The following is a 72,089-nucleotide window of genomic DNA, read 5'->3' as shown; positions in this document are numbered from 1 at the left end:
AGTCACAGAGGAGAGCGCAGCAACAGGGGTACAGAGGGCAAAGCAGAGAGATTCCCGCACAGAGGATTGGTACCGAACAGCACTCACCAGCCTGAGAGGCTTGTCTGCTCACCTGCCAGGGCGGGTGGGGGCTGGGAGCTGAGGCTTGGGCTTCGGAGGTCAGATCCCAGGGAGAGGACTGTGGTTGGCTGTGTGAACACAGCCTGAAGGGGGCCAGTACGCCACAGTTAACCAGAAGGGAGTCCAAGAAAAAGTCTGGAACTACCTAAGAATCAAGAGACCATTGTTTCGCAGTGCATGAGGAGAGGCGATTCAGAACACCGCCTAAACGAGCTTCAGAGATGGGCATCAGCTGTGGCTATCAGCGTGGACACCAGAGATGGGCATGGAACTCTAAGGCTGCTGCTGCAGCCACCAAAAATCTTGTGTGCAAGCACAGGTCACTATCCACAACTCCCCACCCGGGAGCCTGTACAGCCCACCACTGCAAGGGTCCCGTGATCCAGGGACAACTTCCCTGGGAGAACACATGGCACGCCTCAGGTTGTTGCAACGTCACACTGGCCTCTGCCGCTGCAGGCTTGCCCTGCATTCCTTACCCCTCCTTCCCTGCTGCCTGAGTGAGCCAGAGCCCCTTAACCAGCCACTCCTTTAACCCCCTCCTATCTGGGCAAGGAACAGATGCCAGAGGGCGACCTACATGCAGAGGCAGGGCCAAATCCAAAGCTGAACCCCAGGAGCTGTGCGAGCAAAGAAGTGAAAGGGAAATTTCTCCGTGCAGCCTTAGGAGCAGTGGATTAAATCTCCACAAGCAACTTGATGTTCCCTGCATCTCTGGAATACCTGAATAGACAACGAATTATCCCAAAATTGCAGCGGTGGACTTTGGGAGCAACTGTAGACTTGGAGTTTGCTGTATGCGACTCATTTGTTTCTGATTTTTATATTTATCTTAGAATAGTTTTTAGCGCTTGTTATCATTGGTGGATTTGTTTATTGGTTTGGCTGCTCTCTTCTTTTTTTTATTACTTTTTAATTATTTTATTCTAATAATATTTTTTTTATAAGATTACTGGAGCAATTCTTATTTTTATTTATTTATTTATTTATTTATTTATGGCTGCGTTGGGTCTTCGTTTCTGTGCGAGGGCTTTCTCTTGTTGCGGCAAGTGGGGGCCACTCTTCATCGCGGTGCGCGGGCCTCTCACTATTGTGGCCTCTGTTGCGGAGAACAGGCTCCAGACGCGCAGGCTCAGTAATTGTGGCTCACGGGCCTAGTTGCTCCGCGGCATGTGGGATCTTCCCAGACCAGGGCTCGAACCCGTGTCCCCCGCATTGACAGGCAGATTCCCAACCACTGCGCCACCAGGGAAGCCCAATATTTTTTTATTTTTTTATTTAAAAAACTTTATTTTATTTTATTTTTTTCTTTCTTCCTATTTTTTCTCCCTTTTCTTCTGAGCCATGTGGCTGACAGGGTCTTGGTGCTCCAGCCAGGTGTCAGGTCTGAGCCTCTGAGGTGGGAGAGCCGAGTTCAGGACATTGGACCACCAGAGATAGCCTGGCCCCACGTAATATCAATCAGCAAGAGCTCCCCCACACATCTCCGTCTCAATGTTAAGACCCAGTTCCACTCAATGACCAGCAAGCTCCAGTGCCAGAAACCACATGACAAACAACTAGCAAGACAAGAACACAACCCCACCCACTAGCAGAGCGGTTGCCTAAAATCATAATAAATTCAGAGACACCCCAAAACACACCACCAGATGCGGTCCTGCCCACCAGAAAGAAAAGATCCAGCCTCACCCACCAGAACACAGGCACCAGTCCCCTCCACTAGGAAGCCTACACAACCCACTGGACCAGGCCAACCTTACCCACTTGGAGCAGACACCAAAAACAATGGGAACTATGAACCTGCAGCCTGCAAAAAGAACACCCCGAACACAGTAAGTTAAGCAAAATAAGAAGACAGAGATATACGCAGCAGATGAAGGAGCAAAGTAAAAACCCAACAGACCAAACAAATGAAGAGGAAATAGGCAGTCTACCTGAAAAAGAATTCAGAGTAATGATAGTAAAGATGATAAAAAATCTTGGAAATAGAATGGAGAAAATGCAAGAAACGTTTAACAAGGACGTAGAAGAACTAAAGAGCAAACAAGCAATGATGAAGAACACAATAAATGAAGTTAAAAATTCTCTAGAAGGAATCAATAGCAGAATAACTGAGGCAGAAAAACGGATAATGATCTGGAAGATAAAACAGTGGAAATAACTACCAGAGAGCAGAATAAAGAAAAAAGAATGAAAAGAATTGAGGACCGTCTCAGAGACCTCTGGGACAACATTAAATGAACTCACATTCGAATTATAGGGGTCCCAGAAGAAGAGAAAAAGAAAGGGACTGAGAAAATATTTGAAAAGATGATGGTTGAAAACTTCCCCTAATATGGGAAAGGATAGTCAATCAAGTCTGGGAAGCACAGAGAGTCCCATATAGGATAAATCCAAGGAGAAACAAATCAAGAAACATATTAATCAAACTAACAAAAGGTAAATACAATGAAAAAATATTAAAAGCAGCAAGGGAAAAGCAACAAATAACACACAAGGGAATCCCCATAAGTTTAACAGCTGATCCTTCAGCAGAAACTCTACAAGCCAGAAGGGAGTGGCAAGACATATTTAAAGTGATGAAAGGGAAAAACCTACAACCAAGATTACTCTACTCAGTAAGGATCTCATTCAGATCTGACGGAGAAATTAAAACCTTTACAGACCAGCAAAAGCTAAGAGAATTCAGCACCACCAAACCAGCTTTACACCAAATGCTAAAGGAACTTCTCTAGGCAGGAAACACAAGAGAAGGAAAACACCTACAATAACAAACCCAAAACAACTAAGAAAATGGTAATAGGAACGTACATATCAATAATTACATTAAATGAAAATGGATTAAATGCTCCAACCAAAAGACACAGACTGGTTGAATGGATACAAAAACAAGACCCGTATGTATGCTGCCTACAACAGACCCATTTCAGACCTAGGGACACATACAGACTGAAAGTGAGGGGATGGAAAAAGTTATTCCACGCAAATGGAAATCAAAAGAGAGCTGGAGTAGCAATTCTCATATCAGACAAAATAGGCTTTAAAATAAAGACTATTACAAAAGACAAAGAAGGACACTACATAATGATCAAAGTGTCAATCCAAGAAGAGGGTATAAGAATTGTAAATATTTATGCACCCAACATAGGAGCACCTCAATACATAAGGCAAATGCTAACAGCCATAAAAGGGGAAATCGACAGTAACACAATCATAGTAGGGGACTTTAACACCCCACTTTCACCAATGGACAGATCCCTCAAAATGAAAATAAATAAGGAAACACAAGCTTTAAATGACACATTAGGGCTTCCCTGGTGGCACAGTGGTTGAGAGTCTGCCTGACAATGCAGGGGACATGGGTTCGAGCCCTGGTCTGGGAGGATCCCACATGCCGCGGAGCAACTAGGCCCGTGAGCCACAACTACTGAGCCTGCGCATCTGGAGTCTGTGCTCCGCAACAAGAGAGGCCGCGACAGTGAGAGGCCCGCGCACCGCGATGAAGAGTGGTCCCCGCTCGCCGCAACTAGAGAGGGTCCTTGCACAGAAACGAAGACCCAACACAGCCATAAAAATAAATTAATTAATTAATTAAAAAAAAATTAATGCAAGAAATCTCTTGCATTCCTATACACTAATGATGAAAATCGGAAAGAGAAATTAAGGAAACCCTCCCATTTACCACTGCAACCAAAAGAGTAAAATACCTAGGAATAAACCTACCTAAGGAGACAAAAGACTTGTATGCAGAAAACTATGACACTGATGAAAAAAATTAAAGATGATACAAACAGATGGAGAGATACACCATGTGCTTGGATTGGAAGAATCAATACTGTGAAAATGACTATACTACCCAAAGCAATCTACAGATTCAATGCAATCCCTATCAAATTACCAATGGCATTTTTTACAGAACTAGAACAAAAAAATCTTAAAATTTGTATGGAAACACAAAAGACCCCGAATAGCTAAAGCAATCTTTAGAAAGAAAAATGGAGCTGGAGGAATCGGGTCCCTGACTTCAGACTATACTACAAAGCTTCAGTCATCAAGACAGTATGGTGCTGGCACCAAAACAGAAATATAGACAATGGAACAGGATAGAAAGCCCAGAGATAAACCTACGCACCTATGGTCACCTTTTTTTGGATAAAGGAGGCAAGAATATACAATGGAGAAAAGACAGCCTCTTCAATAAGTGGTGCTGGGAAAACTGGACAGCTACATGTAAAAGAATGAAATTAGAACATGCCCTAAACCATACACAAAAATAAACTCAAAATGGAATAAAGACCCAAATGTAAGGCCAGACATGATAAAACTCTTAGAGGAAAACATAAGCAGGACACTCTATGACATAAATCACAGTGAGATCCTTTTTGACCCACCTCCTAGAGAAATGGGAATAATAACAAAAATAAACAAAAGGGACCTAAGGAAACTTAAAAGCTTTTGCACAACAAAGGAAACCATAAACAAAACAAAAAGACAACCCTCAGAATGGGAGAAAATATTTGCAAACGAAGCAACTGACAAAGGACTAATCTCCAAAATATACAAACAGCTCATGCAGCTCAATATCAAAAAAACAAACAACCCAATCCAGAAATGGGCAGAAGACCTAAATAGACATTTCTCCAAAGAAGATATACAGATTGCCAACAAACACATGAAAGAATGCTCAACATCATTAATCATTAGAGAAATGCAAGTCAAAACTACAATGAGATATCATCTCACACCAGCTTCAAGGAATTTATAGTTCTTCACTAATGTTGATCATGCATCTCCCTTCCTCCTCCTCTCCCTCCCTTCCATCCTTCCCTCCTCCTTACTTCCCACAGTCCTGAGGAATCCAGCTACGTCTGATTTGGCCTTAGTACTCCTCCCACCATCTCCACATACTTTTCTCAGCTTCTTCCTCCAATGTTTGGTTGCAAAATTAGGCCACCACCTCCCTAGATTTCTACTTCATAGTCTCCAGTTTCCCAAGAATCTCTTCAAAGAAATAGGATAGATATGTGGGGAGGAAAAAAGTCATACAGGAGAAGGATGAGAGCAGATAAAATTTTAGAGCCATTACTATGTGCTAGGCTTTGGTGTAAGTGCTTATCACATTTTAACTCTTTTAAACCTTACTACAACTTTATGCAATAATAATAGTATTATCCAATTTTATAGATGAGGAAGTAGAAACTGAGAAAGGTTGTCTTGTCAAAGGTTACCAGCTAGAAAGTTTTTGTAAAGGCAGGATGTGGGACCAGATAGTCACTCAAGAGCTCAGAATTTTAACCGCTTTCCTCTGAATTTGGTGATTTTTATAAAAGTTCTCCTTGGTGAATTCCTCTCTACAGCTGTTTGCTCAGTTCTTTACATTTTCCTTGAAAGCTCTCTAAAATGTCCCAGAAAGGACACTAGCCTTATTGTTAAATTTGCTGCTTTTACTTCTGAAAGGAGAACTCATGAATGTCCGAACATATGTCAAACTTCTCCATTCTGAAACCATAGCAAGGTCTCTAGTTTTACAAAAAAAAAGTAATTCCCAAACATGGTACAGAGGAAGTTTTATATATATAAATATATATATTTTTTTTTAATTAATTTTTTGTCTGCCTTGGGTCTTTGTTGCTGTGCATGGGCTTTCTCTAGCTGCAGTGAGCGGGGGCTTCTCTTCCTTGCACTGCGCGGGCTTCTCATTGTGGTAGCTTCTCTTTGTTGTGGAGCAGAGGCTCTAGGTGCGCAGGCTTCAGTAGTTGTGGCACGCAGGCTCAGTAGTTGTGGCTCACGGGCTCTAGAGCGCAGGCTCAGTAGTTGTGGTGCAGGGGCTTAGTTGCTTCACGGCATGTGGGATCTTCCCGGACCAGGGCTTGAACCCGTGTCCCCTGCATTGGCAGCCGGATTCTTAACCACTGTGCCACCAGGGAAGTCCCTATATTTATATAACTTAACATAGAGCCTTTTTGTTTAAAATATAAAAGTCAAGAGCTAAGAAGGTATGAATACCATATTATTCTATATCATAATTTGATTCATGATCCAAGACAGGTATACTTATATGTGGAATCCGAAAAATAAAACAAAGGGATATAACAAAACAGAAAGAGACTCACAAATATAGAGAACAAATGAGTGGTAACCAGTGGGGAGGGGGCTGGAGGGTTAGGAAAAGATGGGTGAAGGGGCTTAAGAGGTACAAACTACTAGGTATAAAATAGTTAAGATACAAAGATGTAATGTATAGCACAGGAATATTGTCAATATTTTATAATAACTTTATATGAAGTATAAACTATAAAAATATCAAGTCACTATGTTGTACACTTGAAACAAATATAATATTGTAAGTCAACTACACTTGAATAATAAAAAAAAGACAGATAGAATCCCTGTGAATACAAATCAGAGTCCCTGACTCACTGCATTGCTAGAAAATCAAGTATATAAGGAAGAGGTCACATTTTGACTAGTTATATTTTAAAAATAAATATAAACAATACAACAAATGAACAAATTTTACGTTTATCTCCTATCTGAGAGAAAGGCTGGTAAACTGGGATCACCGTGACTTCTGGAATTAGGAGGGATTGCAAAGAATACCTGGCCACTACTGAGCTGTGGGACATAACATTACCCAGTCTCAGTTCCTTGACTATAAATGGAGTTAAGGGTCTTAGAGGGACTTGAGAAGAATTAACTGCATAGAAGTTACATTTAGTACTTTCATGCAGAAGGGATTCAGTGCTACCTCACCCCAATTTCTTTCTTTTTCCTTCACTTCCATGGCCAGGTCCTCTAGAGTCCACATGCCTAAACCCCTTCAAGGCTCAAACCAAAGACTACAAAGTCCTCAAAGCATTTAACTTTTCCTGTGACAGATGTTCCTTCTTCAAATTTGAAAATTCCTATGGCAACTTCCTTTTGTCAGATCCTTATTCCACGAATCCTGAATCCAGAAACTTAGGTACCACTTACAGCACAGTTCATCAAAACACTCCAGTCCTTCATTAGGAAGTTCAGAACTATTAAAGAAGATTAAACTCTTAAAATCCAGCAATACTGTATGTTTCCTCTTTCCACATACACTCTCTGAGGTCTTTCATTCCCTTATATTGTCCCTCTGTTTGTCCATTTCTTCCTCTCTCTCCCATTCCCCGGTCTGTGTTATATAGTTCAGTTCAGCTGCATTTTCGTTTTTATCCCATCCTGTAAATAACCTACAGTCGTCCCTTGGTATCCAAGAGGGATTGGTTCTAGGATCCGCCATGGATACGAAAATCTGAGGATGCTCAATTCCCATAGTCCTCTGTATCTGCGAGTTCCTTATCTGTGAATTCAACCAGCCTCAAATGTAAAACATAGTACACGGAACCCATGGATACTGAGGATTGACTGTAATTTCTTTCCTTCATTTGCCTTCATTCCCCTATTCTCCTTTCTCATTCACTCCTCAGAAATTCATCTGGGTAAATAAAGGCAATTGTGAAGGCAGTGACCATATTGTCTTAAAGAAGTATTGAGAAATGTGAATGAGAATTTACAGACTGATAGGTTTCTTGAGCTGCAAATATGCCAGTTACTTACACCTTTGCCTCATGCTAACCTGCCCTTCTTTCTATGAGCTCTTGAGGGCCTTATCTTAACCATACCTCTATGCCTGACAATATCTGGCCTAGAAAAGCTAATCATTTCTGCCCCCATCCTTCACTTTCATTGTAGAGGCCTGCACTGCCTTCTCACTTCACCATCACAACCTCAGCCAAGATGATGGAGAGTCACATGACCCTGTCCACCGCTGACTGGACCAGAGGCAAACCCCCCTCTCAAAGAGGGCCCATAATGTTCTTTCTTGTAGGAATTTGGAATCCAGTCTCACCTTGTTCAGTCAAGCACTGTTTTGAAATTAGAGGTGAGGAGTAGCCAGGTATGAGGAAGCTTTATTTGGACACGTGTTTGCAGAAGCAGAAAAAGCAAAGGTAGTTGATTGTGGAGATAGAGAGATAATTAGAGATAAGAGATTAAGGTGGCCTGAGAAGAGCACAGCTACCTGCAATACAATACCATTTTGCCCCTTGGTTACTGGCTCAAGGGAGGCCTAACTGACTTTCCTGTACTTGGGCCCCATGATAAACCTTTGTATTTTGTGTAAGCTGTTCTGTAAGGATTACGTCCCTTATTCCAAGCAATTTCTGAAAGAAATGGCATTAGACACTGAGATGACAAAACTATAGATTTGGTTCACATAAATTTCTATCGCTGAAGAATCATGTTAGAAAAATAGGATACCATTTTATAAAAGGCTGCTTTGATGCATTGGCAGTAGGCTTTGTGAAATATTTAGACACATATGTCAGCAATTCTCAAACTAAAACTAAATTGGACTCCTCAGTAGTTCAGTAACCAAAGTTTGATATCTCCATCTATAAAGTGACAAAATTGGATAAATGGGCCAGAATTTGAGAGGGGAGGAAATATTTTTGAATGTGTGATTTGTTTGGACACAGACCAAGCTAGGTACAAGTTTCAGCTCTCACTTACTGAAATTTTGGGCAAGTTGTTTAATGGTAATAAGTCAATGTTTCCTTTTCTGTAAAACTTACATAACAGTGTCCATCTTTCAGGTGAGGATTATGAAGGAAAAGAAGCAAAAAGAAAGAGAAAGAAAGGGAAGAAAAAAAAAGAGCACAAGGAAAAAGGCTGAAGTGGAAGCAAGAAATGAGAAAAGTTCCATTTGAGTTGTTATGCACCAACTTAGTCTAACGCACTTACAGAGTGATGTGTATATGTAAAGACATTTAATCCATACACTTGAAGAAGTAAGTATGATTCATAACCTCACCATCATTCTTTCCACATAGTTCTTTCTAAGTATGATTTTTATTCCTGCACTAGTTATTTTATTTTGTTCATATATTTTCTTTTTAGCCTTTGATGGTATAGATAGATCATTCACACTCATGGCTGGTTAAGTCTCACTGACCCTATTTGGATATTTTGGATACTCTGGGTTTTATTTCAAACAGAGAGAATATGTAATTCATTGATATATTCTAGAGAGACTGCATGGGTTCAGTTATTCAATCATTCAACCACTTTGTTAAATACCTACTAACTGGTTTGCAATTTCATCTCCTATTTATTATATTTCCTCTAGGTAACAGAACTCCCTAGAATCTCCAGATTTTGTATATTCCTTACCTGAATATGTGTTTTCCACAATGGAAATATCAATGCCACACTAGGAGATGAAGACCTCTGGGAAAAGATTATGTATTAGTATAACATTGTAAGGATTCAGACCTGATGCCTGGTGTTCCTATGTGAGGTATCCGCAGCCCTGTTGTTACATTGGCTCTAATTGTGGCTATATCCCCTCTGTCACCTTATACCAACTTCTTCCATTTTATTTTTCTGATCCTTACATTCGGGAAAAATAATTTAATCTTCAATTCTTATTTATATAAAAATTTGACTTTTTCTGAATTGAGAATCTAAATCTCAGTTCATACTCTAATTCTAAAATTCATTTACAAGATTTTACATCAGATTTTAAACCTGAGGTGATGTGAAGCCAGGTCTGGGAAAGCCATATTTGGCCAGGTGTTAGCAGAAGCAGAAAAAGCAGAGGTAACTGATTGTGGAGAGAGATGAGAGAAAGAGAGAGAATTTTAAATGAAGAAAAAAGAAAGACGTAATCTGGACTGTACAATCGTTATGACTAGAAATCTCTTTAACCCTACTGTTTCTCAGGGGTTTTTTTCCCCTTAAATCCATAAAATGGCACTTATAACAGCTATTTCATTGCATTTATCTTGGATGACACCATGTGTGTGCAACATAAGATAAAAGGTTTGTATTATTAAAATAAAAATGCTAATGTAAAGTTTCATTTTATTCTCATTATTATAATAGTTGATTGCTAATGATAGATTGTTCAGCTTATTTATCCTGTTTCATTTTTATGTCCCTTATTCCACACTGAGTTAAAAAAAAAAAAAAAAACTATTAAAAGAGTTACATGACCTTTAAAATGTTCCAAGGAATTTCCATTGCCTTTTTCCTCCTCCTCCTTCCTCCTCCTCCTCATTGTAAGAGGAGTGTGATAATAATTTTTACAGTGTGACTTCTAAAGGAAATTATAAATGCAGAAAAGATTGAGTTGTTAGGTAATGGGGAAAGTCAGAATTTTGCCTTTTCTACACCTGCATACCATTGCCAAAGTCCCCTATCACTTTAGACTCTGTGTTTGAGTAGTGTGATATTGATTGCCATGTTGCAGAAGCCAGCCCAGCAGCCTGCATCCTCGGGAGAATCGCTGGTTGTGGAGGCACAGGATGGATGACTGACAGCAAGCACCTAGTTCTTTTTTCTGACAAAGCTTTCACTTGTCATTAATTCTCCATCTTCTCTCCCGTTAGCGGCTGCCAGTTTCCACCTAATGCCCAACTGCCAATAGCTACCAGTTGTTTTTAATTAAGACCACTCACAAATTTCCTTCACGTAACATGCATGGAAAGAAGGGGAATCCTTTTATTCATAATCGAATTTCACGTGTAAATTGCCTTAATCACACTTGTCTGGCAGTCCTGTAACGTGCCACAGGAAAGCAGCACTTTTTCCTGTTCAGTCATGCATGGACTCCACACCTTACCTCTCAGATCCACAGCCACAATTATCTGTTTTTATTTGTGTCTCATTAAATCTGCAATTTATTTCAGAAGCTGGATATTGACTGCCCCAACCCTGGAACTCCACTGCCCATGAACAGATGGCATTGGCTTCACTTGGGTCAAAATCTGAGACGGTCTTTCAGGAATCACTCACAAGGAATATTGTGAGTTTGGCAATAATGACTCTCTGACAATGAATAAACTCTGTCACGTTATGATCTGATAAGTATCAGAACACATATGGAGGTTCACATTCAAGGCTCACCTGAATGGCATCAAAATAACTTCAATATGTTATTGATAAGAAATAACATAAGAAACTTCTCTTATTTTCTAAAAACATTCTTACAAATACTTGAAGGCTACCCATAAAATGGAGGGAAATTGTCCTTTTTAAAAATTATTATTGTACTATGGGGAAACTGTCCTTTTTAAAAATTATTATTGTACTATGGAATAGTCAGGACCTTGTGTGAAGTTTTGAGTTTAAAACAATGATGTAATACACTCATGATTAGAAATTGTTGCCAAATTTTTCTGAGCTTGAAATCCAAAACATACTTTGAGGCTGTTATATCCACCTGGATAATGACAAAGTGTGGGAGATCTTTTCAATCTCTGAAACACAAAATGTTTGAAAACTCATGGCTATAGAAAGTTTTATATAATAGAAAGGAAAAACTCTGCCAAGCATTTGGTCACACCAAACAAAGACCACTAGAACTCCCTTATTCACATCTGTAGTACCTGGTTGAGGAGTTCTGCCTGTGCATGAGTTTCATCTGTTCCGATTTTTTTTCCTAAATCAAAGTCTTGACCATGGCACTCTGTGCTAAAAATCTTTCAATGGCACCTATCACTTAGCATGTTAAAGTTCATATTTTCTATGTATAGCCTAAAAGGACTTCAAAAACCATCCCTTCCCCTCTCTTTCCCCTTCTCTTTCCCCTTCTGATTTTGACTGACATCTGAGTATTCAGTATGCATGGCACTCCTCCATGTTCTTTATGTGTATTATGTCATTTAATTCTCACAACATATGTGTTTGCAAATGCATAAAACTGAGAATTAGAGAGATGATATAATTTGCCTAATGTCATAATAACTGGCAGAACTACTACTGGACCCCACAAATTCTGCTTTCATAGCCTGTGCTCTTGAGGATTATGCTGTACGGTTACCCTAAGGTTCAACAATAAGGGGTTACTAGCAAACACACTACCTAACATACATCATCACTGTACATATTTAGTGATTCAGCACCTTATTCCATTCTACCTTTCTGGCTTGCACATGACCCCAGTGGCTCATTCACTGTATGATTTTTTCATTGTTCCTGCCTCTTTCCCTCATAATTTCCTAAAAGAAGAAAGTATATTTTATTTTTGCACATCTAGTGCCTAGTGAAGGATACATAGTACATAACTGAATATATAATCATGTTTTTCTATAAATAAAGACATATTTTTCATTGAAGTGAAGAAAATGCAGAATCATAATGAAGGGACAGGAATTCAACATGAAGAATACTATAATGGATAATTTTATAGAAGACAGCAAATATTTCCTGTGCACCAGTCACTTTCACACGGTACATTACATTTGAGCTTTAAATCATATGTAATATGATTAAATTTTCTCTTTTTTTGGGTCAAATAAACCAATTCAACTCCTCTATATTTTTAACCATCTTTCTTTTTCTAGATACACATGAAGAGAAATACATCTAAAACTATAGATGCCAAAACCTTCGAAAGTAGTTTGTTTTTGTTTCTTTTTTTTTCAAATAAAGCTATAGGAGCTTTTATATTCTGCTCTATTTATTGCTCTATTTCTTGAATTGCATAATCAAACTAAAGGACAAAAAAAAATTCGCATGATATGAGTTGGGTACTGGACATGTAGAGTTTGAAGAGCTTTTGTACAATTAATTACATGCCATCCTGGAGTTAAAAAGTTAAGTCATAACAGAAAGAGAGATTCTGCAGCCACAGCATAAAAATAATCATTTATACCAAGGGGATAGATAATATCAACTATCAACAAGGTAAAATATAGAATAAGAAGAGATGCATAAGATACCTTTCCCTGCTAATTTATTCAAGCCACCAAAAGGTTTATTTAATTCACCCATATTTAATCACCCTTCTCCCACCAAACACTTAGCTATTGCCAGTGTGGCCCTTAATTTGAGAATTGGCAAATTAATCCAGCAAATTCTCATGGAGTTTCTTCTACGTGTTCAACAGTAGTAGTCATTTTATATAACTTATGTCATCTATACAACAACCTAATGAGGTAAATACTGGTATTAACACCATTACACAGATGAAGAAATTGAAAATCAGGATGATTAATGTAACTTCTTAAGATTATTAATAAGTGGCTAAGTGAAACTTCTGAGTGACACATAGTTTCTAGATCATCTAAAGGGAGACTAAGAAAAAATTGCAGTTGTAATGCATATACAAATGAGGTTGTAGGAGCAGAAATGAGAGCCCAAAAAAGTCAACTAGAGGAACCCAAATCACAGATGTTGAGTTTAAAATAAAAGTAAAAAATTTTGACGACATTAGGTCTCATATAGGCAGTCTTTATTTTTTTACGTTGACTGTTCTCTTTTTATATCTCACTTCATCTTTTCCTATCTCCTTATCCAGTCCTGTGAAATACTGATGCTCCCAACAGAGTGTTTAGAACACACTTTCAACATTTTTACAGAAGAATTAACTTAGATTGTGGCAAATTAAAAATGGTCATACAAATTTTGACACATCTCCCATTGACAGATGGGGTATATCTCACCTCCCTTTGAATCTGAGAAGGCCTGTGACTGCACTGATAAATAGTGTACAGCAGAAGTGATATTCTGTCAGTTCCATGACTAGCTTTGAAAAAGACAGGCAGCTTTTGTCTTGTTCTCCTGGAGCCCTAAGCCACAGTGGAAGAAGTCTGATTACTCTAAGGCTGCCATGTTCTGAGAAAGCCCAAGTTAGCCATATGGAGAGTTGGTATGGGGGAGGGAGAGGAGAGAAAGAGACAGAGAGACAGAGAGATGCCACAAGGTATTTTGGTCATTCCAGCTTCCACAAGACCCCAGACATCATGGAACAAAGACAAATGGTCCCTGATGTGTCCTGACCCACAGAATATTAAGACCTATTTATAATAAACTGATGGTTTGCATAGGTTGTTACACCAGAACAGAGAATCAATGTCTTCTCACTTCTAAGGTTGGAAGAATTAAGGAACTGTCAGCAGGTCTTTCTTCCTGTCCTCTCTTCCTTATCTCCTTCCCAAACTGCACTTTTTGATCTGGCAATGCAAGGCCATTCATTCCAAGATGACCTTCTGTTAGTATAAGGAGATTCAAGCTGTGAATTGGGATCACGGTTATTATACTGTTGGAAGGATAAAGGGGAGCATGGTACTAAAATTTGAAACTGAAAGGAAAGTAAATCGCCCACACAAATATCTCCTTTCAATCATTCAGCAAACCATCCCCATGTCTCTGAGTCTGTCTTTATCAGTGGCACACACTGCTAGAGTCTCACGTAAATGGCCTTTCACTGAGACTAGTAATTTTGAATCTGCAGAAAGAGACGTCCTAAAGAACTTTAGATTCTATTTGGTATATCTTTTTAATTCTGTTGCAGTCTTTCTCTACGAAGGAGAATCTCAAAGATTAATACAGAGGGCTGCTGAAGATCAACCCCAGATATCTGCAAAAAATTCCTGCATAACCTATTTTATATCAACTACATGTTTCAAAGCAAATGACTCAAGTCTTTGCCATGTGTTTTTACTTACTCTAATTGTTGCTTTCTATTTTATAATGTCTTCATGCTTCTATCCCATATTAGGATTAGGACTTATATAACACCATATATCAAAGAAAATTCAACAACCATCTAGTCCAACCTCTTTCTTTCACAAATGAGTTAAATGAGGTCCTGAAATTATAAGTGAATTTTAAGGTCACAGGATCAATTAATGCCACTGACTACAGAGCTGTATTTCTTAACCTTGGCACTATTGACATTTGGGGCTGGATTATTCTTTGGTTAGGGGGATGGGTTATCCTGTACACTGTATGATGTTTAGCAGCAGCTCTGGCCTCTACCCACTAGATGCCACTAGTACATGCCTCATGATAAATAAAAGTGTTTCTTGACTTTACCAAATATCCCGTTGAGCAAAATCACCCCTGGCTGAGAATCACTGCTCTAGAGGGTTTAATGTATGAATTTCTCTTTCTCTTCACTTTGTTTTTTTTTTTTTTTTCCCTCCCCCACAACCCAACCTGGAACTAGCATGCTCCCAGCTAGGACAAGTCAAAGCATGCCTTCTTTTTCACAGAAGTCAGATTGTAGTAGATTAAAGATGGCTGAAATTTATGTGTATAGGCACAACAAACATAAGACACCTTTGAATCTTTGAATGATACTGACTAAATGGTAAGGTTAAGTCAGAACCCAGAGCTTTCTTTCCTTCTGTTCCCCTCCAGAACTTTCTGGTTGTGGCTCTGTGGTTATAACTGCTTACTGAATGATCAATGAAGTCTGATACTTCAAGGCCTGTTTTTCAGATAGGCTGAGAATGTCAATCCTTGTTCTCATCACACTGACTGGAAAGAAACAGCCTTTTAAGCACAAAGACATGCTGCTCGTTGATTTTGGATACATTCTTCTCAATTTAACTTGTTCTCTCAAATGAGGATTTGATGTTTAAGTGAGGTTGTAATTTCTCTGTTGTACAGACATATGTGTCATTCATTTTAAAGTTTTCAGAATCATGAAAGAAAGTGGTTCCTGAAAGACACTTTTGTCCACTGACAACTCATGCCCTCATTCATTCAAGAACTCACTCTGTACCAAATGCCCTGCTAATGTGTGTAGGGGGTTAGAAGATATAATAATGCAATAATGAAGGGGAAATTCCTGGACTCAAAAGAATCATGGCCATGAAAGAAAAACAGCTATCACTAGAATCCACTGTGCTGACTAATCTGATAGATGTAGCCCCCCAGTGCTGAATCTAATATATAATATGGGACCTGAAGTATGACAAGAAGAATGACTGGCACACAAAGAAGCAGGTTGCAGTCTAGGCTGAATGCACATCATGTGCAAAGGCAGAGAAGTATCCTCTATTCTTCTTGATTGAAATACCTAGAAAATATTTAATATAAAATAAATATAATCAATAAAATAATACAATGATATATTTTAAAATAGAGGATGGTTAGAGGAAAGGTCAAGAAAAATATGCTGGTACCAGATAGATAAGGGTTTTCTATGTCAATAAGAACCTGCACTTTCTCTTGTGACCATGAGAAATCACTAGAGGTTTACGCAGGGATGTGACATGATAGATTTGGGATTCATAAAAATCATTCTGAGGCTGTAAAAAGGAATATTAAACAAAAACCTAAAGTAGAGAGGAAGCAGCAGATATGAAGAGAAGACTAAGAGACAACAGGACAGGGAGGTGGGAAATATATACAGGAAAAAATATAAAGATGAACTGATGAACTTTGGTTACTAATTAGACATAAGGATGAAGTAGAAAGGGGTCAGAGATTATAGGACATGGTGAAGGACTGAAAGAGAAAGTAAAGGCTTTCATTTTAGTCACAGTCACTTTGATATACCTGTGAGATGCATAGTTTGAGGTGTTCAATGGACAAACTGGCTCTAAAATCTGAATCTCACAGGAGACATCTAAGTTGGAGATGTAGGTATCAGCAGTGGATAGACAGGAATGAAAAAGATAGCCAGAAGGAACAAAGCAGGCAGAATGGAGAGCCATAGATTAGCACCGGAAAACTGAACAACCTCCCACGTAAAGAAGGTTTTCTTCCTCCCTGAAGATGTGAAATTCCTATTTCTGCCTGGAAACTCCTCTTCTCCCCTTGTCAAAAATTTGATTCTCTTCCTGAGCTTAGAGTTTTAAATGCTATCCCATATATAAGTAGGTCCCTCTTGTTATTCTGTCACTGCACCTTCTTTGAATCCTCCATAGAATGTAACACAATGAGGAATCATATAATGAATTATTTCTTTACTTGATCAGTGTCTATCTCTTCTAGCAGATTGCAAGCTCCTTGAGATCATGGATCATGCCTATTTAATTTATTAAAACATTCCCTTTGTTTTCCATTGTGACTAAATAGAGTAGTAACTCAAATATTTGGTGAATGAATAAGTGAATATTAAGTACATGGATCATAAAAAGGCTTAACCCAGTTTGGAGTTTGGTGAAAAAAGGATTGATATTTATAGTTTGATAACAAGAGCTGACCTGAGACTGTGGCTGCCAAATTTGATTTCTGAATCCCAAAATTGACACTCTGATTTCCTTTCTTCTCCTCAGAAACTCTTACATTTTATTCCAGGAACCCACAAACATGAGGCTGTACATTTGGAAAAGACATTTGTTTTACTCTTACAATTATGCCATAAATCCCTCTCTAAGATGAGGAAAGGATCCCAAGCACCAAGCATTATCAATGAATAGGAAATATGTGTTGCTGGAAGAGGAGTTGTTCATTTTAGTGAAATTATGCAGCTGTAATCAAGTGACACAAAACTCAATTTCTAAGCAATACCATATGTGAGAAAGATCAGGCATTTTAGAATAAAATATCATCCATCTCAGGACTTCCCTGGTGGTCCAGTGGTTAAGAATCCACCTTCCAATGCAGGGGATGTGGCTTCGATCTCTGGTTGGGGAACTAAGATTCCCACATGCCACAGGGCAACTAAGCCTGTGCTTTCTAGAGCCCATGCGTCACAACTAGAGAGCACCACACGCTGCAACTACTGAGCCCATGTGCTCTAGAGCCCGCGTGCCACAACTAGAGAGAAGCCCACGCACCACAACTAGAGAGAAGCCTGCGCGTTGCAACCAAGAGCCCGCACGCCACAACAAAACATCCCGCCTGCTGCAACGAAGATCCCATGTGCCACAACTAAGACCCGACGCAGCCAAATAAATAAATAAATATTTTTAAAAAATATATCATCCGTCTTTCTAAAAGACATTGGAGGTGTTAGATGATCCAAAGGAAAAAAGATCTTTCTGCCCTAGGCCATAGTCAGGAGAATCTATTCACTAGATGCTTGTCCAAGACTTCCTGAGCTTCAAAACTTCATGAAATGGATACCCCAGACCTTGTGGACCCATCTCTTTTATCCCAAGGGAAATCCTGATGACCACCACTCAGTTCACTCTTCTCTGGCTTCATTATATAACTGTTTACTATAGTGCCTCAATCAATTACTTTATCAACCTCTTTGTCCTAGTAATGACACTGATTTATTTAGGCACATAAAAACCACCACAACTCATGAATAAAATCTTTGTACACAAACTGAGTTCTAAATACCGTTCCTTCATTTTCCTTATCTGTTAAATGGAAACAATATTACTTATTCCTCATAGATAGTCACATGGGTTAAAGAAAATGCTCCAAGAAAGGGTCTACCTCAGTGGCTGGTATTGTAGAGAACTGATACATGCAGTCTCCTCTCCCCATAATGATTCATTAAGTATGAGTTAGTGTGTAACCTGTCCAATTTGTAACAACATTTTAAGCATAAGTTTTAAGTGTAGCCTATAATATACTCTTGGATACTTATTAAATACCCAAAAGTTATGAGATTCAATTAGCAACATTTAGGCAACTAGGATAGCTTTCTAGAATCCAATAAATTGCCTCACATCTTCCTTATTGTTTGCTTTCTCTTATTTACCTAGGACATCAGGGACACGGATGGTTTAACCAAGCTCTTCCTAGCCATAGTTCAGATCAGCTTTCACAGGCCTCCACAATCTAACCTATGCCATAATCCTCAAAACTACATCCATGTGATGAACATTTTCTAAATTCCTATTATGCTCCCTACCTGGGCTAAATGATTAGGATAAACGATAAACCAGATGTAATTCTGTATACCAGGGCTAGACAGATGCAAGGAAGTCCTTGTCAAAACCACCACCTCTTCTTTATAATCTCCTTTCGAGATGCAGTAAATCGATACCTATTTCATATATAAGAAAAGAATGGCAACAGAGAAGTTAAAAGACACCAAGAACAAGATTACACAGCCAAGCTGCCAATGTAGGCTTCTTGATCCTAAATAAGACTTTTCTTCTACTTCCATGGAGCACTATCCACTCATAGGTTTATACTGAAGACAGGGGAAGGAGCTGAAGTTTTCTTAGCAAGAAAGCAATAAAGTGAATGACATCTTTTTGATTACTCCAAGTTCAGAAAATCTCTAACTCCAAGTTCACCAGAAAAGGTAAAAAAAAGTTTATAGGAAATGTGTTTTTTAAATTTATTCATATTTTAATTAGTCTATTAGCATGTGGAGGTAATGCACTTTAACGGGACCTTGGCAGGAAAAGCACATTTTAAACAATAAGAAGCCAGGGAAAACATTGAACATAGCTATTATTTTCTGCAGGAGTCTTTTCTTACAACCTCTTTTTTTTCTTTTTGTTTCTCCTCTCTGGTAACAAAAGGGGAAAAAAGTTTAAATGGAAGAAGATTGCATAGAGTTGGGGATTAACATATTTAATTTACATAATGTCAGTGTGTTAAAGACTATGAAGATGCAGTAGTATAAAATATTCTTAGTTAAAAAGCAGCTCAAAATAGGAACCTCTTTTATTGTGCACATTTCACCAAGTTCATTGTGCGGCTAAGTTAAAAAAGAACACCATTTCTCAGCAAAGGCAGCACGAGATATGCAGAGAGGTATAATTATTTAGGAAGAAGAGTAGTTCTTCATTTGATTAACTCCCCAGGTGATGTAATGAAGACATCATTGATGATATAATTTGACCCTCCTGGCTCATCAAAATGGTGATGTCCACATAGAAACATAACAACAGACTTAAAATTTTAACAGTACAAAGTCAATGATGTTGGAAAGTCTTGTGTGTTTTTTTTAAGTGGAATCATCAAAATCTCCCTCTATGAAGGCACAACAGGCTGCAGAGTAGCTCTCCCTCTTGGATACCACTAATGCTCACTGGCAGCTTTCACTCAGAAAGAGTTTTGCAGAAGAACCACAGTGCCTTTCTCTCTGTGCAGCACGCTTAGCCTAATGCCTACACTGGAACACCATTTCAGGAGTCTTATCTCCTAAGTGCAGAAACTTAAAAAACTACTCTATTTCCAAAACTCAGCTGTCCTCTAGCCTGAAGCCTTTGGCTTGCTTTTTATCTCAAGGCTGTTTGGGAGTGAGGGAGGAGGAAAATGAGAATCAATGACCTAGAGTTAAGATCAGTCAGTATAATGAAAACATCATGGGTCCAGAGTGACTAACTGGGTTCAAAGACTGCTGGAGTGGGGAAAATGCTTCATCCCCCACCTTGCATCTTGTTTTCTTTCGGGTATAGGGAACTCCACCTTTGTGACCTTTGTGGGTACTCTCCATTCCTTTGTACTCTTTATCTTAGGGAATCTGGAATGACAATCACAAAGATAAATTTGAAAGAATTGCAATGTTCAGCTCTGCATCATATTTCTTCCTCTTGGGGCTTAAGCCTACATGTGTCCAGTGATCCTTCAAGTCATCTTACCTAGGCAGACCCACTCCAAGTGATTAGCCCTGCTGCCCTGGTCCAAACAAACCCATTTGGGACTGAGTGAGTCCACATTGAATTCTGGGATAAAGAAGTAGCAAGTTCATCTGACTAATTAATCTAATGCCACATCCTCTGATCTCATCCATCCTTAATGATAACCAAAAAGATATTTTGGCCTCCATATGTATTCTTCGTTCTATTCTCAGGTTGTTCAGAATCCTTGTTTGAAAATGAGCATTATCTAAACTGTAGACCCACAATATAGAGGTTTATCATGCATGTGACCTTGGGGTACATACTGAAACTTTGAATTCCAGTTTCCTCATCTGTTAAGTAGAAATAGTGATGATCTCTGTTTAATAGTTTTATTACAAAGTTAGATAAAATGAAAACACACAAAGCTTCCTTGTTTTATTAAGTATAATTGATTTACAGTGTTGTGTTAGTTTCTGGTGTATAGCAAAGTGATTCAGTTACATGTATATTATATATATACTATATATATGTATGTAATATATATTATTTTTCACATTGTTTTCCATTATGGTTTATTAAAGGATATTGAATATAGTTCCCTGTGCTATACAGTAGGACCTTGTTGTTATATCCATTCCATATATAAAAGTTTGCATCTGCTAGTCCCAAACTCTCAATCCAACCCTTCCTCATCCCCCACCCTTGGCAACCACAAGTCTTTTCTCTATGTCTGTGAGTCTGTTTCTCTTTCACAGATAAGTTCATTTATGTCATATTTTAGATTCCACATGTAAGTGATATCATATGGTATTTGTCTTTCTATTTCTGACTTACTTCACTTAGTATGACAATCTCTAGGTCCATCCATGTAGCTGCAAATGGCATTATTTCATTCCTTTTTATGGCTGAGTAATATTCCATTATGTGTGTGTGTATATATGTGTGTATATATATATGTGTATATATATATATATATATATTCCACATATATTCCATATATTCCATTGTATGCATGTGTGTGTATGTGTGTATGTGTGTATATACCACATCTTCTGTATCCATTCATCTGTCGATGGACATTTAGATTGTTTCCATGTCTTGCCTATTGTAAATAGTGCTGTTATGAACATAGGGGTTAGTGTATCTTTTAGAGTTATAGTTTTGTCCAGATACATGCTCAGGAGTGGGATTAGTGGATCATATGGCAACTCTGTTTTTAGTTTTTTGAGGAACCTCCATACTGTTCTCCAGAGTGCTGCACCAATTTACATTCCCACCAACAGTGTAAGAGGATTCCCTTTTCTCTACACTCTCTCCAGCATTTGTTATTTGTAGACTTTTTAATGATGGCCATTCTGACCGGTGTGAGGGGGTACCTCATTGTAGCTTTGATTTGTATTTCTCTAATAATTACTGATGTTGAGCATCTTTTCATGTGTTTGTTGGCCATCTGTATGTCTTCCTTGGAGAAATGTCTATTTAGGTCTTCTTCCCATGTTTTGATTGGGTCGTTTGTGTTTTTGTTGTTGAGTTGTATGAGCTGTTTGTATGTTTTGGAAATTAAACGCTTGTTGGTCACATCATTTGCAAATATTTTCTCACATTCTGTAGGTTATCTTTTCGTTTTGTTTATAGTTTCCTCGTAAGTTTGATTAGGTCCCATTTGTTTATTTTGGCTTTTATTTCTATTGCCTTGGTAGACTGACCTAAGAAAACACTGGTATGATTTATGCCAGAAAATGTTTTGCCTATGTTTTCTTCTAGGAGTTTTATGGTGTCATGTCTTATATTTAACTCTTTAAGCCATTTTTAGTTTATTTTTGTGTATGGTGTGAGGTTGTGTTCTGACTTCATTGATTTACATGCGGCTGTCCAGATTTCCCAACACCACCTGCTAAAGAGACTTTTCTCCATTGCACTGGGTTGGCCAAAAGGTTCTTTTGGTTTTTTTCCATAAGATGGCTCTAGTAGCACTTAGTTATCTTTAACTTCATCCAAAACAACTGTTAGGTCGCATGTGACAGCTGTCATATCAGAGTGCATTTAAAAAAAAAGACATCAAAATTGGTGAATTTTTGTGTAGCCATTTTAATATTGAAGGTGGAAGGAAAAAGCAACATTTTTAGCATATTATGCTTTATTATTTCAAGAAAGGTAAAAACGCAACTGAAATGCAAAAAAAGATTTGTACAGTGTATGGAGAAGGTACTGTGACTGATTGAACATGTCAAAAGTGATTTGTGAAGTCTCGTGCTCGAGATTTCTTGCTGGACGATGCTCCACGGTCAGGTAGACCAGTTGAAGTCAATAGCGATCAAATCGAGACATTAATTGAGAACAATCAGTGTTATACCACACGGGAGAGAGCCGACATACTCAGAATATCCAAATCAATCGCTGAAAATCATTTGCACCAGCTTGGTTATGTTCATTGCTTTGATGTTTGGGTTCCATATAAGTTAAGTGAAAAAAACCTTCTTGACAATATTTCTGCATGTGATTCTCTATCTAAAGGTAAAAAAAAATTCTGTTTTTAAAACAAATTGTGATGGGCGATGAAAAGTGGATACTGCACAATGATGTGGAATGGAAGACAATGGAATGGTAGTTCATTTCGTGAGCAAGATAAATGAACCACCATCAACCACACCAAAGGCCAGTCTTTATCCAAAGAAGGTAATGTTGTGTATTTGGTGGGATTGGAAGGGAGTCCTCTATTATTAGCTCCTTCCAGAAAACCAAATGAATAATTCCAACAAGTACTGCTCCCAATTAGACCAACTGAAAGCAGCACTCGACGAAAAGCATCCAGAATTAGTCAATAGAAAACGCATAATCTTCCATCAGGATAAGGCAAGATTGCATGTTTCTTTGATAACTGGGCAAAAACTGTTACAGCTTGGCTGGGAAGTTCTGATTCATCTGCTGTATTCATCAGACATTGCACCTTCAGATTTCCATTTATTTAGGTCTTTACAAAGTTCTCTTAATGGAAAAAAATTTCAATTCCCTGGAAGACTGTAAAAGGCACCTGGAACAGTTCTTTGCTCAAAAAGATAAAAAGTTTTGGGAAGATGGAATTATGAAGTTGCCTGAAAAATGAGAGAAGGTAGTGGAACAAAAGGGTGAATATGTTGTTCAATAAAGTTCTTGGTGAAAATCACAAATGTGTCTTTTATTTTTACTTAAAAACCAAAGGCACTTTTTGGCCAACCCAATATATTCTTGCCTCCTTTGTTGAAGGTTAATTGACTGTAGGTGTGTGGTTTTATCTCTGGGCTCACTATTCTGTTCCATTGATCCACATGTCTGTTTGTGCCAATAATATGTTTTGATTACTGTACCTTTGTAGTACTGTCTGAAGTCTGGGACGGTTACGCCTCCTGCTTTGTTCTTTTTCCACAGGATCACACAAATCATCTTATAGAGTATCTGTAAAGGGCTGTATAAACCTTACTTGATATCATCACTCTCCAGAAAAATCATATTCTTGGCCAGAAAAGTCCTGGTGCCTGGCATGTCATATCTAGACAGGAATGTCCAGATGATTGTTCTTATAGCTGATTCTATTAATGACCTGTCCTTCCTTAAAATCATTGAATGGCTCACTTAAATGAAAAGAACAAAGTTCAATGTCCCCAGCACGATATAGAAAACTTTTAATGATTTGGCCGTTTCTTTCATTTCCCCCACATCAGTAGTGCCCCCAATTTCTGTGGGCCTCCAGCCCTTAGCTCATGTTCAACCTTCTATCTCGAATGATTTCACTCTTCTTTCTCCACTGTGTAATTTCACCTGACAAGTTTCAAGGCCAAACTTATATGCCTCCCCCTCTGAGAAATTATATTAATTGTTCTTATCTCTGTGTTCTCAGAACTCTTTATTCATATCTTTAAAATGCATTCATCACGTTGTAACATCATTAATTATGCATGTGTTGTTTCTTTGTTCCTGACAAAGCTATGATCCCTAGAGGATAGGGACCATGATTTATCACTTTTCTCTTTAGAGAGCCCAAAAGACACTACAGTAGGTATTAAATAAATATATAAGGAACTTAATCTATAACACTCAAAGAAGTCTAATTTGGATTTACAAAGTGTGAAAGAATTTTTTCTTTAATCTCCATTATTTAAAAAAGAAAAAAAAAGTCTCCGTTAAAATATGGATCATCAAACCCTTTGGTTTGCCTTGGTCTCCTTATGTTCCTTTGCATTTATGATTTTGTTAATTAGTTACTTCTCCCTCTAGGTTTATAACTAGCTATTGGGTAGTTATGTTTATAAACCAAATAATGCTTATTTTTATGTGATCAAATTACATACAACTGATGGTGTAAGTGTTGCATGGTATTTACAATAGCTTTGTGAAACTGGGGAAGAATATTTAGGAGAATTCCAATCAGGAAAAAAGCTATTTTTCCCACAAACATTGTCTGGTGAAAGTAATTAATTTTATACAGAAAATGCATTCATCAACACAAAATATTTCAACACTAACGACAAATTAATAGCTAACAATTATTCAGCAATGATTATGTGTCAGATACTTTTTAAAGCAGTTCACAAATATTAAATCATTCAACGCCGTTACGTGTCTTTATTTTCCCCACTTTACAGCTGAGAAAAAATGAGGCTGTAGAAGGAGGAAGTATCTTAGCTCTTTCTGAACACAGTCAGCCAACTTACGAAGTCCCATACTTCTAACTTAATGAATGTCACTATTGTAGAAAGAAAGAAAAGTCACATAATTTCAAAGTAGTTCATGCATTTTACTTGCAGTGTTTAAAGGCCATGAAGGGGCACAAGGTCTAAAGTCATCCTTTTTTTTTTTCTTGTTTCCCTTCCATTGTTCTCACATACAATAGCTACTTGGGCATCTTGCTCTCCATTCCCCCTGCATTTGATTGCCTGCTCTGTAGGCACTTCCCAATCCCTGGCCAATGTGCCTCATTTCAAACTGTCTCTGTTCCGTTTCTACCCCACAATTCCTATGACCAAAGTCCAAAGGAAAACCAGGAAAGACAGAATCCTTCTCATATCACATACTCATTTCTTAAGAAAGTTTTATTCAGCTAGCTAAGCTAAAGCATCTTCCTCTCATCCTCTATCCCATGACCTCCTTTAAATGCATTAGTCTCTGGATTTACTTTATTAAATTACTGGTCAAGTGAGTGTTGTCTGTGTCCCCCACTTCTCCTTGAAAATAAGCTCCTTGAGACCAAGAACATCATTTTGCTGACTACTCAATCTTAAAAGGAAACAAAACAAAACCAAACAAACAAAAAACACTTGTCTGACTGATCAGCATATATAGAGGGGAGAAAAGCCTGAGGACTTTGTAATTAAGATGGGTGGGAAGAAAGAACTCGAGGACATTCACATCATATGATTTTTGAGCAAATACAACATTGATTTTTGTATATTACTATATATTAATATATTTAATACTGCATACACACACATATACCTGATATGTATGTCTAGAGATACATATACTGTTTATTAATTCACAGACCACCAGACAACAAAACAGATATGCCCTCACATAGTAAACATGTTGGAAATAAATATGTTGGGTGCCAATGAAAATCCAGACAAGATGTCATTAAAGGATTGTTATCAGAATTTGGTTCCTTCTTTATGTTCTAAGTAAAGCACATCACTAGTTATTGTAATAGACATAGACAACACCTGGCTCTAATAATATTAATATATGCATCACTCACTATGTATCAGGCATCAAGTTTAATGTCTTATGTACCTTTTTCTTTGTCTTTTTTGATTCATCACAATGTTGTGAGAAAGACACTTTCATTGCCCAATTAAACTTGGGGAAACTGAGGCTCAGAGAGGTTAACTGAATTGCTCTAGGTCAAGGAACCAGGATTCCAACCTAAGTTTGATTGATATTGTCTTAACCATGATGCTATAACTTATTAAATATCGTAAAGTGTCCAACACAAAATTGGTCAAATCTAGAAATTAACAATCCCCCTCCATCCATCTCTCTAACCTAGCCCTGTACTGAATAGACTTAAAAGAAAATATTTAATTGTTGTTGTGATGTGGGAGATGTATGATGTAGGTGTTTATTTTATTTACATTTTTCTAAATCTGCCACAATTACTTGCGTCTGCCAGAAATAAGGGCTGTTCTTATTCTACAATATAATCTTGGGGCTGGAGTGCTTACGTTATTTGGCAACTATATTCCCAGGTGCAAGGCAATGGATTCTAAAAGAAATTTAACATGAAAACAATACACGCCTGGCAACAGCAGTCAAAACAGCATATTGTGTTTATTCCTGCAAACTTGTAAAGCTTTAATTGGGAGTCTTCCCTTATCACTAGCACTTTGCTGTCATTTCAGTTGGCTTACAGTACAGAAATCTATGTGAAAAGTTGGAAGGGTACCAATTAGAGAAGAAATGTTGCCCTTTTAACCATCCATTTTCTGCACAAGATTTTACTCTGTTTCTATTACTTATTTGGGGTAACTGCTTCCAGAGTAACAGTAAACTAAAGATGTTATGAGTAACAGTAGATACTATTTATTGTGTGTAAGCTCTCTCAGGGTTCAGACAATATCTGTACTTTACTTATTGTATTCCAAACAGGTAGCACATTGTAGTGCACATTGTAGCCTGAAAATATTGTCAAATAATTGCTAGACGATTTCTGTCTTATCATCTCTCTATCTCTATCTAAGTTGCAAGTTAGTATGTGGTATTATTACCCTTTTGCTGATTAGAAAACACTGCCTCAGGGAGATATGTCTAAATTCATATAGTAATTTGATAATAAGAAAATATTTTCTTTTCCATCCTTTTCTGGAATTACACTCACACTTCAGGCTTTCATTTTCAAAGGCATTTTCCCATGTTATTTTTCAATTATTGAATGGTTTGAACATGGTAAGACAGTGAGCTGGATTATTATGTCCATCACTAATTACTAACTGATTGGCCTTTACAAGTTATGAGATTTCTTAACCTCACTTTTTTCATCTATAAATTTAGCTTGCTAATACATAAGATTAAAGAGAAAAATCAATATAAATGATCACTGATCAATATAAATGATCAGTAAATCACAACAGAAGCTTGACACAAGTTAGTCTTTATTTTCATACTTAGGTGTACTGAGCTAAAACAAAACCAAGAAACCAAGTTTCCTAAAATATTGGTATAGTAAAACCAATAGTAGAACATAGTAGAATATTAATTTCTGCTTTTCTTCCTTATTGTTACAATTTAACTTTTTTTCCAAATGAATATCTACTGTTTTTTCCAAAATCCTGCATGTTAGGATTTTATCAGTATTATTCTTTATATGTTATTATAAAATTTGTAAACCATTATTTGCATATTTCCTCATATTTCATTGGACACACATACTTTATAATTTTATTTACTTTTTATACGAGTTTAGATTTTTTTCTTTCTTAAATAGTATTAGAATGTACATCTTGTTTGGATTATTCTAAGTAAATTATTTATTTCCTTATTATAAGTAAATAAGTACATTTTAAGAAATTTCTATAGGGAAATATTATCTAGTTACTTCCTCTAAAGTCCTATTCAAAAGCAAGATATCATTACTGTAATTGCTGTCCTGCTTCAGAACACAAATCAAGGTAAATATGAACAGGAAGACATTGTTTAATAGCTGATAATCAGAGGAAGAGGCCTTACTGTTAAGTATTTGATTTAGGAAAGGACTTAGGAAAGCTACCTTATAATGATCGAGTAATGCATTAATTTTATACTTGGAAAGAAATGGACATCAAAGAAGAACTACATGATCCCCAGTGACCACACATTTAAAAAAAAACTCTTAATGAATGCTAAGCTTTCAAATAAACTCATTGTTCTTTTGGCATCTCAGTATGTGGATTTGATAGAGCGAAAAATGTAGGTCATTCTATAAAGAAAAGTAGATAAGTTAAACTATGTGTTATTTAGGCCCCATTAATATCTATCTATTGGAAACACACCTGTGAAAATTTAGAACTGTAATTAGGAAAATCATGAAGATGTTTCTTGGTTGTTGTAGTGGAAATGCTGTCATTCTAGTTTCTGCTGTATAAACAATACCAGATGTACCTAAGTCAGACTGCCTTTTTAAAGAGAAATAAATAAATTCAACAAATATTTACTGTCTTTTTATTATTTTACTTTACTAGAAGATTGAAAAAAACATAGTAAACAAATCTTTCTTACAAAATAGTTTGCATTTAAAAATATAAAATATTTAAAGTACTTACTCACAGAAAGATAACATAAGATTTTTATACCCAGTAAGGAATTGAGACTTGGCTCAACTGGACTTCGATCCACTGGTTTCTAATCTATGCCTCTCTGGGACCTTACAGGCCCACAAAGGCAGTTATGGTTTTAGGGAGACTATTTTATAGTTTTTAAAGATTTAATTTTTAAAAAATCATTATTTTTAACATCAAGGGGCAAAACTAAAATATCACATGTTTTTCCTTTGGCCTTATATCAGTAATTACACTTAGTACTTCATGCTCATTAAAAGTTTTACTTGACCTCTCTCTCTCTCTTTCTCTGTCGAAAGATATATAAATATAGATATAGTATAGAGATATATAATACACCATCTATTCAAAACATCAACAAATTTATTTCAGGCTTACTAATAGGAGTTTAGGGTATAGTGTTGAATAAGATATAGACAGTTCTGGCTCTCAGACTGAGGGATACAAAGAAGTAAATGATTACACTAAAAGGTACATAGGTGGATGAAGAGACAAATAAATTATAAATGAACTAATTGTGACACAGAGGGTACAATGGTGATATATGCATGATGCTTCTAACCAAGTCTTGACTTTATGGAGAAAGCAATATCCAAGTTAAAAACCATAAATATAAGTAGAAGTTAGACAGCCAAAGGTGAACAGGGTATTTTCTAAGCAGAGAAAACAGCATTCCTGCAAGGAAGGGAAAAAAAAAAAAAAAGAAGAAGAGCAATATCTATCTTAGTAAAAATGTTTAGGTTCATTAATTGACACATTTTAATAGGTATGAAGGCTAAAGAGTAAATGGAGAAGGTTTCTGGTGGTGGAGGCAACATTGACACTGTCACAGTAGAGTAGATCCTCAACTGGGCTTCGTTTTATAATCATGAGGACCTACCGTAAAAGTGCTGTCTGGCTCCACTCCTGGATATCTGTATTCAGTGGTCTAGGATGGGTCCAGACAATTCCTTTTTACCTTGTTTATTTGTTTCTATACACACAGTTGGGAAGGAGGGGAAAATCCAAACCACTCATTGGACAGTTGAAACCGAGGACACGAGAGGAAATAGGTTTGTTCAATATCTCTCAAACAAAATTGCCAAGCAAGGGTTAGAATACAGGTCTCCCTATTTATAGACAGGTGCACTTTCAACAACAGAGTGACATGGGAAATACTGAGGCACATGGACTGATTCTGTCAATGCCAAGTCCATCCAGAAATGGAAGGTTCAGTTGATCCTGAGATAAACTTTCAACCTGACAACACACCTCTTACTCCAGACCATCTCAATCATCATCTCACCCAATCCTCTGTCCAACATTTAACCCCAGATGCTTAATGGCTCCTCCAGAGAAGGGGTTGTTTTAGAGTCTCATGTCATTCCATCAAAATGTTAGAGTTTTTAAAATCTTCCTTCAGGAAACATAATTAAAACAATTTCTTCTGAATCTGTGTGTATGTGTGTGTGTATGCGTGGTATAGATGTGATGTAGATAAACACACACACACACACACACACACATGCAATTTTTTCTCTCTATGGTAAAGAGTCACAATCGCCTAACAAGCTAGTCAGAAAAGGCAAGGACTAGAGTAGGGACACTTACATGTAATGCCTTAAAAACTCAGTCATAAAACTCACTCAAGCACAGTGTGGATCATGAGTGAAATGGAGAGTTAAGAATGAAGGACATAGGGAGAGCCAGCACAGTCATAGGCACTATCTAAGAGAACATGATGCTTGGGATTCCACTCTGACTAATGTGAATACCAAAAAAAACCAAACCAAACCAAAACAAAACAAATCTCACATACTGAATGGGGCCCAAAAAGGACTCCAAGCAGTGCTGATGGAAGGCTGTATTAAAATCCAAGGGTGGATATGTGATTTTAGGCCAATGATACCTATATCATCTAGGCCTATGAGTAAAGGTCCATTCCCAGGAAAAGAAGAAGACAGGTGAAGGCTATATTGGTGTCAGAACATTTGCTAAATGGTTAAGTTTCAGCAAAGAGCTGTATCCTGCAGGGAGCTGCAGAGCTTATCCATAAATAGAATCATGGGATCTCAGCAAATGTATAGAACAAATATAGAGTTGTGTCAAGTTGAACATGTGGGTTGATAGGGCTACCCCAGGGTGCACTAGATGCAAGCTTAAAGTATCATGGTGAACTGCAGAAAATGGGAGCAAAGATACTTGCCAGCACTTTCAAGGGCTTATCAGGGAGAAGAATTATTTCAGATTAGCACTGAGCAGTGGTCCCTTTAAACGAGCTAGAAGTTTATACTGGATTTTATTTCCATGGATTAATTTTTAAAAATAGGAAGATAAAACTGATGAGGTCACTCACTCCTATGCCCATTTAAAATATTGAAAGGCTACCCATTACTTTTGGGATATTCTCCTTTTGTATGGTCCACAATGCCTTGTACAATCTTTCCTATGTATCTCTCTAACTCAGTTTATCTTTTGCCAGCTCTCTGTCTCTCTCTCTGTTATTACATATATAATCCTCTTAGATCTCAGAAACACTGGCCCTCTCTGAACTCAGCATGATTCTTGACCCACAGAACCTTTTCAATGGCTTTTCTCTACCTCACCCTCTCCATTAATTAATTAACTCTCCTCACCCCGGAGCAAAATTGAAGCAGGAATTTGTGAGGTAGGCCACTCCTGACCAGGTCAAATTCATTCAACGTAAATTCATTGAGGGTCCACTAGTACTACGCACTGTCCTTAATACTAGCATTATAGCAGTAAACAAATTGCCTATGATATAGTTTTATTATTCCTTGTAACTCCCCTGTACATCACTTATCACTGATGTAGCTTAACTACTATTAGTGTCATACTTAAACGCTCATCGTCTCACTTATCATTACTCTCCCTGAAGCCAGGAAGCATGGCTGCTTGCTCACTTTTTGAATCAAAGCTCAAACAGTAGTTTGATGCACAATATTTGTAGAGTGAGACAACGAATAAAATTATGACTCCATATCATAAGGGTAAAAGAATAAAAAGGATATTTGGTTTGTACAACTAGGAAGTACTGTCTATCTTGATTCATGAGTAAACAGTTTACCTATTTGCCTCTCTTTTAAGCTGAGATAGGAGGTACGAAAAAGCACAAACACATACCTAGAGAGAAAGAGGACATTCATCACAGTTTAGCCGTGTACAGAGACTACCCAACTTTGGTCAATGAAGCCCATCAGCCTAAACCTCTCTTGGTACAAGGTACAAAGTACACTTTGGGCATAAAGAGATCCAATTTTGTTGTCTGCATTGATCAAGTTCACTAGCAGATACCCCTCTCTGTACTCAACCAACATCTCAGCTCTGGATACAGCCAAACAGTTAATCGTTTTTAAAGACATTATAAGGGAAGAATGGATTGTCTTTGTTTTTCCATAGCTGCAAAATCCTCATGATAATATTAGAATTCCTTTTCTCTTTGTAGAAATGGCAGGATTTTATTTTATTTTATTTTATGAATGGAAATAAGACTGGTGGTTGCTGGCAATAGCAGGCAGCTGATAATTCTTTGAAAAGGGAGATAAGTGAGGCACAAGACAGGGATCATTGAGAGCTGAATTCTAGTCTCTGCTTTGTTACCATGACTTTAAGGATTTCTTTCAATCTATTTCTTCACTTGATTTACCCAAAGAGTTAACATATTAATTACTTTTATAGCTCTAATTTCTATAATTCTATATAAACTTTTGCTGCTTTTATTTTGGAAACTTTCAGAAAATTTGCTCTCCATGATGAGAATCAGCATTAAAGAAAAAGAGGTCTTCGTCTGATTTTACACAATTATAAACATTTTCTTAGTGTTTAAAATACCTTATCGTTCCACTCTTCCATGGGGTATTTTTATTTTAAAGAATTTAGTATTTGTATGCATATTATGCTTCCCCTTTGCAAAACAGACAGCAAGGAAGTTCAGAAATTTTGAAATAAAAAAGTCACTTGCAGTATCAAGTTTATTTCCTTTGCCATTCTCATTACTATCACTGTCAAAATAATAGGTTCAATTTGTGTTATGTTCTCATTACAACCTTGAATGAGGCATCAGAATTTTAATGCCTCATATTTTCAAAGAATTAGAGAGCATGCTGTATTACACTGACCTTTTCAATATTCCATACAAATGGATTACTAGAAACCACCTTTGAGAAAACGTATTTGTAACTCTCCTGCCTTCCCCACATGGCAAATTCTTTCCTTTAATTGGGAAGGAGAGTAGGAGAAACTGTCCAATCAGACAGGCACAAGTCCTGAAAAGGTCATAAAGTCTGTGCCTCTGTGTGTGTCTGTGTGTGTGTGTGTGTATACCCATACATACATACACACATACATATACATACATATTATATATAGGTATATGTATATAATGTTGAATATACATAACATTTTTTATAATGTAAATAAATATATTGGCACCTTTAGCAATTGTATCCTGAAGTTTAGAACCCACTCAAAAGATAAAGCTCCACAATGTCAAATTAGGGAAAGTTTCTTCTCATTCTCACTTATGAAATACAGACTGAGGCTGGGCTTCAAAATTTATAGTACATGAATTATAATGCCCTCACTATAATATTACCTTATTTTCCACGTTTGTGATTTAGAGAAATAACTCCATTTGAATCTACTAAAATGGGTACCATAAAGAATAAGATAATATTATGTTAAAATTTACTCAGAACACATTAAGCTCTAGTCAATAGTCTAAGCAATGTATTTGTATTCACATATTCTCTTTTCATTACAACCCAAGGTGTCATCAATATCTGCAGAGGCACAGAGAGATTCATCCATTGTTTGAGGCCATGTAACTAAAGAGATGGAATCAGAAATAGCTTAACTTTAGAAGAAAATAAAAACATTCTTATATTTACTATATAATATCACCATTAAAATCCTATTAAAAGGTTTGATTCACTTTCTTGGAAAATATATTCAACTGATCATAATTTTATCATATTGTTAACAATTTTGTTATAATTGTATCATGCTATAATTTTATATGATACAATCCTAGCATACCACAATCTGCAACAGGAGAGATGGAGAGAAATCTGATCTATAGCCCTTTAGTCTCTTGATCAGTGGGTAAACATGAAATCCATATGTGTGTAAATCAGCAATATTTGTTATAAGATCTCCTGTCATGTCCCATTGCAATCAAATTCAGAGTCGAGGATTGTTGTTGTTGATGATGATGATTATAATTCCACTAGATCATATGTAACATTTTAGACAGATGTGACCTCAAATTGTACTAAAATGACACAATTTAAAATACCCTAAACACCACTTCTTTTGAAGACTAAATATTTGTAATCATTCAAGTAGATGTAATTTATACTTTCACTTATAAAATTTCCTAATTCTTAATTATACATTGACAAATAGAAGTGGGGTGGGTGCTAGAGGCAGGTAGTTTATGTGTTAAACTATTTTAAAGGCTTCTCTAGTTCCATATTTAATTAAGAATACTAACATGTTTTTACTGGTAAAAATCATTCAGCTCAAACTTGTAAATTTTAAACAATCATTCAGTACTACCTGATTGTAGGTTCTCTAATTAAAACTTTACTAAATTGAACTTTCTTCTCCACTCTACCTAATGCACACACGCATACTCTACAGAAACCTAAAACAGATTTCTAAATTTTAATATAGAATTTAAAGACTATAATTTCCTGTATCTTCTTTGTGGATTTTGAGAGCTTAATTGCTATGTTATGGCTGCACTTATCAGAAAGCATTGAAAAGTGTTAATTACTTTGTACTTTGGTTAGTTATTAATGCATGCAAAATTTAACTTTTTCCCCAGATGCAAATAAACTTCACATTTATTATATTGCATAAAAGTTATGGAATGATTTAAAATAATTAAGCCAAAGGCAGTCATACTCCAAGTTTCAAACATTTGTATGATGCATAAAAGAAGTCCTGGAAAACTCCACAAAACCATAGAGCCATTTTAATAAGAACAAATCATTGGTGGGGAATGGGGAAAAAAATGTGTGTGTGCATATGTATATGTGCATGTATGCACAAATGTGTGTATATGTATATTGTCTGGCAAACATAAAAGTCTGTAAACAGTAGCAAGTAATAGAAAATGAGCATAGAAAGGACTTAAAAAAAATCACCTGTCCCAACCATTTTCCTGGTACTACCTCGATATCAGTACCACATTCTAGTTCCTGAGTCCAGTACAAAATCTTTGTCAATAATCTTTGTGAGAAGACTTCTACTGATTGGGACTACTGCTTGAGGTAGTTTAATCCTATATTTAATTTGACCCTAATTAATTTTTAAACTATGCTTTGTGTTTAATTGGGATATACCACACAGCTAATATATTTGCTACAATTCATTAATTAAATTGAGAAATGTTTTGGGGCATCTGTTATATAACCAGCACTTTTTTATATGCTGAGTCATAGTGATGGACAAAAAGGCAGAAAAATCCCTGTCCTCATGGAAACTGTGTGCAGGACTGAGAGGAGGACTGTGTGATGTTAAGCAAAGATAAATGATGAGGAGAAAACATTTAGCGTGAAAAGGGAATATGTTATGATTAAGACACAACTCTTGGCACCAGGGCCATTACTGCTATATAATAGACATGAGATCATGGACTACTTCTCCCAGTCAAAAGCTATAAGAACCATATGACCCAACACAAAAATATGGCTTGACTTTGTTCTTGCCTCAGCATTCATCAGTCTTAACTATTGGGTTGACATGATTATGATGGCGGTTCTGGGAATGGTGGAGGTAACGGTTTTCTAAAAGAAAAATGATCAGGTCCATATCCTCCTCCACACTACAGTCCTTTAAATATTTGAGGATAAGTCACAGTCCATTTGAGACATCTTTTTTTTTTTTTAATACATCTTTATTAGAGTATAATTGCTTCACAATGCTGTTAGTTTCACAACAAAGTGAATCAACCATATACATACATATATCCCCATATCCCCTCCTTCTTGAGCTCCCTCCCATTTTCCCAGTCCCACCCCTCTAGGTGGTCACAAAGCACTGAGCTGATCTCCCTCTGCTATGCAGCTGCTTCCCACTAGCTATCTATTTTACATTTGGTACTGTATATATGTCAATACTACTCTCACTTCTCCCCAGCTTCTCACCTTCCCCCACACCACTGTGTCCTTTAGTCCGTTCTCTAGGTCTGCGTCTTTATTCTTCCCCTGCCACTAGGTTCATCAGTATCATCTTTTTTAGATTCCATATATATGCGCTAGCATACGGTATTTGTTCTTCTCTTTCTGACTTACTTCACTCTGTATGACAGACTCTAGGTCCATCCACCTCACTATAAATAACTCAATTTCATTTCTTTTTATGGTTGAGTAATATTCCATTGTATATATGTGCCACATCTTCTTTATCCATTCATCTGTCGATGGACATTTAGGTTGCTTCCATGTCCTGGCTATTGTAAATACTGCTGCAATGAACATTGTGGTACATGACTTTTTTGAATTATGGTTTTCTCAGGGTGTATATCCAGTAGTGGGATTGCTGGGTCATATGGTAGCTCTATTTTTACTTTTTTAAGAAACCTTCATACTGTTCTCCATAGTGGTTGTATCAATTTACATTCCCACCAACAGTGCAGGAGAGTTTCCTTTTCACCGCACCCTTTCCAGCGTTTATTGTTTCTAGATTTTTTGATAATGGTCATTCTGACTAGTGTGAGGTGATACCTCATTGTAGTTTTAATTTGCATTTCTCTAATAATTAGCGATGTTGAACATCTTTTCATGTGCCTCTGGCCATCTGTATGTCTTCTTTGGAGAAATGTCTATTTAGCTCTTCTGCCCATTTCTTAAATGGGTTTTTTTTTTTTTTTTGATATTGAGCTCCATGAGCTGTTTGTATATTTTGGAGATTAATCCTTTGTCTGTTGTTTCATTTGCAAATATTTTCTCCCATTCTGAGGGTTGTTTTTTCATCGTGTTTATGGTTTCCTTTGCTGTGCAAAAGCTTTTAAGTTTCATTAGGTCACATTTGTTTATTTTTGTTTTTATTTTCATTACTCTAGGAGGTGGGTAAAACAAGATCTTGCTGTGGTTTATGTCGAAGAGTGTTTTTCTTATGTTTTGCTCTAAGAGTTTTATAGTGTCTGGTCTTACATTTAGGTCTTTAATCCATTTGGAGTTTATTTTTGTGTATGGTGTTAGGCCATGTTCTAATTTCATTCTTTTACATGTAGTTGTCCAGTTTTCCTAGCACCACTTATTGAAGAAGCTCTCTTTTCTCCATTGTATGTTCTTGCCTCCTTTGTCGTAAATTAGGTGACTATACGTGCGTGGTTTATCTCTGGGCTTTCTATCCTTTTCCATTGATCTATATTTCTGTTTTTATGCCAGTACCATACTGTCTGGATTACTGTAGCTTTGTAGTATAGTTTAAAGTCGGGGAGCCTGATTCCTCCAGCTCCATTTTTCTTTCTCAAGATTGCTTTGGCTATTTGGGGTCTTTTGTGTTTCCATACAAATTGTAAAATTTTCTGTTCTAATTCTGTGAAGAATGCCACTGGGAGTTTGATAGGGATCGTATTGAATCTGTAGATTGCTTTGGGTAGTACAGTCATTTTCACAATATTGATTCTTCCAATCCAAGAACATGGTATATTTCTCCATCTGCTTATGTCATCTATGATTTCTTTCTCTTCTGATTCCTAAAATGGTTCTTGATATGATTTGCTTTCTACCTTCTCCATCATTTTTTTCAGTCTCTTGTGAAAAAATGCCCATGTCTTAATTCATGTTCCTGCATTCAGCATGCATATATTTTAAAATGAGAAAAACAAATAACAAAGCTGTAAAATAAAAATAACATAAAGAGGAAAAATCCATAGAATGGCCTTTTTGAGAAACGTAAAAAACCTGATGATCCCACTGCAATGTAGAAATAATCTTTAAGAACTACATATAATGTACAGCATGGTGACTACAGTTAACAATATTGTATTACACATTTGCAAGTTGTTAAGAGAGTAGATCTTAACATTTCTCATCACACAAAAAATTTTGTAATCAGATGAGATGATTGATGTGAACTAAACTTGTGGAAATCATTGTGTGGTATATACACATATCAAATCATTATGTTGTATATCTTGGACTAATACAATGCTATATGTCATGTATATCTCAATAAAGCCGGAAAAACTTAGCAACCATTTTAAAAAATTACTGAATGGATTACTGAATGGATGATTGCCATTATCCTAAACAGTGAAACACAAAAACCCATATCAAGTCAAACCAGAAACAGGGATACTCTATATCACCCTAAGTATTTAACACTACTCTGAAAGTGTCAGCAATTGCAATAATAGAATGAAATAATTGGATAAGCTTCTATACATTAGAAGATGTCAAAGTATCCCTATTTGGTGATTATTATCATATGTATAACTAGAGCTTAATAAGGAAATGTGGTAAAGCAATAGATTACAAGTATACAATAATCAGTAGATTCTTCTTTACTCAAACAAAACAAATGAAGAATTGAAGTTTAAAAATCCATTCCCAATAGCAAAAAGTTAATAACATACGTAGGAATATACTCAGTCGAAGAAAGGCGTCAGACCTATATGAAAAAAGCTATGTAACAAATGGAAAGGCTTCTTTAATATGATAAAAATGTAAATTCTCCCAAAATAAATAAATGAATTTAATGCAGTTCCTATTGAAATTCCAACAAGATCAAGATGGTAAAGGAGAATTGGATAAATTTATCTTAAGTTATGTGATAAGTAAAGACTCAAAAATAGCAAAGAAAACTATGAAAATGAACACAATAAGCATATCAGATAATCAGGCTATCCTATAAAGACACTGCAATAAAATGTGGGGAAAATAAAGAACTACACTGAGAGAGTAAGTATTCTGGCTACATATTAGGCATAGATATTTTAATTAATTGTCATTTTCTTTATTCCAGGTGTTCACCCTCCCTTCCCCCTCTTCTTTCCTCTTTATCTCTCTGAACTTTCATTCAGAATTTCTCATGTCTAGATTCAGTGGTATATTATATAGTTTAATTGTTATGTCCAGTCAAGCACCATGGCTATTTTCCATACAAAGAATAAAACCCTAAGTCTGGTAGACATGGGACAGGAAATTTTTTTCTTTATGAAGGAATAACCTCTTCTAGGTGTTATTCTTCTAGGTGTTTAAGTGGTAAAGTAAGTCAATCAAACTATAATTGACTCTAATTGGGACTCCCACAGGCTCTTCATCTTTTAAAAAGTACCTAAACTTAAGAAGAGGTGAAAAATTCATCTATGATTTTAAGTATTAGAAAATCTGATTTTTGTAAGAAATTATCTCTGATTCTGAATCAGAAAAAAAAAATATATATATATATATATTTTTTTTTTCTAAAGCATTAGTTAACACTAAACCAGAGATAGTTCCATATCTTAAGTCAATAGATGGGTCCATATACCATTTTTTGACTGTCAACCTGATCTCTAAGAAATAATACCAAGTTATATATAAACTTTATGTTTAGAGATCTAGGTGATACCACTTTTTCTTTCTTACAGACTCCAGCAAAAAAGGTTTGTTTTAGACCTGGAGATGACACTGTGCTCTATGGAAATAGATGCACTGGAAGTGGCAAATGTGGCAAGTTTCTTATTCACAATAATTAAAGTGTTGGCAAATAAGAGCTATGAGAAAAGGCAAAAGGGATTTGGGGTATTAAACTGTAAGCAGGGAATGTTGCTCAATAGCAGAATAGCATCTATAAGGACACACCGGTTTATAACATAAATGAGGATGATCACTTGTTCACTATTCTTCCAAATGCACTTAAATCACCAGAGGAAGGAAAACGGACTGGTCTGTTATGCTTTAAGCGGAAGAGAGAGTTTTTAACATTTAGGGTCTAATGGTGATTAGACTAATACTCTGTATTTACAGTATCTGGCCACACAGGTGGTTCAGATATATCTATTTGGAAGATATTAATGAATTATCCATTTAATGTCTTTTATGACTTGGGCAAGATGATCTTGGACAAGATGATCTTTTGTGATCTTGGACAATAACTTAACTAACTCTAATCATGAGACGCTTGGTTGTTGAACTAAAAAAGAAAACTGCAACACAAACACTTCTCAACATTTCCTTACGATCAAAATCAGTCTACAGGGCACAGACTACCAAGAAACTCTGCTCTAAATTTTATCTAAACATTTTCTTAAACCTTGGTTTCATGGAACTTGGAAAGGCGAGTTGATCACTTCTGAATGCACCGCTGTAAATATTCCTTTGCATAAGCACATTAATGATCAAATATTAGGTTACCCTTTTGTGACATTTCCTGAGCTTTAATTTGTATTTAATTGAAAGTATGTTAGAACTGCTGTAACATTTAGAAGCATGGCTCTGGGAAGGCCACACGCTCCTGTCTCCTTAAGTACATATTTATCCAGCAGGCTAACATTTTGAGACAACTATGCCAGCTGTTAAGAAGATTTTATAGGTTTAATGTTGACACATGAAAATTTTAATTTATGCTTTATCAATTGTTGACATAGGTGATGATTAGCAAAATAGAAAACAAATCAATTGCATTTTTCAATTAAAAAGATGTACCATAGCATACAGTTTAACCAGATATTTTCTGTTCCTGATACTGTATTGTCTTCCACTCGTAGAGTTAGTGATATAATTCCTAACACTTTACACGTAACTGGCCATGATATTTTAAAAACTTCATTCATCAGCAACACTGCAATTACACTTACATTTATTTCGTTGCCTAATGTTTGGGGGAAAGTTTTAAAGTAATTTAGTCCTTTCACAAATATATGAGGCAGATATCAATATTTCCATTTGACAGAAGAGAAATCCATGCTTGTAAAAGCCACTAGCTCATCTATAGCAGGTTCAGGATTTGAACCCAGATTCTCTATCTCCAAGTCCAGTGCTTTTCCACTGTATACAATCATGTAGGATTGACCTATATACACTACCATGTGTAAAACAGATAGCTAGTGGGAACATGCTATAAAGCACAGGAAGCTCAGCTTGGTGTTCTGTGATGACCTAGATGGATGGGATGGGGAATGGGGGTGGGAGGGAGGTCCAAGAGGGAAGGGATATAGATATACATATAGCTGATTCACTTCATTGTACAGCAGAAACTAACACAACATTGTAAAGTAATTATACTCCAATTTAAATAAATGAAAAAAATAATAAGGGGCTGTCTAAGTCTGTTTGTTTTATGAGCAACAAAGATTCATTTCTCACAGTTCTGGAACCTGGAAAGTCCAAGATCAAGCTGCTGGCAGAATTGGTGTCAGGTGGAGGTCCACTTTCAGGTTTATAGATGGTCACTTTCTCGCTGTAACCTCACATGGCAGAGTGGACAAGGAAGCTCTCTGGGGCTTCTCTCATAAGGGTACTAATCCCATTCATGAGGGCTCCACCCTCATGACCTAATCACCTCCCAGAAATCCTCTTTCTTTACATACCATTGCATTGGGAATTAGGTTTCAACATATGAATTTGGGGGGACACAAATATCTAGTCTATAGCAGAGGGTGTGTGTGTGTCTGTGTGTGTGTATGTGTGTGTTTCCTTGGAACTCTAGTGAACCTGCACATGTGTCTTTGGATCACATGCACAAACACCTTGAGTAATAAAAATATAACATTGCTAGACAGGTACGTGCCTCTGCATTTTAATAATTTAGAGAACATTATAGCTCAGTATATGCATTTAAAGACCCAATATATTCTGTATGACTTTCTTGTTGGTTCAGTTGTTTCTCAGCTTAACTATTGAAAATAATGTTTCCGACAAACAAACATTGATCACACTTGTGTTACTCTGTCCAGATGTAACAACAGACTCTGTCTCTAGCCCACATTAAACCTCTTAGAATTATATGCCTTATAAAAATATGAGCAGAGAGAGAGCCTAACAGATCAACCCAAGAATGAAGCTAATTAAAAAAAAAGGAACTTGTAGCATTTAGGGATTTCTAACTGCCACAAAAAGTCCAGAGGTTCGGCTCACTAGAAGTGCTTTATTCAGTACAGGTGGTTCCCTCTCAAACATCCACTCACACTCAGCATGATTTTCCCCTTCACCGATTATTTTAAATATTTGTTTTGACTTGTATTTATTTTAAAACATCTGATATACTATACATTCTAATATAATATAATATTATAGGCTTTTTAAAATTTTTTGCCATTCTATCCATTATAATATCTACTACATAATTATTTATCCTGTTTTGTATTTTGTTCCAACTGCAGAATATAGGGCAGTGTCGGGTACACAAACACTCAAAACTATTTGTTGAGTTGATATGTTATGTGAAAGGAGGCTAGAAAATTATTCTCCCATTGAGAAGCATTATACACCATATGACTTTTAAATTGCCTTATTCTGAATCTTGCATACTGCTTATCATAGTACCATCACCAATTCTCATTTCATAAGTTCAAGCCAAAGGTCAGAACTGCTTTTCTTTCATCTACTCTCATCCTCAAATATGTTGAAGAAACTGTCAAAGGCAGTTCAAAAAGAGGGGAAAAGTAGCCTGGTGAGGTGGTGAATAAAATTTTCCTCATTCATGCGATCTCTCTTATTAAAAAGGTCTCCTAAGCTTAGACCCATGAGCCAGGCTTAATTAAAGTTATTTGCTTTTAGCTTAGACTATGAATTGCCCCTTCTCATTCTGAGGTGTAATCCACCACTGACCGCATGAGTGGAAATCTGGGGCTCTGTCTTCCCTAGAATTTGTCCCTTTGTCCTCAAATGAATCACTTTAATTAAAATAACAGTCTCTCTCTCTCTCTCTCTGCTACAATAATTTTTCCAAGTCTCAGATTTCCCTTGGATATTTAAAAATATTGCACAACAAACTCTTTTTATTTCCTCTAGATCAATCTTTTTTGTAAACATCTCTTCTTTTTTTATTATGACTGGATATTTTAGTTGATGTCTTTGATTGATAAATATTAATACCACAAACAGATTTAATAGACTTCAAAGCAAAGGAAATAGCAGTGTTCTTCAATGCTTATTTCTTTTGGGCCTAATACAATGCTTGAGACTTAGTAGGACTAAGTTTATCACAAAATAAACTTTATGAATGAAAGAAGCAATGAATTATATGACCAATTATTTCCAGGACTGAGGATGATTTGAAATCACTGCAATGTAGTGAAGCTACTTTAAAAACAGACTATTTTAAATAAAATTTTTGTGTTATATGTGATATCATGGTTGCTGAAAATAAGAGAGATGGTTGGATTTCGTGATGACTTATTATGCATTCATTCTATCGAAAATATTTATTGAACCATGTAATTCGCCAGACAGTGTGTTTAGTGTGCAATAGAGCAGTGAACAAACAGACTGTCTCTCCCTTTAGCAATCATGTATTCTCATGGGAGAAATATACATTAATCAGAAAATCACATATATCATGAAATATTTATATCTATGTTAAGCTATATGAAAGAAATAAAAAGAGTTTTATAATGAGAACCCAACCTCAACAGGAACTAGAGAAGGGTAGAGGAGAAAGCCTCCCTGGGGAAGAAGGATTTAATCTGAAGAAGAAGAATGAGCTGTGCCACAGTGAACAGGAAGGAGAAAAATATTCCAGGCAGAAAAAATAGGTGTGAAATGCCTGTGAGATGGCCCACTGGAAGAATGAAGGGCAGTAAGAAGAGAAGCAGGAAATGGGAATGTAGATAATGTAAACCAGATAATGTGGGTTAATGAAATCATGTGAAAGATTCTAAATTTTGTTCTGAAACCAATGGCACAGCATTCACTGATGTTGTTTTTATTTTAAGATGATTCCATTTTCTGTATGCAATATGGGACTGAAAGGGAGCAAGAATGACAGTGAGGCTAAGATTACTGCCACAGTCCAGATGATGGCAACTTGTGCTTTGGGAGTTAAAAGACTAGCTGGGGGATCTAAAGTGCCTAGAAAGACTTGGCTCATATGTGAACACTTTACTAAAGATGACAGCTTTGAGGAAATCAGATTTGGGGTAAGGATAAAATGTTCTGCTTTGAATATGTTAAGCTTGGCATTACTGTATGAAATCCAAGGGCAGATGCCAACTAGACATTTTTATATTTACACACCAACACAAATATAGTCACACATGGGTCTGCAGCTGACATGACGGACCCATACTGGAGATGAAATTTTGAAAAGGAACAGCTTATAAGTAATATTTATAGCAAAGAAGACTGATAACTTGCAGGCAGAAGGGTGGAAGGAAATCCATGGATGAGCAACATCACAGAAAGCAAAGACAGCAAGTTTCAACAGAAGGTAACTCAACTGTATATGAACTGATGCTTGAGACTAGAGATGTGAATGGGCACCATCAATATTATCTTCATTTTATAAATGGATGATATGGCATTCAGGAAGAGTAAGTAACATGTCAAAAATTACATAGTGACATGGTCAAGATTTCAAGTCCGTTGTTTTTGTTTTTTACTATAAATTCTCATCTCACTACATTATGATATCATGATAATCTGGATACTAATATAAGGCAATTGAGCTTACTTCCTTATTCAGACAGAATAGAAGACAGAATAGTATAGTCAGAGCCTGGTCTCTGTAAGGTAAGTAGACAGATACAGGTACATTCTTATTAGAAGGTGGCATTAGGGTTTCACCTGCCCTAAACTGGCCGCCTTCTCTTGAGTAATCTGAAATTCTTATGGAAGTTCTAAAGGCTTGGCTCTGGAATTTCTTCTGTATTTGTCAATAAGGTACTTGTGGAACATGAAAATAGAGTCACACTAGAAGAGTAAAGAGAAGAAGAATCAAGAATCATGACACATTAGTTCTCCACAGAAAAATAACCTTCTGAGTTGGGGCCGCCTTTGACTGTTTTATACAGAATATCCACCTCTTTCCATCTCTCCCATTATCTTGCCACATTTTCCTTCATAAAATATAAGCATTTTAAAAAATTTGTCTATTGCCTTCCTTGCTCACTAATAAACCCAAGGAAGTTCAGAACTTTACTGTTACTCATTCTTTACTGAAAGCATCTAGCAGAAAGTCTACACATACTGGTCACTTGATAAATAAGTATAGAATGAATGAGTAAATGGGTTATTAAGATAAACTTCAGAAGTGACCCAAGAATTATTCATCTGTATGAACCTGACAGGGTTTGAATGCTAGAATAACTAGAATATCTATAATTTGTAATAGGAAAGTCTGTATATCAGCCTGATGCTTGGAAAAAAGTAAGTATAAGGTGCATGTGTTGGGGGAAGGTGAATGCCATTGTTTATTGAGAGATATCCAAAGGAGATATCCAGTGGATACAAAGAATGTGAGTATCCCAGAAAAGAGAAATAAGCCTGGGTGGCAAGGAGAGGTAATAGTTGAAAAAAATCAGCCCTGAGATAATGCATCTCCTTTTCATCTCCCTCTTATGAATAATAAATATTCTCATTGACTTCATAGCAAGTCCCATTTTTCACAATCTCCTGTTCTTCCTTCTTACTAGTCTCTACCTTTCTACTACAAATGAGAAAGAATGAGGAAATTTCAGAATAGTTTATGTATATTAGGGTACAGCCCCAGGTAGCAGAACATAAAAAGGCACTAATCAGTCACATACATATGGGTACATTTAAGATTGATTTTTCCAAATACATGATTGTTTCTTTAACATATTAAAGACACACTTTACAACTTCTCCGTTTTACGAGTTTAGTATCCAATTTGTGTCTCTGGATTGAGGAATGGAATTTGAGATGGGTTGTCCAATCTTACTCAGGGAATTCAAAACCTCTAACATAAGAAATATCTTTAACTTTCTGTGCTGTGGTTGAAATTCTCCAACAAAATAAGGCATTTTTAGATGCAGCTAAAATTCTTAAGATATCATCAGACTTTCACTGAGGAAAGGAAGTTAAGCTCACATTATTTGGTATAGAAAAAACATTGCATATACACACTCCCACATATAGACACACCTCATTTTGTTGTGCTTTGTTTTATTTCATTTCGCAGATACCGCATGTTTTTTAATTTTTTTATTTTTATTTATTTTTTAACATCTTTATTGGAGTATAATTGTTTTATAATGGTGTGTTAGTTTCTGCTTTATAGCAAAGTGAATATATAACATATATCCCCATATCTCATCCCTCTTGCGTCTCCCTCCCTATCCCACCCCTCTAGGTGGTCACAAAGCACCAAGCTGATCTCACTGTGCTATGCAGCTGCTTCCCACTAGCTATCTATTTTACATTTGGTAGTGTATATAAGTCTATACCACTCTCTCACTTCGTCCCAGCTTATGCTTCTCCCTCCCCGTGTCCTCAAGTCCCTTCTCTACGACTGCATCTTTTTTTGTGTCCTGCCCCTACGTTCTTCATAACCATTTTTTTTTCGATTTCATATATATGTATTAGCATATGGTATTTATTTTTCTCTTTCTGACTTACTTCACTCTGTATGACAGACTCTAGGTCCATCCACCTCACTACAAATAACTCAATTTTGTTTCTTTTCATGGCTGAGTAATATTCCATTGTATATATGTGCCACATCTTCTTTATCCATTCATCTGTCGATGGGACATTTAGGTTGCTTCCATGTTCTGGCTATTGTAAATACTGCTGCAATGAACATTGTGGTACATGACTCTTTCTGAATTATGGTTTCTCAGGGTATATGCCCAGTAGTGAGATTTCTGGGTCGTATGGTAGTCCTATTTTTAGTTTTTTAAGGAACCTTCATATGGTCCTCCATAGTGGCTGTATCAATTTACATTCCCACCAACAGTGCAAGAGGATTCCCTTTTCTCCACACCCTCTCCAGCATTTATTGTTTGTAGATTTTTTGACGATGGCCATTCTGACTGGTATTAGGTGATACCTCATTGTAGTTTTGATTTGCATTTCTATAATGATTAGTGATGTTGAGCATGTTTTCATGTGTTTGGTGGCAATCTGTATATCTTCTTTGGAGAAACGTCTATTTAGGTCTTCTGCCCATTTTTGGATTGGGTTGTTTGTTTTTTTGATATTGAGCTGCATGAGCTGCTTGTAAATTTTGGAGATTAATCCTTTGTCAGTTGCTTCATTTGCAAATATTTTCTCCCATTCTGAGGGTTGTCTTTTCGTCTTGTTTATGTTTCCTTTGCTGTGCAAAAGCTTTTAAGTTTCATTAGGTCCCATTTGTTTATTTTGTTTTTATTTCCATTTCTCTAGGAGGTGGGTCACAAAGGATCTTGCTGTGGTTTATGTCATAGAGTGTTCTGCCTATGTTTTCCTCTAAGAGTTTTACAGTGTCGGCCTTACATTTAGGTCTTTAATCCATTTTGAGCTTATTTTTGTGTATGGTGTTAGGCAGTGTTCTAATTTCATTCTTTTACATGTAGCTGTCCAGTTTTCCCAGCACCACTTATTGAAGAGGCTGTCTTTACTCCATTGTATGTTCTTGCCTCCATTATCAAAGATAAGCTGACCACATGTGTGTGGGTTTATCTCTGGGCTTTCTATCCTGTTCCATGGATCTATATTTCTGTTTTTGTGCCAGTACCATACTGTCTTGATTACTGTAGCTTTGTAGTATAGTCTGAAGTCAGCGAGTCTGATTCCTCCAGCTCTGTTTTTCTTTCTTAACATGGCTTTGGCTATTCGGGGTCTTTTGTGTTTCCATACAAATTGTGAAATTTTTTGTTCTAGTTCTGTGAAAAATGCCAGTGGTAGTCTGATAGGGATTGCATTGAATCTCTAGATTGCTTTGGGTAGCAGAGTCATTTTCACAATGTTGATTCTTCCAATCCAAGCACATGGTATATCTCTCCATCTGTTTGCATCATCTTTAATTTCTTTCATCAGTGTCTTATAGTTTTCTGCATACAGGTCTTTTGTCTCCTTAGGTAGGTTTATTCCTAGGTATTTTACTCTTTTCCTTGCAATGGTAAATGGGAGTGTTTCCTTAATTTCTCTTTCCGATTTTTCATCATTAGTGTATAGGAATGCAAGAGATTTCTGTGCATTAATTTTGTATCCTGCTACTTTACCAAATTCATTGATTAGCTCTAGTAGTTTTCTGGTAGCATCTTTAGGATTCCCTATGTATAGCATCGTGTCATCTGCAAACAGTGACAGCTTTACTTCTTCTTTTCTGATTTGGATTCTTTTTATTTCTTTTTCTTCTCTGATTGCTGTGGCTAAAACTTTCAAAACTATGTTGAATAACAGTGGTGAGAGTGGACAACCTTGTGTTTTTCCTGATCTTAGTGGAAATGGTTTCAGTTTTTCACCATTGAGAACGATGTTGGCTGTGGGTTTGTCATCTATGGCCTTTATTATGTTGAGGAAAGTTCCCTCTATGCCTACTTTCTGGAGGGTTTTTATCATGAATGCATGTAGAATTTTGTCTAAAGCTTTGAATTTTTTTTAAATTGAAGTATAGTTAATTTACAATACTGTGTTAATTTCAAGTGTATAGCAAAGGGATTCAGTTTTTCAGATTCGTTTCCATTATAGGTTATTATAAGATACTGAGTATAGTTCCTTGTGCTGTACAGTAGGCCCTTGTTGTTTACCTATTTTATATACAGTAGTGTGTATACGTTAATCCCAAACTGCTAATTCATCTGTCCTCTGCATATTTTACAAATTGAAGGTTTGTGGCAAACTGTGTCAAGCAAGTCTATAGGTGCCTTATTTCCAAAAGCATTTGCTCACTTTGTGTCTTTGTATCACATTTTGGTAATTCTTGCAGTATTTCAACCTTTTTCATTATTATTACATTTGTTACGGTGATCTCTGATCAGTGATTGTGAAGGCTCAGATGATCGTTAGGATTTTTTAGCAATAAAGTATTTTTAATTGATATGTACATTGTGTTTTAGAAATAATGCTATTTCATGCTTAATGGACTACTGCATAGCATAAACATAACTTTTATGGGCACTGGGATACCAAAAAATTCATGTCATTTATTTTATTGTGATATTCACTTGGTTATGGTGGTCTAGAAAGGACCCTGAAGTATCTCTGAGGTGTGCCTGTATATAGAGTTTTCACGCACTCTTGAATACAGAGTCTATGCCATGAACCATTACCTAAAATGTCTCTTAATAAGTCCTAAAAAGGTTACTGAAGCTTATAGATGCAAATTATCTTTAATATTATAAAATCTTATAGATATATAGAGATATAGATAGATATGGACATGGACATACATATACATAGACAAAGACATAGATATAGACATGGACATAGACATAAATATAGATATAGATATGGATATGGATATAGATACAGACAGAGATATAGACAGACATGGACATGTCATAGCCATAGACATAGATATAGACACAGATATGGATAGATATGGATATAGATATGGACATACAAATAAACACAGACATAGATATAGATATGGACAGATATCATGGAGTAGTAATTAAATCTTTGTGTGGTCATGTGACTGGCTTTTACAGTTCCTCTATAACAGGATTTCTCAACTACAGCATTGCTGACACTTGGGGCCAGATTTGTCGTGGGAAGCTGCCCTATTCACAGCAGGGTGTTTACCATCATCCCTGGCCTCTATCCACTAGATACCAGTTGCACCTGTTCCCCAGGTGTGATGACCAAAACTATCTCCAGACATCGACAAATGTCCCCAGAGTGGCAAAATCACCCCAGGTTGAGAACGATGCTCTAGAATAGTGTTTCCCAAAATGTTTCTCAGAGCCTCAGACAGAAAGTGTTTGTTTAAACATGAAGATCTCTGGTCCTCTCACAACTAATTGAATCAGAATCTTTAGGGAGGAGGTTCTGAGAATCTGAATTTTTCGTAAGTAGGCTTGATGGTACTAAGGAAATTATAAGTTTAATATGCAAATATGCTGTGAGATAACCACAAAATAAACCTCAATTCCGAGGCAAAGTGAAGACAGTGATTCTATGAGGTCAGTATATATTTTTCTGATTCACAAATGCACAGAGTGAAAAATATTTACAGCTAAAAGGCATTTTTATTGGATTTGCAATACATAATTAATATTGCACTCCATGAGAATTGGACTGCTAGCTAAAATGGCCACATTCTATCTGTCATGTCACTAATTATTTCTATAGTTCTGGGCAGGTCTTAGTGCCTAACACAGAGTTAGCGAGCGGTAAATATTAGTCTCCTCTCTCTTTTTCCTTCCCATCCTTTTAAAGCACTCCATTAAGAAAAATGGAGTGGCCTCTCTATTTCACAAGAAAGCAAATTAAAGGAAGATCTGATAATGCTTTGATAAACACAAATGTTACTTATGTGAATGGCCCACTATTATTATCCATATGATATTAGGAGTGTTTTTTTTTTTTTAAGATAACAGTCAAATTCCTGTTTTTCCTCCTTCCTCATGTGCTGCCTTCACACATAGTCCAGCTGTGGCATATGGTCAATTCTTGATTATCTGTGAATGTATTAGCTGTATTGTAGATTATCCACATGCATTGTGAGCTGACTCATTATCCAGCTGAACAGCTGCTAACACATCTGTCTTCTCCAACTCACACTGGGGCTCCCAGAGAGGCTTTCCCCCTCTACCAACCAGCTCATACAACTCTGCTCATTTGTGTCTCCTCTGAAATAACCCAGCCTGTTGGAGTCTCCAGCCTAAGGGTTTGTGGGGAAAAGAAATGGAAACAAGGTAAGACATCAGGCATGTTTCCAAATTCCCTTTCCTCTTCATGGAGAAGCTCATAAAAATTGACCTCTCTCCTACTACAAAAATAGATACATTTTGTTTGATGAAGCATGTTTGCCTCATCACTACACATATTGCTGTCTCCTGATAAAGAGTTAAATGGGGAAATACAAAAGGGAAGAAGATAGTTATGGGGATTTCAGAAAAACCTCCCAAAGAAAAATTTATACTTTATATAACCCACTGTGGTAACTTTAAAACACGTCTACAAAATACTCTGACACTCTTCCCATCAAAAGCCGAGCCTATAACCCTTCCCTTTGACTCTAGCTGACCTTAGTAAATAGTCATCTAGATGAATATGGCAGACATGACATTAAGTGACTTTCAAGTGTAGCTCACAAACGTGATGCAGCTTCTGCCTGAATTCTAGAAGACTCAGACAAGAGAAGTGAGCCACCATGGAATAAATCTGACTGCTCTGAGGCCACTATACTGTGAAGAAGCCCAAACTAGCTCATGCTGAGCTATCACATACATGGAGAATACATGAGAAAGACAGAGATAACATGATCAGCCAGCCCCCATCTCACTGCACATAAGTGACCCCCAGTTGGAACTACCAGCCTAACCTTTCCCAAATTCCTAAAACTGGGACGGATGGCAACATTACTGTCATTGCCATAAACCACTGAGTTTGGGGGTAACTTGTTGTACAGCAATAGATGGCTGATACATCCCCTAATACCTCACCTTAAATACAACTTCTCATTATCGTTGCTTAAGAATTTGACTCTTTTCTGGTAGAAAAAGGTGTGTAAAGGCCCAGAGGCATATGTATCTCTCATTTATTTAACAAGCATATGTTACCTCAGATGCTTTTCTAGGCAAGAGTGATTTATAGTTTAGCACACATAGTTCTACACTCCTGGGATATATAGAGCATAGAAGGGATACACATGTTCGGTGCAAATGAGTAAATAAATAAATAAATAAGTGAGAAAGAAAGAAACAGTGAGAACTATTAATGCAGAGAAAAAATATGTAAAGAGGTCACATACCAGGGAAATAGGACTTCCTCTGGATTGAGGGCAGGGAGGGTAGTGGGTCAACTTTATTCTCTAACTGTTCAATGTAATATCCTGATATCTGGGGTATATATCATTTCAAAGCTCAGCAACATGACAGAACATTGAATAAGGCTAAACATAAAATGCATTATGTAAATGGTGAAATCTTCAAGGTTCTATGTGCCCTGGGATCTTAAGTTATTAAGCAAATCTTAACCAATTAGGAAATGAAAATAAACTAACAAGATAAACAAGAGAATAAACACTTCTTCTTAGATCAGATGTGGACCCCAGTCTCCAACAATGTGATGATTGCTTTGCTTCGGGACAGTGACAAAAACAGTCATTGACTTACTGGCACTTTTGTACCATCTGTGTTCATGCTCCTTCTCATTAGTGCCTAGCAGGAAGAGCTTATTTGATAAATAATAAATTTAATGAACCTCTACTATTCTCAACACTGTGAGGGAAGGCAAAATAAGACAAGAGAAAAAAGAGTCAAGGGTTTGCTCTTCAGAAATTTATATTGTGGAAATATACAGACTATTGCCCAAAAGATCTATTTACGTATTCTGTAGGAGTTTATTAAACACCTACTTAGGGACCTATTACTAGATGCTAGGTACTGTAAGAGACAGCACTATCAGATACTGTCACTGCTGTCAGACTCTTTTTTTTTTTTATTTAAAGGATTAAGATAACTTATCACATAATTTCATTCCAGTTTGCTTTCCCATCACAAAGTAACCATGTTTCAGGAGAAGTTAAACTTTTATTCATACACAGTTTATCTTCTTATTTTTTAAATTATTCCTATTAAATTACTTTTTTTTCTTTTTACCATTCCTATTAACAATATTATAGATGATTTGCAACTATAAATTTCAGTAACCTTTTTGGGACTTACTAAGAGACATTTTAGGTAACAGTTAATGGCACAGACTCTAGATTCTACAACGCATGGGAACTAAACCTGTGATCTAGCCACATGTACATTTTTAATCTCTCTGTGCCTAAATTTCATCACTTGTAAAATGGGACTACCAACAAATGTCTTTGATCTCATGTTTAAGGAGTAAAATGAAAGCATTCAGCACAAGGCACTGCATATATTAAACACTTGATAAAATATTACCATAAAATTACAGTGATTTTGTTTTATTTGGCTCTCAAAACACCTTTCACAGGTACATAAATATAGTTTTATTATCCTCATTTTATAGAAGATGGAAGTTGAGACATTACATTATTTGCCTCTGGCCACATAGTAAGTCGAATAGTTGGTATTCAACTCCCAATGTTCTGATTCCATATCCAGATGTACTTTTATAATTCCTGAGATTTATTATCCTTCTGAAGATTTCACATCTGTCTCATTTAGTGCTATGACTAGAAATAATGTAGGAATAATTTATTCTTCACTTTTCCTCATCCCTCACATCCATGAAATAAAGCCTATCAACTCTAGTTCCAAAATTTATTCTGATCTATCCACTACTCCCCATCTGTACTATTGGACATAACCTGGACCAAGCCATTATTATGTCACAATTGGACATTAGCTAGAGTCAACTCATCAGTCTTTTGAGGGCACGCTTTCTCTACTTCTCCAAGTATAATACAAACAAATCCCTTATTGTGGCCTAGAAAGGTTGCTACAAAATTGTTCTGCCCACTACTCCTCTTCACCTCTCAGTACCCCATATCGCCTTTGCCCAAGTCAGTAGCCCTGAGACTCACTGGTCTTCTTTCTAATCTTAGCTTAATGGGTTTCCCTGCCTATCCAGAATGGTCTTTCCTCCCATCCCAGCATTTCCTATGACTGGATCTTACTTGGAATTTAGGAATAAACTCAGAACCAACTCTAGTGTGAGGTTGCTCCTGTCCCTGGCCACAGAGTCCAAATTAATCTCCCCCCACAGTCACATGCTTCTGTTTTACTTTCTTTATAGTACATACCACACTATAAAATTATCTGGTTTGATTGTATATTTAATTGTTTATTTTTCTCTGTTTTCCTCCCCTAGAATATAAGCTCTAGAAAACTCATTCACCTTGTTCATTACTGAATGCCTAACTTGTAAAACAATATGAGGCACAGACCAGGCCTCCAATCAATATTTGTTGAAGTAATGAATTAACTTTACTCCCTGAAGCTTTTTTGAGCCTAAGAGTCCACTTAAGAATACACATGTCCTGCAAAGTTGGTGTTTCCAACTATGGGAATAAGATACCCATTTGAGTGAATCTCACAAGAGAGAAGGTCCACAGAGACAAAAGGCATTAGCATACCAATATTAGTAAACAGTATTGCTTACAATAACAATAGTAATAATAATAATACATTGAATGTTTACCAATTACCCAATGTGGTTTAAGGGAAATTTACATATGTCCTATCACTTAATCCTTACAACAAAGCTTGAAGCAGACATTAGTGTGCCTATTCTACAGATGGAAAACTAAGGCTCAGAAAAGCTATGTCTCACAGTTACCCTACCAACAAGTGATAAAGAAAATATTTGAACCCCAGTTTATCTGGCCCCAAAGACACATTCTTTACAGAATCTCCTCTGTGGAGCAACCTGCTGTCTTTTCAATGCCTGCTTATTATTTTCAATGACAGATAATTTTGCTAATTCCATGAAAAGGATAAAAAAGCTGCTGCACTATCCATCAGCTATGTATCTACTTTTTTTTTTTTTTTTTTTTAAAGATCAGGTTTTTTTTTTTTTTTTAATTATTTATTTATTTATTTATGGCTGTGTTGGGTCTTCGTTTCTGTGCGAGGGCTTTCTCCAGTTGTGGCAAGCAGGGGCCACTCTTCATCGCGGTGCGCGGGCCTCTCACTATCGCGGCACAGGCTCCAGACGCGCAGGCTCAGTAATTGTGGCTCACGGGCCTAGTTGCTCCGCGGCATGTGGGATCTTCCCAGACCAGGGCTTGAACCCGTGTCCCCTGCATTGGCAGGCAGACTCTCAACCACTGCCCCATCAGGGAAGCCCCTGTATCTACTTTTGAAAACTGGTAGAAATGGTTCTCCCTGGATCAAAAAACACTACCAAAGTCCTTATTATCCTTATAGTTTTAAAGTCCAGTGTAGTCACAGAAAGATTTAGGTTTTGTTTTGCTACAAGGTTTCATTTCAGGGAATACAAAGACAGACTGAAAGCATATGTCTCAACACTGATCATGTGGCACATGGACACTCTGATGGGAAGAGAGGGAGATGAGAATGGAGTCTGGTAAGGGGCTTGTGTCACCCAGCCTGAGCAGGATGAATGAAAGGGGCCTTACGAGGCTGAACACCCATAACTGGGGTCAGAACACTGGATTTATTACTATTTTCCATTCACTGAAAGGCCCCCTCCTATGGTTTTATTTCATTTTCAGCTTCTTGTATTTTAAACATTGAAATGCAAATGTGACATTTAAACTTTTAAAGGGACATTGAAAATGAACAGCTATGAGTAGAGTGTATTTGGTATGGATTGGTGGAGTGGAGAGGAGAGAAAATGTTATTACATCCAAAGGAAATTTAACTGAAGAAGAGGAAGAAAAAAAAAAAAAAACAGACTAAGTTACTCATATAATATGAATCTGTTCCCTCCTCAAGTTATTTTAAATAAATCACATGTTGGGAAGGTCTAAGAATTTTATCTTAGCCAGGAAAATATAGATGGGCTCTTTTCCTGGGTTGATTGATGAGATGGAGAGGGTTTATGGGGGAAAATCTCAATTGCTTCTTACAAATAATATTTTAATTCTCTGCTACTAATTCAAGAAGACCTTAACAATGCTGCATGTTGAGGTAGGGGAGAAAGTTTGATACTCATCAGTGACCATTATAAGTAGAAAATATATGCATATATTTACATTTACAGAAAATATCTGTGAACTTCCTAAAGTGATAGAAGAGACTTGTATAAACCAAAATAGTATGCAAATAATTGCATAAGGCAGAGGATATGTGGCAGCAAAGTAGTAGCAATAATTAAAATCTCCTGTGAAGGGAGTGAGACCAGAAAAGTCCAGTGATTTATCCAATAACCATTGTGAAAGAAGTTTCACAATGAATAGGGGTTGGGTGAATGGGAAGCCAGGATTATTCAGTCTGGGGGGGCATTTCTATAGATGGAAGTATGGCCAATAGTCAGCACTGCATGTTAGCTTATACTTAATTGAGGGGATGAAAAGCAACTCAGAAAGAAGATGCTACTCAGACACTCCCCCTCTCAGAATTCTTTATGAGTACCCATATTTGACCATTTTCTGTCTATGAGCTTTAATGGCCTGCTAGAATTCTAGCATAGGCTCTCTTGTTCACGCTCCCTCTCCCTCTTCCTCTATCTTCCTCTCCCTCTTCCTCTGTCTTCCTCTCTCTCCACCCTCCCCCACTTAAAGTGAAAAGTGTGCTGGTTGGATAGATTAAGACAAGAGTTATTGGGGATGGTACGAAGAGGCTGCTAGGTTGAGCCTAAGAACATAGTTTTTCAAGAGGTCAACTTCCTTTTGAGAATCTCAGCCTTTTTGTTCTTGGCCTCATAAGAACTCATTACAAAGACACAATTGAGAAAATTACTGGAGATTTGAAGTTCAAATATAACACATACATTGCAACAATCTCCCTTGGCGTGGCTGGCATTCTGCCTTCCCCACAAAAGAAAGTACAGGAACAGTAGAATCAGGAAAGTACCAGCCCTGTTCTTCTTTAACAGCCTCTCAAAAGATGCTGCCAGTGATGTTCTGCAAACATCTGGAAGTGATGTGGCATGGCTGCAACATAAACCACATGTCTTTGCATAAATATCACTGTATCATGAGCTGCTTGGGGGTCAAGTCCTTGGTCCACTCATTGCAATGTCATGAGAGAATGGAAACTTAGGTCACAGAATATGTGACATTCTTACTTAGAATGCTTGTGGCTGCTGGACCAGTTGTTTTTGTTGGGATTCAAAATGGCCCACCCCAGCTTCAAAGTTGTTAATGATGTAGTCTTTCATACTACTGTCTACTCCTCAAAAATATGCTTGCTGTTATTTCTTCCAGGAAAGACACATCTAAGTCCATCATCTCATTTTCCCTTAACTAACATCCTAGAAGTTGTTGACATCTTTTTCGTGGAGATGAAAATGGAGTCAAATAAGAAGTAGTGACCTTGCCAAATTTCATCCTTTACAACAGTGAGTCATGTTATCCTAATCATTCAGGTATATCCATAAATCAGCCTTGGGCCCCAGAACTCTGTAGGGAAATGGATAGCAAGTACCTAACACATGACCACGCCAATGATTTTTTATTTCTCAGATCAGACACCTGGCTAATGCCTCCTGATACCCCAGTGCTTGGGCTCAATCATTTTAGATCGATGTCGAGAATGTTAATGAGCTCTACCTCTGAGATAGTTGCTAGGCTGGTGATAGAGATGGTCGATGTCCAGATGTTTCCTTCCATGTGGACCTCTTTCCACTCCTCACTGACCACTTCCCATGAGTGGAGAAGTTGATTAATCTGATAGATGCATTTGGAAGAATTGGGCCATACATAACCTAGTCACTTTTGCCACACAGCTCCTGAAAGTTAGTTCAGCCTTTATCACATGGAGCGTATTATTTTTTCTTCGGTGCCCTCCTAAAATTTCTACACGCAGGACCTCACCTGAGGAAGTGTGGAATTTTATGTCATGCCCTGTGACTAAGTGGTTAAGTCTGACTATTTTTGAGTCTCAATATTAATAAGCCTACTTTCTGACAATGTAAAATACCAGCTTTACAATATAAAGTTGATACTGTGGTTCTGAATTAGTTTGATATGGTTGCCATAACAAAATACCACACTGGGTGTCTTAAATGACAGACGTTTATTTTCTCACAGTTCTGGAGGCAAGAAATCCAAGATCAAGGCGTAAGCAGGTTTGATTTCTCCTGTGGCCTCTCTCCTGGTTTTCAGATGACCACCTTCTCTTTGTGCCTTCACATGGCCTTTTCTCTCTGGTCACATACCTCTGGTATCTCGTCCTCTTCTTAAAAGGACACCAGTAATATTGGGTTAGGGATCAAACCTTTGACCTCATTTAATCTTAAATAGCTCTTTAAAGACCCTATCTCCAAATATAGTCACATTCTAACATACTGAAGGTTAGGACTTCAACATACGAACTTTGTAGGGACACAATTCAGTCTGTAACAGATTACCATTGGCCTTTTTCCCAGTTGTTTCCGAATATTATGTTCAGATAGGATAGTACAGGTAAGTCATTTTGGAGACCTCAGTAGCCTTACAGCAGTACTTTTCAACCTTATTTTCATTATTCCCCTAAGGACCCTTCTGTGGCCCTATGGAAGGCTGTAAGATCTTCTAACATCTGAGATGTTTTGGTGCTAAGAATCAGCACTTGCCATCTTGGGGGTGGTCTTGCATGCAGTAGTGATTTTTTAAAAAGCAGGAATAGAGTGCAATCACCAAGTAGATGATAAGACTCATTCTAGAGGCCCTCTTCTCCCAAGGCAGTGCAATGAGATCTGAGCTCTGGAGACCTTAGAGTGGGATTGTCCACACTCGTGGAGGATAAAAGGGGTTTCCTCTAATGGGCAGAAGCCTGAACTAAATAAGTAAAGGCATGTATCTATCTCTTTGTCCATAATACATCATCATATTTTAAGGGTATATTTGGGGTTGATTACCTGACTTAAAAATAGACTACATGGCATATATAAAACTACATTTTATAAGGTCTAGGTGAATAAGACACTTCAAAGTAGCATGTAGCTATCTTCCAGAATAGTTGAAACTAAGACATGAGATGCTCACGTGACTCTTTATTGGGAGAGAGAGCCCATATGAATTAGAATACCATGAACAGAGAAAACCAAAAGGATTTTCAAATATGAGCCCCAAATCAAAAGACAGGAATCCCTAACTATTGATGCCGACATGCTGTTGGTTGCTTCTCACATGGGCTACTTTATAGAGCTCTTCTGCGTAAGTGCTACACAGACATATTTATTCAGTAAAAGCTAATGATAGTTCTGGTAATAACAGAAAAGTATAACAACAAAAACAACAGAAGATCAGCAACAGCAGACCTTTGAGAGCATTTCTATGCCAGACATGGGACCAAACATAATCTCATTTAATACTCACAGTAACACTAGGAGGTAGACGCTATCATCCCACTCTCCTCCAGAGAAATTCCAATGAGGTTTCACAAGGTAACTTACTCAACGTCAAATCTACATCTACCTGATTATAGAGTCTGAGTATTTCACCACTAACCATCTGGCTGCCACTTGCTCCTAATTCCTGATCTTCACAATGCCAATACCACTCTTTTCTCTTACATTGTGTCTTTTTATACTGCAAGAGGGGTGTCTCTGAGAGTTGTCCTCTATGTATATTCTCAAATTAGAGAAGGAGAAATGCACCATTTGGAGAGGAATTGTGGCCAGAGCAGAGCTGAAGCATGAACTATATCATCTAAAAAATTATTGTGCCCTTAGAACACCCATCCCTCTGAAGCAGGTATCATAGGTGACAATTCCTACCTTACAAATGAGGACACCAAGAACTAGAGACTTCAGTGATTTATCCAAGGTCATATATCCAGATAGAAGCATCAAAGAGAACAGATAACCTCTGATTCTACATTTGCTGCCAGATTCACTACTTTACACTATTGCTACCAAAGGAGATAATCTTATTCTCCCCTCCTGCACCAGCTGTATTTCCCCCGCCTTCCCCTGCCCTCACCACCCTACTTCCTCACCACCATTGTGGTTTTAAAGTTTGTAAGTCATTTAGAGGAGATCAACTTCTCCACCAACCAGACACTCTTGTGCTAAACAAGTCTGCAGTACATAAGACACAGAAAGGATTTACATCTTTTACCCTCTTCCGGCAGATATTACTTATCTTGAACTGCCAGCAGAGTCTTGTCTATGTGATGTGCGTGACAGTGAAGAATAGGTTTTTGCTGCATTGCCCGGCTTCCATGGGTAAAAGAAATCAGGAGTCCTTGTTTGATGGAATGAATATTCAGCAACATCTCAAGGAAATCTTGGCAAGGAGGTTGATGCTGTGAGACCTAGTCTTAGGAGCCGTGAAAATGACCCCTGATTCACTGAACCTTTGCAAAGATTTTGTGGAGCTTCGTCAAAGAAACAAACAAACAAACAAAAAACATGAGAGATTATTTAGCCTTCCTTAATACCCCTGTATGCCAAATCTTTCCCAGTAAAATTGTCCTTGAATTATACATCTTGTGAGAAATTTTTGTTTATAACTTGGTCCTTTAAAACTTTGAATCAATTGTAGGGACTTGAATCAATTGTAGGGACTTCCATGGTGGCGCAGTGGTTAAGAATCCGCCTGCCAATGCAGGGGACACAGGTTCGATCCCTGGTCCAGGAAGATCCCACATGCCGCGGAGCAACTAAGTCCGTGTGCCACAACTACTGAGCCTGCGCTCTAGAGCCCGCGAGCCACAACTACCGAGCCCGTGTGCCACAACTACTGAAGCCCGCGCACCTAGAGCCCGTGCTCCACAACAAGAGAAGCCACTACGAGAAGCCCGTACACTGCAACAAAGAGTAGCCCCTGCTCGCTGCAACTAGAGAAAGCCCGCGCACGGCAACAAAGACCCAACGCAGCCAAAAGAAAAAATAAAAAATTGGAATCAATTGTATCTTGTAAACAAAACTGTAAGTAATGAGTGATCATTACAGATGGTTGCCAGATATATATCTTAGCAGTGCCTTGTATGCAACAGACTGTCAAAAGTGATAATTCTTATTAATTGTAATGTTCATTATAGGTATACATATCTTTTTTTTTTTTGTCTCCACAGCACAGCACATCCGAGTGTTAGAGAAGATGTCTACATCGTATAGTGTACCTGAGGTGCAATTGAGAATCTAGTTTTTAAATTTATCTTTATAGTCCTTAGCACAGAGTTGAAAATACTAACTAATGGAACTATTTGCAAACAAATTCATAAGGAATATCTAGACATTCTCAAATTTAATAATTAAAGTTACTAAATGTGAAAGAGATCTGGTTGATTTAGCAGAACTGGTTGAATTGAGGTCAAAATATACTTTTCTTCACAATTTTGATAATATGTTTGAACAAGGTCCTCTCATTTTATTGCAATATTTGACTATCAGCAATAGGAAATGTTTTAAAATTGTACAAAAGGGTCAATTATACTGATGCTAGTTTAATATCATTGGATCATGTGCAAAAGAGATTATTTTGTACTTTTCATTTTAATAGAATGACTGACCTCTGAATCCAGTTTTATTTAAGATCAGAATTTCTTCTGAATGAGATATAAAGTGGAACTGAACTCAAGAATTCATTCCTGGTAATGAACATTAGTTCAAAATCCTACTTTGACATATACGAAAATGTGTTAAAAAATAAAACACATTTGATAGGCACAAACATATTTTTTCAACATAAGCATAAGTATGGTGTCAAGTATTAACATAACAAACTATTTTGAGGGTTTTAGTCACAGCACATATGTACTTTTTTCTTTCCTTCTACTTCAACATCAAATGCTAGAAGTATAAGATCCACTTTAGAATAAATCAAGGGAACATGGGTATATGTTTCATTGTGATATATATGTATTCTTAAAACATTCAACATAAATCTACTATCTATATATTTTCCATTCTAAATGCACATGGGAAGCTCCTGCACATAGTTCATCTTTAGGTCAACTCTTCACATGGAGCAACAATGGATCTAAGAGTTCCAGACTAATCCCACAACATTTGAGGAACAGAGAGTTTCAGTGAAAAAGCAAGTATTTTCAAGCAGCAATAGCGAGCACTGTTGCATATTAGGGATGTATCCATCCATCCATATAGCAGTGCAAAACTAACTGTGAGATCAATTCCAAACAAGCTGCAGGGCTAAGTGTAGGGCAGACCTGCAAAATAAAATATGGGTTGTATTGATGAAAGAATAGGAAACTAAATACAGCTGACCCCTGAACAACATGAGTTTGAATTGCACGGGTCAACTTATACATGGATTTCTTCAATTTACTACAATTTATTTACTACACTATTTCACAATGCATAGTTGGTTGAATCTGCAGATAAAGAGGAACCTCAGATATGGAGGGCTGACTATATATTATACTCGGGTTTTCAACTGCAAAGAGGGTCAGCGCCCCTAACTCCTGCGTTGTTCAAGAGTCAAATCAGGGGAATTCCATGGTGGTCCAGTGGTTAGGACTCGGTGTCTCACTGCCAGGGGCCAAGGTTCGATCCCTGGTCGGGGAACTAAGATTCCACAAGCTGCCGAGGAGTCAACTCAAATGGTCAAACAGCCAATGTTTGCCTCCTACAGCTAACATATCTGAATCTCTAGTGATTTGACCATGGTATTTGCATTTTTAACAGATCTTCCTGGTGATTCTTATTGGATTAAACTTTAAAAATCAATCTTCATGTAAGGTCTCTGCACCTCTATAAGCACTTTGAATATTAAGATTAGTAAACAGACTGCTCTACCCAATGTGGGTGGACATCATCCAATCCACTGAGGGCCTGCAGAGATTAAAAATTAGGCTAAGAGGGACTTCCCTGGCGGCCCAGTGGTTAAGATTCCATGCTCCCTATGCAGGGGGCATGGGTTCAATCCCTGGTTGGGGAACTAAGATCCCACATAACGTATGGTGGGGCCAACAACAACAAAAATTAGGCAAAGAAAAGAAAATTTTACTCTCTCTGCCTGAAACAAGGTGGGATATTGGTCTTCCTGGTCCAGGGACTGGGAACCTACACCATCTGCTGGTAGGTTCTCAGGTCTTTGGACTCAGACTGGAACTACACCACTGGCTTTCTTGGTTCTCTGGATTGCATACAACATATCATGGGACTTCACAGCCTCCATAATCACAAGAGCCAATTCTTCATAATAAATATATAAATATATTTATTTATTATTTATTTATTTTACATAACAAAAATTTTTATGGAATATTATCTATTTATAATAGATAAATATAAATATATGTGTGTGTATATATATATATAGAAAGAGAGAGAGACAGAGAGAGAGAGAGAGATGGGAGAAAGAGATTAGTTTTCTATTGGTTCTGTTTCTTTGGAAAATCCTGACTAATACATCGCCCTGTTTTAAGAACACTCTTTAATTACAGTAAGTGCCCTGCATATGAACGGGTTTCGTTCTGAGAGTGCGTTCGAAAGTCCAATTTGTTTGTAAGTCCAACAGAGTTAGCCTAGGTACCCAACTAACACAATCAGCTATATAGTACTGTACTGTAATAGGTTTATAATACTTTTCACACAAATAATACATAAAAAACAAACACAAAAAATAAAGAAAACATTTTTAATTTTACAGTACAGTACCTTGAAAAGTACAGTAGTCCAGTACAACAACTGGCATACGGGGGCTGGCATCGAGTGAACAGGCAAGAAGAGTTACTAACTGGAGGAGAGAGAGGAGGTGGGAGATGGTAGAGCTGAAGGATCGTCAGCAATAGGAGATGGAGGGCAAGCTGCAATTTCCCTCACGCCTGATGTTGATGGAATGCACGTTCGCATCTTGAAAGTTCGCAACTTGAAGGTTCGTATGTAAGGGACTTACTGTATTGAGTTTTAATTAACTGATTTCTACAAAAAGCTTTTGTTCTTTCCGATGACCTCTGCAAAATGCTAGTTGTGGCTGTGAGATTCTGTTGTCTCTCTCTCTCTCTATCCTATTCTATTCTCTCTATCTATCTCTGCATTTGCATCTGTGTTTGCTCATGTAGATGCTTCCTCTGATGAAACCACCACTACCTTCTTCATTTTTTTGTTGATGAGTTGGCTACATTTGTCCACAGTGGAAAAGAAAGAGAAGTTGAGAATGACTTTAGACAAGAAAATCGCCAGCTCTTTCAAAAATATTCTAAAAACCAGACCCACCAATGAGCCTAAATATAGGCCACATGCAACTTCTGGCCATGACCTTCAACATCCTCCAGAGAAGCTAACACAGAACCAAGTTGCACATTACTCTTTCATTACGTTAAATTCTACCACGTGGATTCTTCTTGCTTTAACAAATGTTCTCTCTTAGTCCATCTCCTTCTACATACACCATATATTCAGTGCTTGACATATTCTTGACACAGTAAGGCCCTGTGGTTGTAAGTTGGATTAGGTGGGGTCCTCTCTCAGTCCATTATAGTGGTCAATGTTATGAATAGTAACAGATAAATCAATAAGTTACTATTGTGCTACATTAAAAGGGTCCCCAATTGCTCCTGAAGACCTGAGAATATTTTCTCAAAAAGAACAGAGATTTAAAGAAAAAGTAATGATTTACTAAGTGTAAAAGTAAAGGACATTACATACCAATGAAACAGTATGCATTGAGGGAAAGACATATGGAAATGCATGATATTCATCATGAAGAGTATGTTTCTCAAATATTTGGCTAGAGGAGGGCAAGTGATATGGGGATGGTTAGATCGAAGAAGGTGGAGCTAGAAAGGAATGTTTAACAAGCCCTAATAAGGACCATAAATATCCACCGGACATTTTTAGGCAAGGGGTAACATCAGATATGTAATTTTAGAAACATACTTCTAGCATCACATAGCAGATTAAAGAGGTTGAAAGAAAGAAAGAGAGAGAGGGGGAGGGAGGGAGGGAGGGAGACTAAACGCAAAAACTGCTCAATAATTCAAGCAAGATTTGGTGAGATCTGAAGGAAAGTACTGGCAGGAAGGCTGTCATGATAATTTGAATGTGTAAGATAAAATGTTTAGGGCTTTGCGGCTGATTGGACGGAATGGTGAAGGAGGAGACAGGGGTGAGGATGACACCAAGGCTTCAAAAGTAAGTGATCTTAAAAAAAAAAAAAAAAAAGTAAGTGATCTGAGAGAAAGTTGAGCCAATAAACCATATTTAATCTTTTAATTTATATTGGCTGTTCATGTTGTAACATATGGTAATTATTAATGGCACAGATTCACAGACTAGTGAATGCCACACAGACTAGGCTACTTTACCAAATTACAATTTTTAAAAATTCCTGTGATTCTACTGCTTTTCACTTTGACAATGAGAATTCTCTGAAGCACATCATAGAGGGTTTTTTTTACCTTATGCATAGGTTTCCTAGGAGGCTTTTTATGAATTAATTATCTGTGTCATCTCATTGATCCAAAGAACTTTATATTTAGTGACCATAACTATGTACTTGCTGGAGAGACATCTTCTGCACAGCTATACATCAAAGGCCAAATAGGCAACTGAGCTTCACTCAGCTTTTCTAGTAAGGAAGTACTACAGAGATGAGAAGAGTGTAAGCATGGCAGTATATTTTAATTGATGATTTTTTTATCATTAATTATGGAAATTGGGAAATTAATCTTATCAGCTTCCGATTGACCCTCTGAAGGTATTTTCATTTCTAAGTTTGATATTCCCTCACCCCACTAATGCCCATCATATTTCATTTCATCCTTACGTTCTTAGCACTGTAATTTTGTGTCGAGGCTTGTGATAGCAACATTTTCAATCACTGCTCTTTAGAGATAAGAGACAATAAGACTGAGAGATAAATTAATTTTCCCAAGATCACACAAAGGAGAATTTTAAATAAATAAAGAGAATAAGTGGACAATTAAAAGTGGGTCTAGGGCTTTGCTTTCTGAGATCTATGACAAAACATAGGGATCTCTCTAATGAATCGGAGAGGCATTTATGTCTAGGATATTAAGCTTCAGCCACGGAGTACGTACCCATTGGAAAAGTTCAGCAAAGATGGGTTTTAAGGGCCAGGAAAGAAGTTATTATCAGAACAACTTTCCCCAGAAAGGAGTAAGTAGATCCATGACATAAAGCTGACAAACTGACTCTAGGTGACCAGTTCATTCAAAGTACAAATAGTATGTGTGAGCTAGTTTGAGAAAGTGATCTGCAGAAGACCCAGTGGACCAAAGGAAGAATCCATACATAGGAGGAATGGCTCAGAAGGAAACTCAAGGTTGGCAGAATGCTGGCTACCTCATCCATGTCCCTGTTTTTGGAGTGATCCCATGAGCATCCTGAAGTCCTGAATTACGTGGTCTTATAATGGCAGACTGGTGAGACCCAATGGAAGTCCTAAGGCTCGCTGCTTATTACTAGTTTACTGAGAACGTCTTTAAATGTTATCTTACTTCTAAGTAATGAGGTTGGGGTGGGAAATGGAAGCCTGTAACTCAGGTTTGTATTGATGTCTTCTTTCCCCTTTTTTCTTTACCCACATCCCAAAATAACAGTATCACTGAATTCCTATTTTCAGAAATAACTCAAATTATTTTTGAAAATAATTATCCAAGAAAGGGCATCTCAGAATAACTGAATACAAATTGTCAGGGTCACCAAAATGCCCTGGAACCCTGTCACTCCTTCAACAGATTGTGTGTAAGTGTGTGTGTATGTCTATGTTATGTGGATGTGTTATAACCAAGCTCTTTCTGACTGTAGCTCAGAAAGTACATGAAAGATAGTGATAAAGCTGCTGGTTTCTTCACCTTCCATGGTTTGGTGCATAAGAACAATTTGAGACTTCAAGGTATCAAATAAATGAGTTTCCAGGTTGCTATCCCCTAGAAACTAATTGAAATCATGTGCTTTTTCCACATAAAGAACAGCTTTGACAGCGCTTCTAAAAATGAGAAGCGGGAAGTAGCACTCTATTCCTTGTGGTGCTCCACAGCTCAGCTATGGACTCCAGAGTGACTCTAATGATTGCAGGTTTAGTGAAGAACAAATCGTATAAATAACACAAAGTTCCAAATAATTTTCAGCTTGGCTGCCTCGAATTATGCAGAGTAACTAGGGTATTCTGTTTCACTTTGGCGCTGGGGTTTCAAATGAGATTGCAGGGACCCCCTCCGACCCAAGAAGCAGAATGAACACTTTACACTAACCCAGGAATTCTCCGACACTCAGTCAGCTTTCCAGTTTCCCCATAGAATGTGTTAACCAACCAGAAAAGCCTAACATAGAAAAGCTTAAATTTGAAATTGTGGCCCTGTGGTAAAATCTGCCAATGCTCGTACTACCTACATTGGCTATTTTCATGTGAAAGGGTGATGTCACTCCCTCCCCACCACCTCAACATATACTTACTCCCACCATAATGTTTCCCTTAGAATGCACCAAGATTCACCCAGAAAATGTTTCAATATTCAGTACTGTTTTATCAAAGTCATTTTTAGACAGTTTCACTAATTTTAAGAACAAGAAATCTTAATTTTAAAACAGTGGCAGCACATAATAGCAACGTTTTACAGCATAATTACTGCTGTTCAAAAAAAAAGTAAAACCAAAACAAACAAAATACATACGTCATCAAATAACTGATTTTTAAGGAAAGCCTTTTAGAAAGAATTAATATGTATTATTTTAGAGAACACTGAAGCCTAGTGACGTGTTCATTAAAGTAGCAAATTAAACAAGAGTCTTCCTATTCATGAGCTACATCTTTCTCCCACCAAATTTATCCCTTCTGAAATGAAATTCCAAGTCGATGCTATTTTTTTCTAAATATTCTTTTATGGTTCATTAAGTGCAACAGATAAAGCCCAAACTTTTTAGCGCTCACTTGTTCAGTCTCACCTTCTGATATCCTCCCCTACATTCTCCTATATGCCTCCTACACTCTCCAAAGGCATCATCACGGCCCATGTTTCCATCACTTTATACAAAATATTTAAATCCCCTTAAATGCTTCCCTTTTCCATCAACTGCAGAAATCCTACTTCTTTTTTAAGTCTCTTTTTGCACATTACCTTCTCTGTGAAGAAACCCAATGTTTCCAGAGAAGGCTTAATTCTTCTATGAGTCTAATAGAGCATAATTTATACCCTCTCTCTAACTGCTGACTGCACTATATTAGACATGTTTGTTCATCTATCAGTTTCACCTAGTAAACTGTGCATTCAATGAGGGAATCTTCATTTCCATCATTTCCTTACTTAAATTCCCAGATTACTGTTTGATGGTAGTGGTGGATCTCAAACATTAGTATTCATCAGAAGCTCCCAGAGACTTCTTAAAGTACAGGTTGCTGGACCACAACCACAGACTTTCTGATTTGGAAGCTCTGGGTAGGGCTTGGTCATAATCATTTCTAACAAGCTCCCAGGTGATACTGATGCTGTTGGTGAAGACTCTTTGAGAACCACTGACTTACATAAGGAACTCAGCAACACTGTATTTTGTTGAAAATATGAATTAATATGGACATGTTTATGATCCCTGTACCTAACTGCAGACAGATCTGAGATCAAATCCCTGATCTTTCAAGTACTATTTCTATACATGGACATTTTAATCTGAATTCTGTTGTTTTTCCTCAGAGAAGCTGTTTTCGATCACTGCTTAAAAATGTGGCTTAAAACACATTTATTATAATTTGGCAGTTCCTCCTTGAAAAGGTAAGCTATTCCAGTCCTAGTTACACAGTCTAAAGAATTCAAAGCAGATACTCAGACAAATACATGTACACACATATTCATAGTAGCACTATTCATAATAGCCAAAAGATGGAAACAACTCAAATGGCCACTGATGGATGAATGGATAAACAAAATAAATAAATATTAAAAAAGGAAAATATCTGGAAATTGAAAATGGCAATGGCTGCACAAAATGGTGAATATACTAACCACCACTGAATTGTAGGCTTTAAAATAGTTAACTTAATGTTATGTGAAATTTACTTCAATTACAAAATGATTTAAGAAAAAAAAAAACTTATTTTCTCAGAGTGTCCATGAGTGAGGAGTCTGCACATATTTCAGCTGAGTCCTCTACCGGGTCTCACAAGGCTGCAATTAATGTGTTGGTCAGGCTGCCTTCTGACCAGAGGTTTGACTGAAAAAAGATCTTTTTTTAAAATCTCCCTTAAGTTTTTGGCAGAATTAATTTCCTTGTGCTGTAGAAAATGGCACCTTACTTCTTTAGGGCAAGCAAGAGACTCTCTCTGACTTCTCTGACCCAGTCTTAGCCACGTGACTATATTGCCCTACACTTTTGAGGTTCTACACCATGATTCAAGTTCCTCCCTTGTAGTCCACCCAGGACATTTGTATTCATCCTTCCATACTGACATTCTCCATGTAGGTTATGGCTCATATATCTGTGCTCCCAAGATGACCAATCACTACTTCTGCCTAGGTACTACATATCACACTGAATTATAATTATTTGTTTAGAATCTGCCTTCCCATCTAAAATGCTAAGTTCTTACAAAGAAGATAAAATGTCTTCTTCATATGCTGAACAGATGGTACTCTTTTATAGGAGTCACTTGATTAGATCAGACCACCTAGGATGATTAACTCAAAATCAAATACTTTGGGACCTCAATTACACCTAAAAACTCCCTTCACCTTTGGTAAGTCACAGTTTCTGCCTGAGCTCAAGGGAAAAGATTATATGTGGTTGTGTTTCATTGGGGGTCACCTTAGGGTATATATGCTTTGTATAAACTGAATGTTTGTGTTCCCCAAAATTCATATGTTAAAACATAACCCCCTACGTTAAGATATTCGGAGGTGGGGCCTTTGGGAGGTTATTAAGTAATGAGGGTAGAGTCCTCGTGAATGGGATTAGTGCCCTTATAAAAGGGACTCTAGAGAGTTCCCTTGCTCCTTCTACCATATGAGGACACAGCAAGAAGACTGTCATCTATGAACCAGGAAGCAAGCCCTCACTGTCTTCCCATCCTCCAGAACTATAAGAAATAAATGTCTGTTGTCTATAAGCCACCCAGTCTGTGGCATTCTGTTATAACTGCTTAAACAGACTAAGATAACACTATAATAGCTTCCCCATTTGTAAAGTATGGAAGTAATAATACTTACCCTCAGGCCTATCGAAGGAATTCAATGAGACAAAGAACAATATTGGTATACAGTAAAAGCTTAATAAATATTAGCCACCATAGTAATTATTTACCTAGTTTATCACATGTCAATTATCATTACTTAATTCTTCCTAATATGCATTTATTGTACCTCCAATAAAGTAACTGAGGCTGGAAAAGACGACCTAATCATGCTTATCAGACTTTGCAGCTGAAGAACAGAGACTTTATTCCATTCTTCAAAATGTATTTTGAGGGAAAAAGCAGCAACCAATCCCCCACAAGGAAGTGACAGGTGGGCTCATAAAGAGATGTGTGGGATTTTCTGAGCATGTCCATAGTCACAGTGCATCTTAGGGCTTTAGTGGAGGGTTTACCTGAATAATGGTAGCAATCAAATCAATGGGCATCGATAGTGTTGTCGGATGCAGCTGCCGATGGTTGCCTCCCCCTGAGGTGTCGGTAAACACTTCTAAGTTAACATTTCAGAGCCCTGAGTTATTATTCAGAGGGCTTTGTCTCTGAATAATTGCAAGATTTCTTCATTGCCACAATAGGCATGTTCTGGGTCTTGTAGCAGTGCTGAAAGCACAGACAGCAGACCAGTGAAGCAGTGGATCTGGTGCCTTCTAAGCAGCAGGAAGTACTGTGGTAAGGTTAGATATGTATGCGCTCTAGGAGCAAACCTGGATTCTGTGTGTGTTTATATGTTTTATCATTATCAAGCTCTGTTACTGGGCAATTACATGACCTAGCTAAACCCAGGCTTCTTCATTTGTCGAATAAACATAACCATTTCTAAGGTTTAGTATTGATTAATGCATTGCCTTCTATAAAACAAGGTCAGTTGGTAGCCATTTTGTTGTTATTGCTAGTTTTGTTATTATTTGTGTTACTAAAATGCCTAACACAGAGACTGACTCATGGTACAGAGTCAATGATGATCCCCATTTATTCAAAGACCTTAATATTTAAAGCTTAGATGGAGCAAAGGGATTGGATAACATTAGCTGTTCTGGAAGCTAAGTTTGACTGTGGAGTCAAACCACATGTGTCCAGATCCTTCCTGATACTTGTATGACCTGGAGCGTGCCATAAACTATTTATGCCAGTTGCCTCATCTGTAAAATGTTGATGACTCATAAGGCTGCCGTGAACTTTGGAGAAGGTGATCTGATAGATTTCTTATCCAATGCCTAATACATATTAAGTACTCAGTGGGGGAGAAATATTAGAGAGTAATAATAGGAAAAAAGCAAGAATTTAAAATCATTCCTCTGACTCCAGAATCCAAAATCTTAGCCGTTTAACTCTATTGTGATAACATTTAACTCTTTTGAGGCTCTTATCATTAGTCAAGCTCCTCCTCTGTAGTCTACCCAGAAAATTTGTATTCATCCTTCAATTCTGATTTTCTCCCTGTAGATTGTGCCTAATATGTGTGTGCTCCCAAGGCAACCAATCACCACCTCTGCTTAAGTATATACATCACACTGAGTTATAATTATTTGTATAGCATCTGTCTTCCCACTGAAAATGCTAAGTTCTGGTAAAGATAACCTTTATTCTTCTTCATAACTGTTCTGAACAGCTAGCACAGAACCCAACTAACAGTAGTTGCTTAATTAACCTATCTTATAAAATGAGTGACTGAATAAATAAATTAATGAGCAGAACAATAAATGAATGTTCCCTGACAAAATTTTGCAAAGTTATCTTTGCAATGTAAGCATATCTGGCTAGTGAGAAATGTAATTTCCATTTGCACATAGCAGATCCCTTTCAAATTCTTTGAGTGTGAGGTGGATGGACCTAGAGTCTGTAATACAGAGTGAAGTAAGTCAGAAAGAGAAAAACAAACACCGTATGCTAACATATATATGGAATCTAAAAAAAAAAAAGAGTGGTTCTGAAGAATCTAGGGTCAGGACAGAAATAAAGACACAGACGTAGAGAATGGATTTGAGGACACAGGGAGGGGGAAGGGTAAGCTGGGACAAAGTGAGAGAGTGGCATGGACATATATACACTACCAAATGTAAAACAGATAGCTAGTGGGAAGCAGCCGCATAGCACAGGGAGATCAGCTCGGTGCTTTGTGACCACCTAGAGGGGTGGGATAGGGAGGGTGGGAGGGAGACGCAAGAGGGAGGAGATATGGGGATATATGTATACCTATAGCTGATTCACTTTGTTATACAGCAGAAACTAACACAACATTGTTAAGCAATTATACTCCAATAAAGATGTTAAATAAATAAATAAATAAATAAATAAATAAATAAATAAAATTCTTTGAGTGATGGCTGTAAAAACATGATTCTCTGCTCTCAAATCTCTTTTTAGAATTCCACTTTGACAGATAAATTTATTCTAAATATTCCTACAAAATTCTCTCCACAGCTGTTTCCAATCACCCCAAGAAATCCAACAATAAAAGAAATAATGTAAAAAAGGAACCAAAGTGTTATTTTCTACTGTATGTACATATTAAGCTATTATTTAGTTACTTCATTTTCAAGAATTTGAATTCTTGTTCCATGCTTTTCATTATTTTAAAATAAACAAGTTCCCTACTCTGTTTCCACCCTCCCCACATTTTTCCAAGCAGATAATCCTTTTAAGATACCTATGATATCACTTCCTAAGACCTGATCCACACCTGATAAATAGAAAATAAAAAGAAGCCAATGTTACTTAGAAGACATGAGGGCTCTGTGGAAAATCT

Source organism: Balaenoptera borealis, assembly GCF_965194805.1.
Source record: "Balaenoptera borealis genome assembly, chromosome: 19".
NCBI classification, from domain to species: Eukaryota; Metazoa; Chordata; class Mammalia; order Artiodactyla; family Balaenopteridae; genus Balaenoptera; species Balaenoptera borealis.
The sequence above is the reverse complement of the archived record's forward strand: the minus strand, read 5'-3'. Positions refer to the sequence as shown.